At 43.1% G+C, this 72,089-nt stretch overlaps 1 protein-coding gene across 1 annotated transcript; it reads right to left on the reverse strand.

Moving 5' to 3' along the window:
- Window positions 1-7,981: 7,981 nt before the first annotated feature.
- LOC122563406 (G protein-coupled receptor 3-like) lies at window positions 7,982-10,647 on the reverse strand. The gene is made up of 2 exons (XM_043717145.2): window positions 10,511-10,647; window positions 7,982-9,761 (listed from the first exon to the last, which is right to left on the reverse strand). The coding sequence occupies exon 2, from the start codon at window positions 9,744-9,746 to the stop codon at window positions 8,784-8,786; it is 963 nt and encodes a 320-aa protein (XP_043573080.2). The 5' UTR covers window positions 9,747-9,761; window positions 10,511-10,647; the 3' UTR covers window positions 7,982-8,783.
- Between the last annotated feature and the right edge of the window lie 61,442 nt (window positions 10,648-72,089).

A 72,089-nucleotide genomic window follows, 5' to 3' on the forward strand; every position in this document is an offset into this window, starting at 1 on the left:
TAACAACCTACACACCCCTCACTCACTGCTATCCATGTGCATGTCCAGCAGTCACTTAAATGGCCCCAGTGACTCTGCTTCCACCACCACCGCTGGCAAAGCATTCCATGCATTCACAACTCTCTGTGTAAAGAACCTACCTCTGATGTCTCCTTTATATCCCCCTCCTAATATCTTCAAGCTATGACTTCTCGTACCCTGCCCTGGGGAAAAGTCTCTGGCTATTGCCACAACTACAGCACATGGACTGCAGCAGTTCAAGAAGGCAGTGGTCACTGTCAGCTTCTCAAGGGAAATTAAGGGCAATAAATGCTCACTTAGCACGTTATGCCCATGTTCCATGAACAAATAAGAAAAGGAAATAATTAACAAGTTCCAAGAATTTCTTGAAAGGTAATTTTTTTTTCCGGAGAGATAAAGAATTGAAATGTGTTGTTAGAAGATCAGTGAAGTGAGCCAAGGTAATTGTCAATTATGAAAGTAAGTGGAATTTAATGGCTTCTACTGCTTCTTGGTAGAATTTATGTTTATATATAACTAACTTCCCTTATTATGTTATTATAGGCCATTATTCTGCATCTATTGTTTAACCTGGCATCATTTTTAAACCAATATATTATGTACAACTACAAATTCAACACATTAATTTATGAATATTCTATGTTGTAATTTATGCTGACAATTTCATATTACAGAAAACAATTATTTATACTCCATTCAGCAGCAAATGTAATTATTTTTAAGTATAATATCCCACCGTTCCTGTAAGCTCTCACCCCAAATATAGATTTTTTTTTAAAAAGTGGCAGAAGACTATGATATTTTGGCCACCAAATTTTAATCTAGGTCACCAGTGAAGACACATTTTTGTATCTATAAGCCTTTGTGAAGGAGTTTTGACTTTGATGTTATCAATAAATTTGATATCAAACAGCTATGGTTTAAATGTGATACACTTAACGTGGATTCAGTCCACTAGATGACAGTTATGTTTCCAGTAAGACTGGTTCAGAGCTCTGATTCATGCATGCAACAACTAAATCTCGTGAATATGTCATATAAGACTTCAATAGATCTGAACATGATTTCTGAAGGAAACAGAACAAATTACATGAAACTACCAGATTGCTGTAAAAATACACTATTGTATACACACAAGAAAACATTTTAAATTTTAGAAATATGAACTGCATTGTATTTTTGTGATAAATATTCATGAGTATACAGTGAATCAGTATTGTTAATGTGGGGAAGAAGTCACATGCATATGATTGTACCATTGAGATCAAATCCATTAACTCTCAATTTCCTGAACTTAATGAGTACAAACAATTGGATTTCTTAAATTATAATTTAATCATTGATGATGCATTTTCATTATATCAGAAAGATTTCACAAACAATACTTACTATTCCAGTCATTCTTAAGACCATACCCGTTAAAGATACAGGTTTGCTTTGAGAAAATGTGTTTAATCTAATTTCCTCTAAATGTGGCAACATTCTATTTGACTGCATACAGTTTAAAGGTTCCATACAGCTCTAGGAACCACTGGACTGACATCATCTATCCTTCACTTGTTTGTATGAGTCAAAGGTCGTGAGTTCATGTTCCCCAACACAGACTTGAATGCACGAATCAAAGCTTACATTCTCCATTTCAACACCAATGGAGTGCTTACTGTAATAACTTTCAAATTAAATTTTACTTGGAGTTTCCCGTCTGCCCATTAAAGTGGAATAAAAGATCCCATGGCTGTATTTCAGGAAAAGTATGGAAGTTATCCCTTACTGTTCCAATATTTAACTATCACTCAACATCACTATCTGATAATACTATGGCTTTAAGAGGTACATTTTGTCCTTTTTTTATGAAGAGAGGTTGAGACAGAAGTGACAGGCAGTCTGCTTCAAAGCCCATAAACAGCATGTGAGGTCTTGGTTCTTTTTCCAAAAGTCAGAACAATATAAGCAGCCTGAATGGGTGGTCTCAAGCTCCCACAGAACCAGAATGTTTTGCTTTAATTTTTCAGTAGCAGTTGCTGGGGACTTGAATCTGGGTTTGGAAGCTACAGTACATCTCTCCCTGCTACTCTGTCTCTCAGAGTTTATTTTGGAAAGTCCATTTTTCTGAATTTGCCTTTGCTGGGGTGTGTTTATGGGATTAGATTAGATTAGATTCCCTACAGTGTGGAAACAGGTCCTTTGGCCCAACAAGTCCACACCGACCCTCCGAAGAGTAACCCACCCAGAATCACTCCCCTCTGACTAATGCACCTAACACTATGGGCAATTTAGAATGTGCAGTTCACCTGACCTGCACATCTTTGGACCGTGGGAGGAAACCGGAGCACCCGGAAGGGGCCGGCGCAGACAGTCGCCCGAGGCTGGAATTGAACCTGGGACCCTGATGCTGTGAGGCAGCAGTGCTAACCACTGAATGACCATGCCACCCCATGTCACTATATTGGAACAATTACTATTTAGTAATTAAATATCTACTATTCTGTTCAGTTTTCTAAAAGAGTTATGTTATTCCAATTCCTTCTTTCTTTTCTTTGTATTACAATGGTTGTGTGTGGATGAAGTGTGTTGCCTGAAGACTGGTAATTTACCAATCAAATTGCTTCCAGAACACAACATCTGGCATTTGCCTTTCACATAAGAAAAAGTTAAAGTCTAGGCTATTTTCTTATTGAAGGGGTCTGGTCCATAACAGCTACAACAGATCATTTGGTCATGATTGCATTGCTTGTGGGAGTGTGTTGTATTCATGTTGGCTGCCATATTTTCTACAACAGAGTTGTGAAAGTACCTCATTAGTTGTAAAGTGTTTTAGGACACCCAACGATTGTGCTATCAAAGTGCAGGTATTTCTTACTGATGTTAATCTGATTGTTTGCATCAATCGATTTGCTTATTTTTCCATCATTTTCAACAATGACATAACATTTGCAACCTTCCAATCCTTGTTGAGGATATGATCCCTCAAATTAGCTACTGCAATGACAACTTCCTACCTGCATAGTTTTTAAAATTCTTTCCTGGGGTATGGGCATCATGGGTTAGATCAACATTTACTATCCATCCCTAGTTATCCAGAGGGAAGTTCAGAATCGACCACATTGCTGTGGGTCTGGAGTCACGTATAGACTAGATCAGGTAAAGCTGGCAGTTTTCTGAGCATTAGTGAACCAGAATTTGATATTGCTTTCACATCCACCATTAGGCTAGCTTTTTAATGCACATTTATATTGAATTCCAATGTTACCATCTGCACCAGTGGGATTTAAACACATACCCCAAGGACATCAGCTCTGGGTTACATTACCATTTCACCACCTTCTCCTTTTTTTTTGGGCTATTTGGGCCACTGCACTGAATCAAACAATTAAGGACTGCCCTTGCAAAAACCAGTGACAGTGAAATGTTGCTTTAAGAAATGACTGCAGTGGTGGCAAGATTCATTTACTGTTTCTGAAACAGAAAACCTTATCCTGTTTTATGAATATGTCCTTCTTTTAGTTTAGTTTAGGAGAATGGGAGGAGGTGAAGTGATGAGGGATATAAGATACTAATATGGATTAATAAAATAGACATAGAAAGGACATTTCCTCATGTGGGCCAATCTGGAGTGCGAGGTCATAGCATTAGGATAATAGGTAGCAACTTTAAAACAGATGTGAAGAAATTACATCTCTCAAAGTGTTGTGAAACTGCAGAGTCCACTCCCCCAGAGAGCAGTGGATGCTGGGACACTGAGGAAATTTGAGGAGGAGAGAGAGGCAAATGTTTAATTAGTTGACGGCTATGGGCGGCGGGTAGGAAAGTGGAGTTGAGGCCCCAAATGGTGGAGTAGCTCGAGGGGCTGAATGGCCTACTCCTTTCCTAGCTCTTATGTTCCTATTTACAAAATACTGATTGGTGAGAATATTTCTCCAATGAGGATGGGATAGATTTGCTTTTCAGGGAGTGAAGATACACAAGACTGACTCCTGGGGTTATGATATTGTGCCCTGAGGAAGTTGAATAGACTGGTTCTCTATTTCCCAAAGGTCAGAGGAATGAGACATTTGGGCATTGTGGGATTCTGTGGGTATTGATGCTGGGCCTGGCTGTGGAACGTAGACTAGGAGGACATTGTCTCACATGAGGTGGTCAGATCTGCAGGGCTGATATGAGAGGAAATTTCTTCAATGGAAGTGTTGTGAATGTTTGAAATCCTCTATCCTGGTGAGCTGGAGATGCCAGAAAACCCGAGATATTATGGTAATAATGAAGAGTACAGAGAAGTGGAGAAGGTGGATTTGAGGAAAATGCTCAGACATGATCTTATTCAATGAGAAATCAAGTTGATTAATCAGATTAGTCTACTCCTTGTCCCCCTTTCTTATAATCATCTCAAAAATGTGACATGAAAATAAAATTAGAAAGGTGTCAATTTGAAAATGTAGTTCACAGTTAACTGGTCACGACCAGTGCAGATAAACTCAATTTAATGACTATAGAATACAAGCTCATTTTATCCATTTTAAATACCTACAAGAACTCAATAAAGAGTTTTCACTGAAATCAATCCAATTTCTTCCAGAATTGTGTGCTATTTGCAAGCTCTTGATCTTGCCCATAGCAGTGTTACATTTATCACCATTCACCCTTCCGGACATATAGAGAGTGAGAGCAGGTCACAGACCTCTGGAATATTCACTGGCAGCGAGATTCAAGTGAAATTCTTGTGGGGAAATCATCACTTGGTAGAATGAAGTCAAAGGCTATCTGAGCCAGGAAAAGTTTAAGTCAAACGGGGCTGGGAACAAACACATGATGAATGAAAAGAATAATCGGTGAAATGCCATTAAATGGTACCTGCATTTTCTCGAATGATACCTCCTCTGGAGAAAGGGGCTTTTCACTGTCAGGATGAGCTGAAGCCTGGTGTCTATCAGAAACTCACTCCAAAGTGAACCAGTACAAAAGGCATGAGGTTTGGCTCTTTATTCCAGTCTCATTCCTAGAGAGACAGTCGACTGTGTAGCTGATCCAACCATTGATGTCAGAAGGACTCTCTCTACAAACTGAGAGCCAGAGGGAGGGGGAGGAGAGGTGGGAGGAGGGAGAGAGTGGGAGATAGGGAGAGGCTGAGGAGGAGGGAGTGTGGAGGGCGAGAGTAGGGTAGTGTGGAGGGAGAGTGGAGTGGGAGAGGCTGGGGAGATCGTGTGAAGGGAGACCGTGTGGAGGGAGAGCATATGAGGGAGAGCATGTGAAGAGAGAGCATGTGGAGAAGGGGAGGAGGGCATGTGGAGGACGAGAGTAGGGTAGTGTGGAGGGAAAGGCTGGGGAGGGATTGAGGAGGGGAGGCTGGGGAGGGATTGAGGAGGGGGAGGCTGGGGAGGGATTGAGGAGGGGGAGGCTGGGGAGAGATTGAGGAGGGGGAGGCTGGGGAGGGAGAAGCTGTTGCCCAATGGACAAGTTTGAAGGACACTCCCATTTCCAAAGCGCTGATACTCAGCTCATTCTGAACTCTCCCATAAACAGAGACAGCAACATCCGGAGAGTGTCCAGAGCCAGAATCATTGCTGGACAGCAGCATCAACATGTTCTTCATAAGACAGGTACTTTATCAGAGATGGTTGTTTAGGAATCTGGTTTGATATTTAAAGGGAGGCTGTTAGAAGGTGCGTTTTGCATTGCTCCAGCACAATCCAAGCTTAAGGGGCTGTTGTCAGCATCGTTGAGCAAAGACAGGGAAAGAGCACACTGCCAAATCAGTGTCCCACCCCCCACCCCCTTTCCCATGACCACCACCTGCCCCATGTGCATCGGTCTGTACAGCCACCACCAGACTCACCCTAAGGGTGGCAGAGAGTCATTCCTGTCTGCGAGGGACCACGATGAATATCAGCATCACCAATACATGCAGAGAGTACATGAATATCAGCATCACCAATATCAGCATCACCAATATCAGCATCACCAATACATGCAGAGAGTACATGCCCAATGAGATCCCACTGGAACAGGGACAGCCCTCTGTCCACTGCTCCTGTTCATTGTTACACCATCAAAATCTGAATAGTGCTGAAACTATTTGGAATATTGTGTGCAATTCTGGTCTCCCTCCTATCAGAGGGATGTTGTGAAACTTGGAAAGTATCAAAAAGATTTACAAGGAGATTGCCAGGGTTGGAGGGTTTGAGCTATAGAGAGAGGCCAAATGGGCTGGGACTGTTTTCCCTGGAGCGTTGGAGGCTGAGGGGTGACCTTATAGACAATTATAAAATCATGAGGGGCATGGATAGGATAAATCAACAATCTTTTCTCTAGGGTGGGTGAGTCCAGAACTAGAAGGCATAGGTTTAGGATGAGAGGGGAAAGATATAAAAGGGACCTAAGGGGCAATGTTTTCACACAGAGGGTGGTAAGTGTATGGAATGAGCTGCCAGAGGAAGTGGTGGAGGCTGGTACAATTGCAACATTTAAAAGGCACCCGGATGGGTATGTATGAGTAGGAAGGGTTTAGAGGGATATGGGTCAAATGCTGGCAAATGGGACTAGATTGGTTTAGGATATCTGATTGGCATGGACGAGTTGGACCGAAGGGTCTGTTTCTGTGCTGTACATCTCTATGACTGTGTTGTATCACCAGATTTACTTGATGATGGAAATGTTCATTTAGAATACATTTTCCATTGCAGTACTATTGCTGATAATATATACAGTATGACTTGACATTTTGTAAAAGGAAATGGCCCAATTTGGAGAGAGTGCAGAAGAGGTTTATGAGAATAGTTCCAGTGATTAGGAATTTCAGTGCTGAGGAGGGGTTGGAGAGGTTGGGGCTGTTCTCCTTGGAGACGGAGACCTGATAGAGGTTTTCAAAATCAGAAGATTTCTGAGCAGAGGGGATAGGGAGAAACCTTCCCATTTGCCAAAAGGGCAAGAACCAGAGGGCACTGTTTTATGGTGAATGGAGTGATAGAAAGGGAAAAGAACTCTCTTACCTAATGAGTAGATAGGGGTCTGGAGTGCGTTGCCTGGAAATGTGGTGGAGGTAGGTTCAATTGATACATTCGAGAGGGACCATATTGATTGGTTATTTAAATAGAAACAATGGAAAAGGCAGGAGATTGGCACTGAGTTATAATGGCCATTCAGAAGGCTGGTGCAGTCACAATGGTCCGAACAGCCTGTACCTATTCTCTGTGATTTATCCCATTCATTTATTTTATATGAATAGGAAAGTTTAGAGGGATATGGGCTAAATGCTGGCAAATGGGACTAGCTTAGTTTAGGATATCTGGTCGGCATGGACGAGATGGACTGAAGGATCTGTTTCCATGCTGGATAACTCTATGGTCAGAAACGATTTGCAGGCATGTTAGAGGGTTTATGCTGTCGGGAAAGGCTGAATAGGCTGGAGCCATTTTCCCTGGAGCTTTGAAGGCTGAGGGGTGACCTTATAGAGGTTTATAAAATTATGAGGGGCATGGATAGGGTAAATAGACAAGATATTTTTCCCTGGGTTGCGGGAGTCCAGAACTAGAGAGTATAGGTCTAAGGTGAGAGGGGAAAGATGTAAAAGGGACCTTAGGGGCAATATTTTCATGCAGAGGGTATGTGTGTACGAAATGAGCAGCCAGAGGAAGTGGTGGAGGCTGGTACAATTATAACATTTAAAAGACATCTAGATGGATATATAAATAGGAAGGGTTTGGAGGGATATAGGTCAAGTGATGACAAGTGGGACTAGATTGGGTTGAGATATCTGGTCGGCATGGACGAGTTGGACCGAAGGGTCTGTTTGCATGCTATACATCTCTATGACTGTATTGAATATTTCTGATTAACTAGTTGTTTAAGACAATGGTTTCTGAGTTGAGTTTACAGCTCAATGCTGCCCTGAGGTTAGTGACCAATTTGTTCAGATATTTACATGCAGAAATATATCAAAATAACAGAGACTGTAGAAAGCTTCATTTTCTATCACAAATTATGACTTTTTTATTGATGATTGTAAACAATACATTCAAAAATCTCAAACAAGAACCAAAAATACACAAACAATTATCTTTTTTAAAACAAACTCTGTGCAATGTGACAGTAAGGACTGAAATTCAAAGTGCAATGTACGTTATAGACAGCTGTTTTTTTTTCTCTATTTTAACAATTGTGCAAATTCAAGTACAGTACACAAAGTCCTTTCATTGAATTTCAGTGTGGGGGACCACTCTGTTCCTCTGCACTGTCTCTGCAATTATCTTTTTGTAACATAGTATAAGAGCAAATTAATGCAGATGCTGGAATCTGTACTGAAAGCAACAAATGCTGGAGATCACAGCGGGTCAGGCAGCATCCGCAGGATGTGATCTCCAGTCTTTATTGTTTCAGTGTCGTTCGTTAGCATCTTGCACAGTGGCTCAGTGGTCAGCACTGCTGCCTCTCAGCACCAGGGACCCGATTCCACCCTCGGGGCGACTCTCAGTGTGGGGTTCGCACATACTCCCCCGGGTCTGCGTGGGTTTCCTCCCATAGTCCGAAGATTGGCCGTGCTCGATTAGCCAGGGACGGGTTATAGAGGGGTGGGATCCTCTTAGGAAAGGGGGGTCGTGGGGGGGGGGGGGGGGGGGTCAGTGTGGACTCGATGGGCTGAATGGCCGACTGCAGGGGAATTCTTCGGAATTTACTCAGTGCAACGGTACCGACTGAGGGCGCTTCCCCAAGCCGTCAGATGCAAGACAGGCACGGTAAGATCCAACTGGTGTGGAGCTGGCTGGCCCCAGGAGTTAGACATCACTGGGGGACCTGGAGCGAAACGGCAACTTTTTGGAGGAGCAGCCACAGCAGACGGCCCAGAGCACTTTCTGGATGTCTTGGTTCCTGTAAGCATAGATGACAGGATTGATAAGGGAGTTGTAGATGGCTGGGAGGATGGTCATGTAGGTGTAGACAGAAGGGTAGCTGTGGTCGGCTATCAGGCAGTAGATGGCGAACGGTAGCCAGCAGATGGCAAAGGCGCCCAGGATGAGGGCCAGGGTGGAGATGCCTTTGCGGGTGGTCACGTAGTGGGAGCTGGACAGCAAGTGTCTCTGCACGGCGATCTGGTGAGCGTGGCGGCACACGATCTTGCAGACCTGCATGTAGAGCTGCAACATCATTCCGAACACCATGAAGAAAGAGACCGAGAGGATGATCAGGTTGTTCTTGGTGAGGGGCCGGACGATGCTGCAGGAGGAAGGCTCCAGGAGACAGTTCCAGCCCAGGATGGGCAGAAGGGCCAGGCTCAGAGACAGGCTCCAGGTCAGCAGCAACATGATGTAGGTGCGAGTGACTGTCCGCTCTGAGTAATAGGTCAGCGCGTTGTACAGAGACAGGTAGCGGTCTATAGTGATGGCCAGCAAGCTGCTGACTGAAGCGGTGAACGAGCCGACCAGGATCCCGACCGTGACCAGACTGACCAGCTCAGACCGCAGGCAGTAAAGGAACACAAAGTGGATGATCAGCCCGAGGCCGGTTAGCAGGTCGGCAGCAGCGAGACTGCCCACCAACAGGAACATCGGGGTCCTCAGAGCCGGCGTGTAGAAGATGATAGCAACCACAATTGCATTCTCACAGGCGATCACTGTCCCAGAAACACACAGCACGATATCCCAGGGATTGAGTGAAACTTGCTGCAGCGTCAGGGCTAAATCTAAGCTGGTCTCCAGCCAGAATTCCTGCTCCTCGCTGGAATTCTTCGAAATGTTCATCTTGCCAGCCGTTCCCTGCAACAGGGGAGAGTGGGTTGGGGGGTAGAGTTAAAACAATGCACTCTAACCAGAGAGAGCCGACTGCCGCAAATCTAAAAACACAAAAACCCTCCCAAGTCCTGGAGGAACCCAGCTTCTGGACACACACACACAGAGAAACAACGTTTCCAGTCTAGTTCTGAAGTCACTGGAAATGTTAACGCTGTTTTGAATTGGAATCATTTATTGTCACATATATTCAATCTAACACAGTGAAAGTGTTTTCTCTCTCCACTGTCAGAACTGCTGAGATTCTCTAGCAATATCTGTTTTTTTTGCCCCAATTAATTGTGATACCCTGTAAACACACGTTTCTCTATAACAAACAGAAACACACATTGCCAGAGAAATCCCGCAGCGTCTCTCTGCCAGTTTCCGTGTGTGTGTGTGTGTGTGTATTTCAGATGTCTGGTTATGTTTTATTTTGTTTCTCCGCCGTCCTTTAGCGCGCACTCCATGTAAACGTTGCACATCTCAACATCATTTACTGTACATCACTGAATCGAAACGATTACATCGCATTTACTTTCCCCCACCGCGTTAGGAAATAGTTAACTAGAGCAAGCAAAATGTTCACATTCAACTGGCATGCAACCCCCCACCCCCACCCCCACCTCATCCCCCGAAACAAACACTGACACTCGCTCTACCCTTAAAAACCAATCAATGCACCCACCCGCCCGCTGCTGCTGAGTGTCTCTATTGCAAACTGAGCCGGGTGTTACCTGTTTGTTTAGATGTTGTACATTCAAATTCCTGTCCAGGGTTTTTGCACAGAGACAGAGCCTGACGCTGTGGAGTGGAGCTCTAACTGTTCTGTTGCATCTGTGAGATTGCAGAGTGCTGGGCTGCTGGAGTTGAAGTGTTTTTTTAAAGTGAAACAGGGACTGAGTCACTCTCCTGAGCTGATTGATGCACAGACACCTCACTGACGTCAGGCCGAGCGCAGTCATGAGCCGGGCCCGGGGACGCGCGCTGAATGTAAATCAGCTTCATTCATAAAACTTGTGCAGCCAGCTCCCGCCTCACTCTCTCTCTCTCACACACATACAAAACAAAGCCTTTACAATTGCTGTACTGCAGTAATTACCTGCTCTGATCTAAACAACACAAGATGCACTCACCTTTATCAGGATTCACAGGGTTTTAAGGGAGTAGAGATAATCCTGGCTGCTATGTCAAACCCAGAAAACACATGGTGCATGTTATTCCGTCTAAAAACGCGGAGCTAGCTCAAAATCTTGTCCAGAGACGACGTTCTCATTAACAGAGGACAACAAGGACATGTCCTCTATTTGAAAACTGCACAAGACTGCAGGATTTTAAAAAAAGCTAAAACAATTTACATCAGTGCTGTGGGCCAGGTATTCAGGAATTGATATCATTGTATTTTTGTGACTGATTTATCATGGCCTTGAAATTGTTTTTCTTTTTAAATCATTAATTGGTGGGCAGTGGGTGTCGTTGGCTGGCACACTGGCCGTTCCCAGTTGCCCTTGAGAAGGTGATGGTGAGCGGCCTTCTTGCCGACAGTACTTTGGGTGATAGTGTTGTCAGAGCTGAAACAAAAACAGAAATTACTCGAAAAAGCTCAGCAGGTCAGGCAGCATCTGTGCAGAGAAATTAGAATTCACGCTGCAGGTCCAGTGAGTCCAGAGTGTGGTGCTGGGAAAGCACAGCAGGTCAGGCAGCATCCAAGGAGCAGGAGAGTCCATATTTCAGGCATGAAAATGTGTTGCTGGAAAAGCGCAGCAGGTCAGGCAGCATCCAGGGAACAGGAGAATCGACGTTTCGGGCATAAGCCCTTCTTCAGTTTTCCTGAAGAAGGGCTTATGCCCGAAACGTCGATTTTTCTGTTCCCTGGATGCTGCCTGACCTGCTGCGCTTTTCCAGCAACACATTTTCAGCTCTGATCTCCAGCATCTGCAGACCTCACTTTCTCCTCATATTTCAGGCATTCCTGATGAAGGGCTTATACCTGAAACAGCGATTCTCTTGCTACTTGGATGCTGCCTGACCTGCTGTGCTTTTCCAGCACCACACTGTCGACTCTGACTCTCCAGTATCTGCAGTCCTCACTTTCTCCTACAGGTCCAATGGCCCTTCCTCAGAACTGGGTTCTTTCAATTTTTTATCTAATAGCGCTGAAGTTGTGCTAATGGACAGAAATGATGACTAAGTGGCCAGGACACTGTGTCTAGCCTTTGTGAAACAATGATAGGAACCAGTAGTAACTGCTTCATTATCAGAATCAGGGCTTCAGATGCTGTAAATCTTCCTCATGTTATGAAACCCCTGGATATTTTAAAGAAAACCTTGTATCTATATTGAGTCTTCCACAGCCAACAGCTCCCTCAAAGGTTTTTACAGCCAATGAAGTCCAAGTGAGGTGTCATCAGTGTTGTAATATCCGAACAGCCAATTCACCCATTGTGGGCGGCACGGTGGCACAGTGGTTAGCACTGTTGCCTCACAGAGCCAGAGACCCGGGTTCAATTCCCGCCTCAGGTGACTGACTGCATGGAGTTTGCACATTCTCCCCGTGTCGGCGTGGGTTTCCTCTGGGTGCTCCGGTTTCCTCCCACAGTCACAAAGATGTGCAGGTCAGGTGAATTGGCCATGCTAAATTGCCCGTAGTGTTCGGTAAGGGGTAAATGTAAGGGTCTGGGTGGGTTGCGCTTCGGCGGGTCGGTGTGGACTTGTTGGGCCGAAGGGCCTGTTTCCATACTGTAATGTAATCTAATCTAATCTAATCTTAAAAAAAAGCTCTCCCACAAGCAGCAAGGTGATAATGACCAGAGAGTGGATTCTGTGGAATTGATTGGACAAGAAAGTTGAACAATTGATTGGACCTGTCACGGTGGCTCAGTGGTTAGCAACGCTGCCTCACAGCGCCAGGGTCCCAGGTTCAATTCCAGCCTCGGGCGACTGTCTGTGTGGAGTTTGCCCATTCTCCCTGTGTCTGTGTGGGTTTCCTCCCACAGTCCAAAGATCTGCAGGTTAGGTGAACTGGCCTGGCTAAATTGCCCGTAGTGCTAGGTGCATTAGTCAAAGGGGAATGGGTCTGGGGGGGTTTACTCTTTGGAGGGTCAGTGTGGACTTGTTGGGCCGAAGGGCCTGTTTCCACACTGTAGGGAATGTAATCTAATCAAACTCTCCAATACCCTTTCAAAATGTTGGCTGTGGGATCCACTGCATCCACCTGAGAGAACAGCCAGGCCTATCTCAACCAAAGCACGACAACTCTGACAGGATGGTACCCCTTCCACACTGCACTGGAGCATTCACCTTGATTTTTGCACTTGCTTGGGACTTGACGCCTCATTATTGCTGGCTATGTCCTGTACCATTATCTGCTGGCCCTGAGCAAGCCCACAGTTGATACAATGTAAATAACCCAATGTACAGTAACTATAAATCAAACTTTTCACTGCATCCTCTTCTCCAAATATCTCTTCTTTGTACTTTCCACAGTAGGACCTTGTCTTCTCTTCACCTTGTCTTTGATTAACTGCAGAATCAATGGTCACTGGGGACAGGTGGATCTGAAGTTGAGACCACAAGCAGATCAGTCCTGATGGAATTGACTGGCAGAAGGGCTGAAAAGCCAAAACCAAACAACTGCAGATGCTGGAAATCAGAAACAAAATCAGAAATTGCAGGGAACCTCGGCAGGATTGGCAGCATCTGTGGAGAGAAAGCAGAGTTAATGTTATTAACAGAGTTAAGAATTCTGTGTCACTAGTTTCCATACATACAGACAAAGAAGGACACCAGTTTGACTGGGACAACACACACATCCTAGAAACAAAGACACACATGAGAGTTCTTAGAGGCATGGCATTTTAACCAGAACTCTACCAATAAACACAGTGATTTAGATCCCATCTACCTTCTCTTGGAAAAAAACAGAAATGACATCACCCACCTTAAGAAGCCAAGACCTAGTCATGGTGACAAAAGGATCTGTAAACAAACCTTCCAGCTCAGCGAGCTAACTTACATAATTGCCACCAACCTGAGCTGCAAATCTTCACACTAACTTCACTCAATATGAAGTGTATTCTTTTCGGTTGGACAGGAGATTGGATCACAAATTACAGTGTCGTTAACTTGCAAAACACAATAAGAGTTTCATTTAGAATACGCTCAGTGCTGGTGCATTTTTGATACTTTGCTTAGGAATTATTCTTCCACTTCTAACTAAATATATGATCGCTTTGATGCATTTTTGGAAGAACCAGTTTCGTACTTAGAGGTTACAGAAAGCTAGATATTGAATACCTTCATATCTCATTTTCACATTCTCTGAGACAGAAATCTAAATGCCCTGTATTTCAGCAGCAGGGAATTGTTCTGTGATCACACATAGTGAATCTATAGAAAGCATTGTCAATTATTTGCCACCAGAACCAGCATAACTCGGCTGAAAACTGACCAAATTGTCTCCAAAATGTAGGGGTAGGCAGCAGAAGCTTCAAAAGGGGAAAAGTAAGAAGATTCATAATTTGTCTAAAAACTGACCAGTACACATAAATAAAGGGTAAATATGTTCCAAGGAAGTTACATTTGGTTTCCACACTGGGCTTATTTCTTCAAACTGTATTCGTAAGTGAGAGTTTGTGAATGAGGTAGCTTAGAAAACTAAAATATCCATTTCAAAAAATAATTATTGAGGAATAATGTATTTCCCCATGGAATCAAGGAGTGCTACAGCACAGAAACAGGCCCTTTAGCCCAAACTGGTCCATGCTGACCTTAATGTCGATCCACTCTAACCCCAGTTCCCTGCACTTGGTCCATATCCTTCTAATCTTTTCCTATCCATGTATTTGTCCAAAAACCTTTTAAATGTTGTTAATGTACCTGCCTCAACCACTTCTGCTGGCAGCTCATTCCATATACGTACCACCCTCTGTGTAAAAAGGTTGCCCTTCAGGTTCCCTTTTATTTTTTTTCCCTCTAGCCTTAAGGGGATGCTGTCAAGTCCTTGATTTTTTTTAAATTTCAAAATATACTTTATTCATAGAAATAAATCTTTGGTACTTGTACAATTTGTCATGTCGTTCATAGATATATACATTGCATGTCTTAACATTACATAGAACAGATTGAATTACTCGAATTTACAGTTATCCTATTTACAGTTCCCTTTATTAACCATCCAGTCTCTTGTTATTTAGCTGTGGCTTCAGCAGGACCCACCTACTGAGTGGGTGCCCTGTTATACTATAGCAAATGAACCTTTTTTAATCCCAGTGTATGGGGTTACCATTGTCCATTTGACTGTCCTGTCTCTGGGGAAGCTGTCTGCATCCCCATGGTGAGCACGAACTGCTGGACCCTCGCTGGGCTGAGGTAGCTATCCAGGCCCTCACTGGGGTCATTTACCTGCTCTGGAGTCATTAGACCAAGGCAAGGGTCCGCACCGTCCAGTTCTGTGTCTGACAATGGGACTGTCAGAGTATCGCAGCTCTCAGTTACCTGTAGTTGTGGGACAGTGGGTACCCCCTGGGTCTCACTGGGTGGAGGGTGGACTTCAGGGGGTCTGTTGTTTCCTGGTTGGGGGAAATGCTCTCCTCTTTATCTACGGCGCTCTGTCTCTTCTTCTGGTGGTGCTGACATTCTGTGCGCCCGTCTTCCCCATCCAAAGAGCTGGCCGTCCCTCCCTCGTGCAGCTGTCTTTTCCCCCTTTGCTGGGAGGCTTTGGGGGCCTGGCCGGATTTTCTCTTCCTGTTTTTAACAGGTATCCACTCCTCTGCCTGCTCGATTACCTCCTCCTCCTCCTCCATTGCTTCCATCTGCCCAGCGAGAGCTAGGATCAGCTGCTGTGTCTCTCCGCTGGTTGCCACCTCCTCCACTCCGGCCTGTTCTTCTTTCTGGGTGCCACCAGACTCCGTTTCCCTGCTGTCTGGGTGGATGTTACTGGTCTTTGGGGGTCCACGGCTCACATTGCCACCTCCAGTCATCTGTGCGTAAGTGAGGCCCCCCCCGTCTTGGGCAGGTCTTGTACATGTGGCCCGCCTCTCCGCACAGGTTGCAGCTCTTTGCTTCCTGACAGTCCTTAGTCAGGTGACCCTCCTGTTTGCAGTTCCTGCAGATGGTCCCCTTGCAGTCCGCTGCCACGTGTCCCGACTTCCCGCAGGTTCGGCACACTTTCAGCTGCCCTGCATATGTCAGGTAGCCTCTGTTCCCTCAAATGCGAAGCTCGAGGGTGGGTGGAGAATGTTCCCATTGCCATCGACCCTCAGAGTCACCCTGACCTGCCGCTTACTGGTCCAGATCCCAAAGGGGTCAATCACATCGGTGGCTTCTCCCTCAACTTGGACGTACCTTCCCAGGAAGGTCAGGACATCAGCCGCTGGAACATAGGGGTTGTACATATGGATTGTAACAACCCGACTCCTCTGTGCAGGAAGCACACACAATGGGGTTGCCGACAAGATGGAAAACAGCGGCTCCCCTTCCTTCTCCTTGAAGACCTTCAGGAGCTGTTCGCACTGCTTCACACTCCTGAAGGTCACATCAAAGTAGCCTGCCCCAGGGAAATCCTGCAGGCAGTACACATCCGCTGCAGCGAACCCACAGGATCCCAGTAGCACTTTCTTGATAAACAGCATGCGGTCAAGCGGCGTACAATCCTCTATCTTCTTCACAGTCACCCGGACGGTGTTTCGAACCCCCTGCCCAGGGCTGTGGGCAGCTGTTGAGGCCATAGCTCTGAGGTTGGCTGGTCCCTGAATTGGCGTTAGGCCGAAGCCAGCATGAAGATCCACCAATAGCAGGTCAGCACAACCAAACGATCCTCCAACGTCCAATCACGATCCAGCGATGATCTCCACTAGCTCTGATGACTCGCAACTCGACCCCTGTCCTGATAAGAACAGACACTTGATCTTAGCCAAAAGGCTGAGAAGCGATCCAACGAGCAAAAGGAAACCGAGCCAATGCCACAGTCACTTTCTGTGTCACCACTGAGCATTTATTGCCCCTTCCTGATTACCCTTGAGAGGGCAGCAGTGAGATTCCCCAACCCTGGGAAAAAGACTGAGTGCATTCACCCTATCCATGCCTCTCATGATCTTATATACTTCTATAAGATCCTCCCCAGTCTCCTAGACTAATTTGGACTTTTTTTTCAAAGTGGAGATTTCACAAGGCAATACAAATGGAGAAAAACACTGATTGAGATACAGCATTTAAATAACCTTTCAAATATATTTGTTCACGTTATTTGAGCTCTGTTGGATGCATGTAGTGTTTCTAATTACCATGTTTTCATGATGTTCAGCACACCAAATCAAATCCTGCCAAATTTCAACCAGAGACAAAGGTTATTTGGAAATCTAATCAGCTTTTGCATAAAATATGGGATTTGCTAAACACTGAATGATGAAAGAGACTGCACTAAAAAGAATTGCAAATTGCCCATTTTATCATCAGGTTAGAAAAATTTGAAAAAAACAATTTAAGTATACACTTTTCAGTACTTAGGGGGATCAGTAGAGACTCTCCCATCTCTTCTTATTTTTAACTGTTAGTTATCTCCTAAATCTTACCATCTGTTTTAGTTGGTTTCTTTTTCTGTTGGAAATAAATATTCCTGGCTATGTTTGAAGAATATATTTTGAGGACAGGTCATACTAAACGTTCAAATGCACAAGTTCTATCCAAAGTATCTCTCAGTTTGAATGGTTTCATGCAAGTGTTGTCAGTGATATTTGTTTGAAGTATTTTTGGATAAATATTTTGGAAATGCATCGCCGCTCCTTCACTGTCGCTGGGTCAAAATCCTGGAATTCCCTCCCTAACGGCATTGTAGGTCTATCTAAAGCACATGGACTGCAGCAGTTCATGAAGGCAGCTCACCACCACCTTCTCAAGGGCAGTTAGAGATGGATGATAAATTCTGGCCCAGCTAGTGATACCCACAAATAAACAATAAATAAATAATCCCTTAACTTTCTCCTTTTCTAATGAGAAGTCATCAGTCTGAGATGTGGGGCTGAATCTTGTGTAATTTTTGTTGTGTTTAATGAAGAGTTTCTGTCCGTGAAGCCAAGGCTGGATTCCTCATGTTCAAACTCACATCATTAACTTCCTACCCCCACCCTGATGCTGCTCCTCACATCCGACGTTAGCCCAATTTTCTCACTTGTGGTGCTCAGAAGAACTCACCATTGGTGGGATATCCTGGAACACACTGGTGTTTAAAAGCCCATTATGCATCACTGTTGTGACTATCAATCCAGTGCTCACGGACAAAAACCCTTCATTAATTTTCCCTTACCTTTGCCCTTGATGTGGCAGGTAAGGGGAAATTAGGGGAAAAGCTCTGCTTTTCTGGACAAGAATCCCAGGCTCCTGCTGGTCAGTGAAGAGGAAAGATGCACTCTTATCCCAGGAACAGCACAGGGCGCTATGCTATCAGACCTTGCCAGTCTTGTCCGAGGTTGGCATCCTGGTCAGTGCAATCTCGACCATCTGGACCAATGTCCAGTGCTGTAGGAAGAAGTTCAATGCCCTTCCTCACTGCACCAGGGTAAGTGCCATCATCTTCTCTCCAATACCTTACCCTCACTCTCTCACTGCTCCTGCACCCACCTCCCAAACCTCATGCTCACCCACTCTCGCTATTACCTATAACATCTTCCCTCACCCACCCCAACTCCTGGATTATCCCTGTTGCTCTTCTTCCACAAAGGAACAACATTGGCTATTGTCCAGGCTTCTGGAAGCTTATCTGTAGTTAAAGAGAACATAAAGATCTCAGATATGACTTTGGAACTGGGAGGATCTGTACAGCAAGGTTAATGGAAATGGACCTATTTTTAAGATGGGGCAAAGAAGGAACCCTTTTCATTCCCACATTCCTGTATCTTTCTCCAGTTCATAGAGCTTCTATTATTATAATTCTGCAACATTTAAGAGTCAAAGAAACCCCGTTCACTAGGAATATTCTAAGTATCTATTAAATTAGTGACTAATAAGTGAATTATCAAGGCCATCACAGCAAAAAGGCATCCACTAAAACCAAACAAAGTGAAAAATTGACCTTATCTTCCAATTAAGCTATTCAAGACTTGGTATCAAGTTCAACAACTTTAGTTCATAACATCTTGTTTTGTGGTTTTCATTTTCCTTACTTTTTATTTTTTTGCTGGGATGGTCTTCATTTCTTTTCATTCTCTTTAAATTAATTCATGGAATGTGTTTTTTATTTTTATTCATTCATAAGCTGAGTGCATCACTGGCAAATTAGCATTTATTGCCCATCCCTAATTGCGCAGAGGGTAGTTAAGAGTCAACCACATTGCTGTGGGTCTGGAGTCATATCGTAGAGTCAAGATTAGAGTGGTGCTGGAAAAGCACAGCAGGTCAGGCAGCATCCTGGGAGTAGGAAAATCGATGTTTCGAGCAAAAGCCCATCATCAAGAATGACTTTTGTCCAAAAGGACTTTTGCCCAAAACGTTGATTTTCCTGCTCCTGGGATGCTGCCTGACTTGCTGTGCTTTGCCAGCACCACAATCTAATCTTGACTCTGATCTCCACATCTGCAGTCCTCACTTTCACCTAGTCATATTGTAGAACAGATCAGGAATGTCAGATAATAGAACCATACAATACAGAGGATGCTCTTCAGTCTATCAAGTCTGTACTGCCAAACAAATACTACAGCCTTCCCACTTTCCCACAGTAGGCCCTTGAATGTTATAACCATTCAAGTCTTCATCCTTTTGAAGGGTTGTGAGGTTTCACCTCAATTGCCCTCCCAGGCAGTGTATTCCAGACCCCATCACCCTCTGGCTGAAAATGATTTTCCTCAAATCCCCTCTAAACCTCTTGCCTTTCACTTTAAAATCATGGCTCCGCATTATTGACCCTTCAACTGAGGGAAACAGCTGTTTTCTATCCATTCTGTCCATGCCCTTCGTAATCTTATAGATCTCAATCAGGTCCCCTCTCAACCATCTCTGCTTCAAAGAAAACAACCCAAGCTTATCCAGTCTCTCTTCATCACTGAAATGCTCCATCCCAGGCAACATCCTGGTCAATCTCCTTTGCAACTTCTCCCATGCAGATTAATTTCCCTAAGGGACATCAATGAACCGGATGTGTTTGAAAATATTGCCGTCAGACTAACATTTTCATTCCTGATTTATTTTTAAATGAACTCAAATTGCACCACCTGTGATCTCTCCCCCTCCCCCCAGAACATTAACCTGGGGCTCTGAATGACATTGCCATGGCACAGTGCCTCCCAGTCGTATTGGGATGGTTTCTTTAGTAATTCATGTCTCATTTGGATGCAACATTTGTTTCTTCCCTCATCATTCCCACTTTTATTGGCTGTTGCATCATGAAAACTTTTACATTTTTAAGCTCTGCTGGAAAAATGGCTTTTTGAGTTCAACCCTGATTGATTGGCCCCATTGGTTTGCTGGTGTCAGTCAGTGTGGTTTCTTTCCTTGGACAGGCTTGTTGAGGTGGTCAGGCTTATTCTAGAGTTATAGAGTCATAGAGATGTACAACATGGAAACAGACCCTTTGGTCCAGCCCATCCACACCGATCAGATATCCCAACCCAATCTAGTCCCACTTGCCAGTACCCGGCCCATATCCCTCCAAACCCTTCCTATTCATATACCCATCCAAATGCCTTTTAAATGTTACAATTGTACCAGCCTCCACTACTTCAGCTGTCAGCTCATTCCATACACATACCACCCTCTGTGTGAAAAAGTTGCCTCTTTGGTCTCTTTTATATCTTTCCCCTCTCACCCTAAACCTATGCCCTCTAGTTCTGAACACCCCGACCCCGGGGAAAAGACTTTGTCTATTTATCCTATCCATGCCCCTCATAATTTTGTAAACCTCTGTAAGGTCACCTCTCAGCTGCTGACGCTCCAAGGAAAACAGCCCCAGCCTGTTCAACTTCTCCCTAGAGCTCAAATTCTCCAACCCTGGCAACATCCTTGCCAATCTTTTCTGAATCCTTTCAAGTTTCACAACATCAAAAGCAACAAGCCAGACTGCACATGACTGAGTCCTGTCTTAGGCTGATCCACATGGAGGGGCATCAACCCCAAAGATATAGGCATCTATGCACATAATTTTTTCCTCTCTGAAGGAGCAAAGTTATTGGAGACCTTTGTACTCACTGGAGCTTGGAGGAAGATGTCCACCCCATTGTGTTCACATGTCAGTTATTAAGTCAGTTTTGAGAATAGATGCTCTTCCCATTTTTGGCTAGAAGTCAGTGCCCTGGAACATAATTCCAGTGTGTCAATGAGTATTCATGATATGCCAATGAATTTAAACAGGTTCCTGCCAATTACAAAAGAGCAAAATGACTTGGACTATAGGACCACAAGACAGAGGAGCAGAAATTGGGCCATTTGGCCCATCGAGTCTGATCCGCAATTCAATCATGGTTGATAAGTTTCTCAAACACATTTTCCCACTTTCACTCCATAGCCCTTGATCCCCTAGGCAATCAAGAATTTATCTACCTCTGTGTTAAATCCACTCAATAACCTGGCCTCCACAGCCTTCTCTGGCAATGAATTCCATAGATTCACCACTCTCTAACCAAAGAAATTTCTCCTTATCTTCATTCTCAAGGGCCTTCCCTTTACTCTGAGGCTGTGCCCTCGGGTCCTCATCTCTCCTGCCAATGGAAACATCTTCCCAACTTCCACTCCACCTGGAATGTTCTGAGAACTTTGCAGCAAATGTTTGGGCCACCACTGGGAAACAAAATATTTGTCTCCCGCTCAATTAATTTACACTACCCACCTTTACCAAAGCTCTGGGTGGTCTGGAAACGCTGCTCACTGACCGTGAATTGAATTGAATTAAATTAGTTTTATTGACACAGATATTGAAATGAGTACAGTGAAAAGTTTACAAATCGCTACTTACAGTGTCATCTTGAGACAAAGGTACCCAGGTACAGCTTCTTCAGTTACATGATTAGTTACAGTCTAACAATGTCACCCACACAAGGTACCATCTTGGGTACATAGTACCTAGGCACAATCCCCAATTCCAGAATAGAGAAATTAAGACAGAGAAAGTTACATTGCAGTTGCACACAGTAATACCTTAGGTCAGAAAAACAAGAACCAAAGTTAAAAAGGCAAATATCCCAGTCCCTCTCCAAGGGGTCTCTACAGCAGATCAGTGTTGCCAGGGTTGGATGATTTCAGCTATAGGGAGAGGTTGAATAGGCTGGGGCTGTTTTCTCTGGGGTATCGTCAGCTGAGGGGTGATTATAGAGGTTTACAAAATCATGAGGGGCATGGATAGGATAAATAGACAAAGACTTTTCCCTGGGATGGGGGAGTCCAGAACTAGAGGGCATAGGTTTACAGTGAGAGGGGAAAGATATAAAAAGAGGCAACGTTTTCACTCAGAGGGTGGTCCGTGTATGGAATGAGCTGCCCAAGGAAGTGGTGGAGGCTGGTACAATTACAACATTTAAAAGGCATCTGGATGGGTATATGAATAGGAAAGGTTTGGAGGAATATGGGCCAGGTGCTGGCAGGTGGGACGAGATTGGGTTGGGATATCTGGTCGGCATGGATGGGTTGGACCGAAGGGTCTGTTTCCATGCTGTACATCTCTATGACTCTACGAGTGCAGGGGGCCTCCACATGGTCCGACCATTGGCTGTTGACATACTCCACCCTGGGCCGCTGGTCATTCACGTCCCTGTTCCCGCCATTGGCATCTCCGCTGACCACGGACCACTGACCCCACTTCAGAGGCTGGGAGATGGAGGCCAGGGCTGGGTGTCTGAGGCCAAGAGAAGGGAGGAAAAGAAAGGAAAGGAAAGGAACAGCGGAATGTTTGAGCTCTGGCTGGATTGTTCTATTCCACTGCCATCTTACTGGAAGCTGCTCTTTGATAAATCTTCTGATTTTGTGTGAAGAAATGTCACTTTGACCAATAACACTTTCTAGCATTTTAATTGCAAAAATACTTTCCTGAAATGTTCAGTGTGCTTACCTAAGAATTAAACTCTATGAAAACCTCAACTGCAAGGTTTTGAACAATTGCTTCATTTTCTACCCGTATTTGAAACTTGGTGTGAAGCTGAGGGTGAAATTATTTTGGATTACTTTCCTATTTAAACACAGCCAAGCAAATGTTTTGTGTTTGGTCTGTTGTTACTTTGTGGTTAAGTTTCTAGGTGCGAGTGTTGCTTACCTTTATATTGTCCTCTCATTGAAGCTAACCAACTTGGAAAAGCAATAGGGTATTTATTACACAAATAATGTTTAAATTGGTGGCCTTTCTGACATTAAGTATTAATCTTCTGTCAAGCTACAGAAGAAAATAATGTTTAATATCCCATAGAATACATAATGTGTGTTAATGCAAAATGAAAAAGAATATGTTGTGGGATCAACAATTTAACAACAATATTAGGATTTAAAAGGAAGCAAGTATGATTAACCCAATATCAGTATTTGTATAGTTCAATAAACAATATCCCATCATTTTCTTCTGTGTTTATACATTTGTTAAAATTAATGTACAGAGATAAATTTCAGTGGAATTGCTTTCATTCAGAAAGGCTGTTTACTTCAGCAAAGCCTACAGTTAATCTCGGCATGTGGTGTGTTAACAAGATGCCATTGTTTTTTATTCAGCAGGATGTTAACATAGATAATATCAGGGCTCGGTGTTAGGAAATGTAATTCATAGTTAATATTATATTTATAGTCAAAATATTATCTTTCTTCAAAATAAGCTATTTAACAAATGAAAACGTGCATAGCTCAGAGTTGTAAAAATTTACTCTGCAATGCCAGCTATTTCAACTTGTTCAGAAATGTTATACTGCATAAGCAGCTAAAGAAAGAAAGACTCGACATTGCAAATCTGAGCACTAGCTCTCAGATAGCACTAGCTCCTTTCTACTCCCATCGGACTATGGCCCCACCATTGAACAACAGGCCATTCTGTCCACCTGATCACTAATCTCATCTCATGTGGTGATCTCCCCCACCACTTCTCCGAGGTGATAGTTCCCCAGCCACACCTAGCTTGCTTCTACCTCCTTCCCAAGACCCACACACAGGATTGCCCGGGCGACCCATTGTTCCTGCCTGCTCCTGCCCCTCAGAACTCATATTTTCCTACCTTGACTCAGTCTTTTCTCCCCGATCCAGTCCCTGCACACATATATCCGTGATTCTTCTGACGCTTTGTGGGCGGCACGGTGGCACAGTGGTTAGCACTGCTGCCTCACAGCGCCAGAGACCTGGGTTCAATTCCCGCCTCAGGCGACTGACTGTGTGGAGTTTGCACATTCTCCCCGTGTCTGTGTGGGTTTCCTCCGGGTGCTCCGGTTTCCTCCCACAGTCCAAAAATGTGCAGATTAGGTGAATTGGCTACTGTAAATTGCCTGTAGTGTTAGGTGCAAGGGTAAATGTAGGGGAATGGGTCTGGGTGGGTGCGCTTCAGCGGATCGGTGTGGACTTGTTGGGCCGAAGAGCCTGTTTCCACACTGTAAGTAATCTATCTAATCTAGTACACTTTATGTCACTTTCAGAATTTCCAGTTCACAGGCTCCAGCTGCCTCCTCTTTGCCATGAATGTATAATCCCGTTACACGTCCATCCCCCATCAGGATGGTCTCAGGGCTGTTTGCTTGCTTCTGGAAAAAAGATCTGAACTATCCCCACCCACCACCACCCTCCTCCACCTGGCCAAGCTCATCCTCACTTTGAACAACTTCTCTTTTAATTCCTCTCAGTTTCGTCAGGTCAGAGGTGTGGCCATTGGTACCTACATGGGCCCCATCTGTACTGGTCTCTTTGTGGGGTACATGGAACATTCCTCATTCCAGTCCTATTCCGGCCCTCACCCACAACTCTTTCTGCAATACATTGATTACATCATCACTGCTGCTTCCCTCTCCCTTCCCGAATTGGAAAAATTCATCCATTTCACTTCCAATTTCCATCTTGCTCTCATCTTCACCTGCTCCATCTCTGACTCCTCCTTTCCTCAACATTTGTAGACCGGCCACTAAATTCCACTACAAACCCACCAACTCCCACAGTTAGCTTGACTGTACACGGTCACATTCTGCTTCCTGTAAAGACTCTATTCCATTCTCCCAATTCCTCCGTCTCTGTCACATCTATTCTGATGATGCCAACCTCAACACTGGAGCCTCAGAAATGTCCACCTTCTTCCTCACCCGAGGATTCCCCAGCACTGTAGGAGATAGGGCCCTCAGTCGGGTCCAACCCATCTCCCACACTTCTCCCCTCACCCCCTTTCCTCCCTCCCACAGTGAAAAGGCTCTGCTTGTCCTTACCTACCATCCCACCAGCATCCACATTCAGGGGATCATCAGCCGCCATTTCCGCCAACTCCTGTAGGATGCAACCATCAGAAACACAGTCCCCTCTCCTCCAATGTCCACTTTCCACAGGAATCATTCTGTCCAGGACACTCTGGTTCACACCTCCTTCAATCCCAACACCCCCCACACACCCCCCACCCCCACCCCCCATACCCCCACGGCACCTTCTCCTGCAACTACAGAAGGTGTAACACCTGTATGTTCACTTACCTCCTCCTCAGTATCCAAGGGCCCAAACATACCTTCCAGGTGAACAGCACTTTACCTCCACTTCCCACAATCTAGTCTACTGTAATCACTGCTCGCAATGTGGTGTCCTCTACACTGGGGAGATGAAACATAGACTGGGTGGATGTTTTGCAGAATATTACATTCTACCCGCAAAATGACCCTGAGCTGCCTGTCATTTCACCGCCCCACCCTGTTCCCTGACCAATAACACGGTCTCAGGCTTGCTGCAGTGTTCCAGTGAAGCTCAGCACAAACTGGAAGAACAGCACCTTATTTTCCACTTGGGAACACTGCAGCCCTCTAGACTCACCATCAAGTTCAATAGTTTAAGGGCTTGGTGCACCTTCTCCTATATCCTTAGCCCAAACCCCACACACCAGGCCTTGTCATATCATGGACTGCTTCCACAATCTACTGTCAGCCACAACTGCCCCCATTAACAGCTATTCATTCTCCCAGACTGACCTTTACCCAACTATTTTTCTCTCTCTGTGGACTCCATCACCACCTCGTTCCCCCACCCCCACTTCTCTTGCACATATACCCACATTTTCTTCGCTACAATCAGTTCTGAAGAAGGGTCACTGGACACAAAACGTTAACTCTGCTTTCTCTGCACAGATGCCGCCAGGCATGCTGGGTTTTTCCAGCAATTTCTGATTTTGTTTCCAATTGTACAGCACCTTTCACAACCTCAAATAATCTGAAAGTACTTTACAAACGAAGATATACTTTTAAACATAGTCCTTATTGTAATGTAGAATAAGCAAGTCAATCTGCACACAGGGAGCTCTCACAAACAGCAAATATGTAATAATAAAATCACATGAACAGTCATACTGGACATTAACTCTGGTTTTCTCTCTCCACAGATGCTGCCATACCTGCTGAGTCTTGCCAACATTTTCTGTTTTTTCTTCAGATTTCCAGCATCCACAACACTTTGCTCTTGAAGCAATGTTTAATTACCTGGTAATCTGTTGATATGATGTTGATTGAGTATTGGCTGGGACACATTGGAGTCACTGTCATGCTCTTCTCTGTAGGGAATCATTGGATTATTTATCTCCATGTGAGAAGACAGAGAGGGGCCTCAATTTAACAATTCATCCAAAGCATTGATTAAGCTTGATCTTAATGTCTTCCTGAGTATCTTGTTTGAATCCCTTTCTCTCATTTGTTGTAGAAAATGTACAATGATATTCATTCTGCATTCACCTTCAAAAATTAATAGTATAAAGAGGCTTCTATTCAGTATCGAAGATGTACTGATATCCTAGTTACAGGGAAAAGCTGGACAGAACAGTGTCCTTATCCCAATGGGAGCGATCCAAATTGCTGCCTCCAGTCACAAAGATCCAGACTCACCTCATATACAGAGTCAAACAGAAGCTGCTAGGAAGGCAATGGCCCTGCGTTATTAGTGTCAGACTATTAATCCAGAATCTCAACTAATATTCTGGGGATCAGGGTTCAAATCTCACCACTGCAGATGATGGAATTTTAATTCAATTAAAAAATACCTGGAATTAAGAATCTACTGATGATGTTAAACCATTTTGTTGACTGTCAGGAAAAACCCTCTTGGTTCACGAATGTCCTTCAGGGGAGGAAATTGCCATTCTCATCTGGTCTATACTCCCACTGATGGTATATTCTCTTCCTTTCTCTATCTGTTTTTCTCTTTGGCCTTCTTTTCAAATAACAGTTGTTGGTTTTAGTACAGTGACCAACATGTTCCTACAGAAACAGCAGAAATTCAATTTGAATCATAGCTTTGTGAGGAATTTTCCACAATATGAATTGTAGCTTACTGCAGAGATGGTTATTTTCAAGATATACAATATTATAGTTTGCAAACCAAAGAGTTTGATAATTTATAAGGAATGTTTAGTGGTATGACGTCACTACAAGTTTTCTTGTTAAACAAGTAACATTTTAGTCGATGACAGATATGTTTTATCAGAGTCCATTACTTCATCTCCTTGAATCCTTCCCGAGGTAATTGACAGAAAACAGTTCTGTTTCTTTAATTAATCATTATATTTTACAGCATATGGGATCTGTTCCATTCCACTCTACTGACATTTTACTTAGAGCTCCCCCTGACTCTGCCTCCATCTTTCATATATTAAAATCACTTTTCTATCGTGCACACAGAACTGGGCTTTCACAACTTTTATGATTTCACTCTTGCACCTGATTGTCATTTTAACAGTCTTTCTTCAGACCCCCGCCTCTCTTGGCTGCATAAAATGCTGTAATGATAGGAATATACAATTCATGTAGCATTATAAGGGTATGAGTGATGACAAGTGAATTGATGCATCGAAACCAGGGTATCTGGCAGGCAACTTTAATGCAGCTCTATTTATAACCTGATAAATACATTTCCATGAGTACTTGCTGTCATTTGAAAGGCCATGTAGCCAAACGATTTGCACATTGATCCCAATAATTGGTCTATCGTGACATCTGTGAAAAATACATTGTTTTCTTCACTGAATAGGAATATTACAACTAATATCTGTTGTAAACAATAAGGATAACAAATAGATTCATAGACACTTAGGGCACAGGAGGATGCCATTCTGCCCATTTTATCTGCATTGATTAACAAAGATCTGACTACATAAATTCCGTTATCTAGCTCTTTTCCCATCTCGCTGGAAGCTATGGCAACACAGTGAATATCGACTGCTTGAATGCTACAAGAGTTTCTGACTCAATCACGCTCTCAGGCAGTGAGCTCCGGATTCCCACGCCCTCTAGTTGAATCAAATTCTTCTCAAGTTGCCTCTTAACCTTCTCCCTCTTTCGTTAAATGTAACCCTTCAGCTAATGGAAGAGATGTCTTCCTACCCATCCTATCCACGCCCCTCATAATCTTATACACCTCTACCTATATCATCTCCTCACTGCTCCAAGGAAAATAATCCCAGCCAATCCAACCTTTCATCATATCAGGAAAGGCTGAGGGACTTGAGGCTGTTTTTATTAGAGAGAAGAAGGTAGAGAGGTGACTTAATTAAGACATATAAGATAATCAGAGGGTTAGATAGGGTGGACAGTAAGAGCCTTTTTCCTCAGATAATGATGGCTAGCATGAGGATACATGCTCTTAAATTGAGGGGTGATAGATATAGGACAGATATCAGAGGTAGTTTCTTTACTCAGAGAGTAGTATGGGCATGGAACGCCTGTAACAGTAGTAGGCTCACCAAATTTAAGGGCATTTAAATGATCATTGGATAGACATATGGATGAAAATGGAATAATGTAGGATAGATAGGCTTCAGATTGGTTCACAGGGCGGCGCAACATCGAGGGTCAAAGGGCCTGTACTGCACTGTAATGTTTTATGTTCTAAGTTCTATCTCGGACCCTCCAGCCCAGACAATATCTTGGTAAATTTCTTTTGATTTAATTATCTGAAAATGACAATCCAGGTCCATGGCAAATATGGCTCAGTAGCTAATACATAGTGCTATCAGCGCTTAGTAAATCCTCATAAAATGAAGCAATTGGAAAACTGCGATTGGTTGAAATTTTGGCTCATTTTGTGGGATCTGCCAGTTTGTAGCATTAAATGGGTTATCTGAAATGTGCAAGGCGTCTGATCATTTTCCTGCCAGAGATCCTACATCATCAATGTGAGAACATTCAGATTCATCACAGTCACTGTCAGATTAGATCTGTGTCACTACCCTCCCCACAGCATGCATTGTAAAGCAAACTAAATCAGGGACTAAAGGCTTGTAATGTCATTCTGTAACACCAGAGAACCATCTGCAAATATATAGTTAACAACTGAGTACAAACTAACCTCAGTCTTGTCCAATATAGTTCTTATGCCGCTCCTCCATTCTGCTATACAAGTGACCCAGTGAAATAATCGACACATAAACAAGTTATGTTTATCTGGATTCACTTATAATCAAAAATAAAACTGGTAGTATGTTACGAATACAGTTGGTTAATATTGCTACACAGTTTTGTTAAACACGCAATAAAGATTTTAATGAAATCTTAAAAGCAACGAATTTGAATTTAATTTATCAATGGCTTTGTAGTGATATAGCAACATATGATTATATGTTTAATATTTATGACTGATTTGCAGTTTTCTGATGTTGGCACTCTTTTAAAATCCATACTGAACTCTTGTTTCATTTTAGCTGCTATTATTTATGGTATTTATTTTGTACATAACCTCGACAGTTATTAAGATATATTTATTCATGGAATGTGGGTATTAGATTGCTTACAGTGTGGAAACAGGCCCTTCGGCCCAACAAGTCTACACCAACCTTCCGAAGAGCAACCCACCCAGACCCATTCCCCTACATTTACCCCTTCACCTAACACTACAGGCAATTTAGCATGGCCAATTCACCTGACCTGCACATTTTTGGACTGTGGGAGGAAACCGGAGCACCCGGAGGAAACCCACGCAGACACGGGGAGAATGTGCAAACTCCACACAGCCAGTTGCCTGAGGCGGGAATTGAACCCGAGTCTCTGACGCTGTGAGGCAGCAGTATTGTTGATAAGTTCAAGCTATAGCCAAATCCCTAATTGCCCTCGAGGGAGGCTGCACGGTGAGCTGCCTTCTTGAGTGTAGCGTGTAACAGCACAGTGGCTCAGTGGTTAGCACTGCAGCCTCACAGCACCAGGTTCAATTCCACTCCAGTCTGTGTGGAGTTTGCACATTCTCCCTGTATCTGTGTGGGTTTCCTCTGGGTGCTCATTTTTCCTCCCACAATCCAGTTATGAATAACCCAAAAATGTCCACAGAATGAAATCTGAGGCTTTATTAAGTTGTCACCAAGCATTTGTTAGAAGAATTGGTGCTAGTGAACTGACTGCCTTTTTTAAGGAGTGCCTGACAGTCAGTTCAATTGACAGCAATGGAAGTTGGGTACAGTAGCATGGAACCAGCATGTATCATCAAACCAGCTGACAAGGGAGGCGCAGTAGTAGTTTGGCGCACTGACCTTTACACCGCTGAGGCCAAACGCCAGCTCGCAGATACCTCCTCCTACCGTCCCCTTGACCATGACCCCACCCCCCACCACCAAACCATCATCTCCCAGACCATCCATAACCTCATCACCTCAGGGGACCTCCCATCCACCGCCTCCAACCTCATAGTCCCACAACCCCGCACCGCCCGTTTCTACCTCCTGCCCAAAATCCACAAACCTGACTGCCCCGGACGACCCATCGTCTCAGCCTGCTCCTGCCCAACCGAACTCATCTCGGCATACCTCGACACGGTCCTGTCCCCATTAGTCCAAGAACTCCCCACCTACGTTCGTGACACCACCCACGCCCTCCACCTCCTCCAGGATTTCCGCTTCCCCGGTCCCCAACGCCTCATCTTCACCATGGACATCCAGTCCCTGTACACCTCCATCCCCCATCACGAAGGACTCAAAGCACTCCGCTTCTTCCTTTCCCGCCGTACCACCCAGTACCCTTCCACCGACACCCTCCTTCGACTGACCGAACTGGTCCTCACCCTGAACAACTTTTCTTTCCAATCCTCCCACTTTCTCCAAACAAAAGGAGTAGCCATGGGTACCCGCATGGGCCCCAGCTATGCCTGCCTCTTCGTAGGGTATGTGGAACAATCCATCTTCCGCAACTACACTGGCCCCACCCCCCATCTTTTCCTTCGCTACATTGATGACTGTATCGGCGCTACCTCGTGCTCCCACGAGGAGGTTGAACAGTTCATCCACTACACTAACACCTTCCACCCCGACCTCAAATTCACCTGGACAGTCTCGGACTCCTCCCTCCCCTTCCTAGGCCTTTCTGTTTCTATCTCAGGCGACCGAATCAACACGGACATCTACTACAAACCAACCGACTCCCACAGCTACCTGGACTACACCTCCTCCCATCCTGCCCCCTGTAAAAACGCCATCCCATTCTCCCAATTCCTTCGTCTCCGCCGCATCTGCTCCCAGGAGGACCAGTTCAAAATACGTACAACACAGATGGCCTCCTACTTCAAGGACCGCAATTTCCCCCCCGACGTGGTCGACGGTGCCCTCCACCGCATCTCCTCCACTTCCCGCTCCTCCACCCATGAGCCCCGCCCCTCCAACCGCCACCAGGACAGAACCCCACTGGTCCTCACCTACCACCCCACCAATCTCCATGTACAGCGCATCATCCGCCGTCACTTCCGCCACCTCCAAACAGACCCCAGCACCAAGGATATATTTCCCTCCCCTCCCCTATCAGCTTTCCATAGAGACCACTCCCTCCGCGACTCCCTTGTCAGATCCACACCCCCCACCGACCCAACCTCCACTCCCGGCACCTTCCCTTGCAACCGCAGGAGGTTGTGCCCACACCTCCCCCCTCACTTCTCTCCAAGGCCCTAAAGGAAACTTCCATATCCGCCACAGATTCACCTGCACCTCCACCCACATCATCTACTGCATCCGCTGCAGCCGGTGTGGCCTCCTCTATATTGGGGAGACAGGCGGCCTACTTGCGGAGCGATTCAGAGAGCACCTCTGGGCCACCCGGACGAACCAACCCAACCACCCTGTAGCACAGCATTTCAACTCCCCCTCCCACTCCACCGAGGATATGCAGGTCATTGGACTCGTCCACCGCCAAACCACAACAACGCGACGGTTGGAGGAGGAGCGTCTTATCTTCCGACTGGGAACCCTCCAACCACAGGGGATGAACTTGGACTTCACCAGTTTCTTCATCCCCCCTCCCCCCACCTTGTCTCAGCCGGATCCCTCCAGCCCGGCACCGCCTTCCTGACCTGCAGTCTTCTTCTTGACCTCTCCGCCTCCATCCTACTCCGACCTATCACCCTCACCTTGACCTCTTTCCACCTATCACATTTCCATCGCCCCTCCTCCAAGTCCCTCCTCCCTACCTTTTATCTTCTCCTGCTGAACACTCTCTGCTCATTCCTGAAGAAGGGCCTGTGCCCGAAACGTCGAATCTCCTGTTCCCTGGATGCTGCCTGACCTGCTGTGCTGTTCCAGCAATAAAGTTTCAACTTTGATCTCCAGCATCTGCAGACCTCACTTTCTCCTACAGTAGCATGGAAGGCAATTTAGTTAGGTGGATTGGCCATGCTAAATTGCCTGTACTGTTAGGTGCATTAGTCAGATGGAAACGGGTCTGGGTGGGTTACTCTTCAGAGAGTCGGTGTGGACTTGTTGGGCCAAAGGGCCTGTTTCCACACTGTAGGGAATCTAATCATTTCAGGGAGTAGTCTGGAGTTGGCCACATTTTTGTGGGCCAGGATTCACATTCACACGGTGCGTTAGGTAAAGATGGTATATTTCCATGCCTACAGGACATGCACAAACCAGGTGGATTTTTGTTAAAATCCAGCAGTTTCAAGATTCTTTATCTGGAAGTTCATTTCTAGTCATATTTAGAACTAGGGGTCATAGTTTAAAAATAAGAGAGTGCTGATTTAAAACAGAGAGGAAGAAACACTTTCTTTTTCTGTCAGGGGGTGGTACGTCTTTGGAATTCCCTTCCTCAAAAGGCAGTGGATGCAAAACCTTTCAATATTTTTAAGGCAGAGGGAGGTAGATTCTTAATGACTGAGGGGATTGTCAGGGATATGCAGGGATGTACAGTTGAGATTAAAATCAGATCAGCCACGGTCTTATGGAGTGTTGGAGTATGCTCGAAGGGCTGAGGGGCCTCCTCTTGTTTCTTGGTCAGATGTTTGTATCGAGCTGAAATCCCAAACAGTGCTCAAACTCATGGGCTGGGTTTTCTTGGAGGAGTGAGGAGGGGTGGTTGAGTAGTTGAGACCATCCCTTTTTACCCATCCCCCAGCCCCAGGCTGCCGTACATCATTAAGAGTGGAATGGGGTTGGAGTTGCACCTGTCACCTGTGCGTCCACCTTAGAGCTCCCTCTGCAGGCAGCGTGAAGGTGATTGCTGAGGTGGCTGCTCAGAAGGCCAGCCTGACTTTGCTGGGTCTTCCGTCCAGCTGCATTAATGTCCTCCAGCTCTCACACCTTTCAGCCCTACCCTTCATAACTTATCACTGCTCCTTCAGGTCCTCAATGCCTCATTCCCCTTTTAGAAGTTGAGGTGGGGGGGTTTCCCCATACAGCTCCTAAATTGTTGCAGCCCTCTCATGATCTGGGCTCATGTCCCTGGATCAGTAATCCACTAAATTGCCTTCCTTGCTACTGTACCCAACTTCCATTGCTGTCAATGGAACTGACTGTCAGGTACTCTGTATAAAAGGCAGTCAGTTCACTAGCATCAATTTGGCAGCAATTCCTCTAACAAATGCTTGGTGACAACTTAATAAAGACTCAGATTTCATTCTGTGGACATTTTTTGGTTATTCATAACTTGACAATGAAATCTAAATGATATCATGTTAAATGGATTGCTTGTTTGATTTCCCATCAGATTATGTGTGTCAGCTTTGGTGTGTTTTTGAAGAATCCACTCCTTGAAGTGAAACATAGAAAAATTAATGCTTAACCATTACCTTCTGGGAATTAATTTTCTTGTAAATGCACAAATATTTTAGATTAGATTCCCTACAGTGCGGAACCTAGCCCTTTGGCCCAACAAGTCCACTCCGACCCTTCAAAGAGTAACTCACCCAGACCCATTTCCTCTGACTAACGCACCTAACACTACAGGCAATTTAACATGGCCAATTCACCTAACCTGCACATCTTTGGACTGTGGAAGGAAACCAGAGCACCCGGAGGAAGCACACTCAGAATGTGCAAACTCCACACAGTTCACCCTAGGCAGGAATTGAACCTGGGTCCCTAGTACTGTGAAGCAGCAGTGCTAACCACCGAGCCACCGTGCTGAAGCTGTCTTCTTCTCTAAAACACAAGGAGTGAAGGAGACAATGTCATCCCTTGAAGAGGAATTTCTTCAGCCAGAGGGTGGTGAATCTGTGGAACTCATTGCTGCAGAAGACTATGGAAACCAACTCCTCCAGATTTGATGGGCTGATTGGCTTGATTATGCTCCTATATCCATGGTCATATCTTATGGAAGCTGTTCTATCATTCAATGGTTGTCCAATGATCTGTCTCCATAAACCCACATTTCATTAATAATTTTGTTTCACAAATGTCTATCAACCTCAGATTGAATATTAACATTTGACACAATTGCCATTAGTGGATGTGAATTCCTAACCTCCTGTCAGTCTCCTTGTGATTAAGTAGTGAGCAGGGGAATATTTATGAATGTTTTAAACCAGTTTTCCAGAAGATATTGGAGGCAGTTTTTTGATTAGTTCTCAGTTTTATATTTGAGAGTGATGGTTGTGCTCCATTTTAGTTCACACCAGGTACAAATGTCATTTAAAAACTGAAAGAATTGCAGATGCTGGAAATCAGAAATGAAAACAGTAATTGCTGGAGAAGCTCTGTAAGTCTGGCAGCACCTGTGGAGAGAAATCAGAGTTAACGATTTGGGTCAAGTGATCTTCTTCAGAACAAAAATAATTTTACAAGTTGTACAGATTTTATTAAGTTCATTGTAACAAGTACAAATGAAGTAATACCTTATAAACCTGATGGTTTTACAGTTGATCTAAGTTAGGCCACCAGTACACGGCACTGGGGGACTGGGCACAAATCTCTTGTTCTGCTTCATTAACTGAGCTTCTCATTCTTTATCAGTGTGCCTTCCTCGTGCACTGAACCCTAAGCAATACCACATATTAATCCTTATTTTAACCTGGTCTAATCAGGGAGCCCTTGCTGACAGATATAAACAGGAGTGTCAGAGGTTCTGTTCACTCTGAGAGCTAGCTCTGAGAGAGCTGGACTTGTGTCAAGTACTATGCATGTGTAAATAAAAGGGTGACTTGGTGATGGAATACCAGCCTTTGTGGAGCCTTTTCAGATATGGGCCAAATGCAGGCAGATAGGACTAGTTTAGTTTAGGAACATGGTCGATGTGGACTGATTGGACTGAAGGCTCTATGCCGATGCTGTATGACTCAATGAAAATATGACCAAATTGTTTTAGCAGTTAATGGTCAGTCTAACTAACGTCTATCCAATTCTTTAAATGTAATGGTTGTGTCCGTGACATCACTTCTCAATGTCCCCTGATTCAGTCTTTGATATACCAATCACCTTTTAAGATCAATGACACCTTGCCTTTCTTAACTTTTCAACCCTGTAGATCTTTACAAAAACAAAGTGCCACAATGAGGCCATTAGTGTGTCTGTTTGCAGTATGTTCAATCACTTCCCAGCAGGTAATCACCTCAAACGTCCCAACTGATACATCTAAAAAGATGAAAGCAATTACAGGACTACAAAACTCATGACAGATTCATTCTGAGTGTCAGAGTGGCACAGTGGTTAGCACTGCCGCCTCACAGCGCTAGGGAGCAGGTTTGATTCTGACCTTGGGTGACTGTGTGGAGTTTGCACTTTCTCCCCATGTCTGCATAAGTTTTCTCCCACAGTCTAAAGATATGCAGGTTAGATGGATTGGCCATGCTAAAATACTCCTTCTTTAGAGACCGCAATTTCCCTTCCCACGTGGTTAAAGATGCCCTCCAACGCATCTCGTCTACATGCCGCACCTCCGCCCTCAGACCCCACCCCTCCAACCGTAACAAGGACAGAACGCCCCTGGTACTCACCTTCCACCCTACCAACCTTCGCATAAACCAAATCATCCGCCGACATTTCCGCCACCTCCAAACAGACCCCACCACCAGGGATAAATTTCCCTCCCCAACCCTTTCCGCCTTCCGCAAAGACCGTTTCCTCCATGACTACCTGGTCAGGTCCACGCCCCTCTACAACCCACCCTCCCATCCTGGCACTTTCCCCTGCCACCGCAGGAACTGTAAAACCTGCGCCCACACCTCCTCCCTCACCTCTATCCAAGGCCCTAAAGGAGCCTTCCACATCCATCAAAGTTTTACTTGCACATCCACTAATATCATTTATTGTATCCGTTGCTCCCGATTCGGTCTCCTCTACATTGGGGAGACTGGGCGCCTCCTAGCAGAGCGCTTTAGGGAACATCTCCGGGACACCTGCACCAATCAACCACACTGCCCCGTGGCCCAACATTTCAACTCCCCCTCCCACTCTGCTGAGGACATGGAGGTCCTGGGCCTCCTTCACCGCCGCTCCCTCACCACCAGATGCCTGGAGGAAGAACGCCTCATCATCCGCCTCGGAACACTTCAACCCCAGGGCATCAATGTGGACTTCAACAGTTTCCTCATTTCCCCTTTCCCCACCTCACCCTAGTTCTAAACTTCCAGCTCAGCACTGTCCCCTTGACTTGTCCGGACTTGTCCTACCTGCCTATCTCCTTTTCCACCTATCCACTCCACCCTCTCCTCCCTGACCTATCACCTTCATCCCCTCCCCCACTCACCCATTGTACTCTATGCTACTTTCTCCCCACCCCCACCCTCCTCTAGCTTATCTCTCCACGCTTCAGGCTCACTGCCTATATTCCTGATGAAGGGCTTTTGCACGAAACGTCGATTTCGAAGCTCCTTGGATGCTGCCTGAACTACTGTGCTCTTCCAGCACCACTAATCCATGCTAAAATACCCATAGTGTTCAAGGATATATGGTTACGTGAATTAGCTGTGGAAAATGTAGGGGGATGAGTCTGGGTGGGGTTCTCTTCAGAAGGCTTTAGATTAGATTCTCTACAGTGTGGAAATAGGCCCTTCGGCCCAACAAGTCCACACCGACCCTCCGAAGAGCAACCTACCCTGACTAATGCACTATGGGCAATTTAGCATGGCCAATTCACCTGACCTGCACATCTTTGGACTGTGGGAGGAAACCGGAGCACCTGGAGGAAACCCACACAGACACAGGGAGAATGTGCAAAGTCCACACAGACAGTCACCCAAGGCTGAAATCAAACCCAGGTCCCTGGCGGTATGAGGCAGGAGTGCTAACCACTGAGCTACCGTACCGCCAGCTTGTGTGGGCTTGTTGGGCATGGTGCGTTTCCACACTATGGGGATTCTATTCTGTAAAATAACCTAATTTTGGGATCGATTAGCTCAGTTGGTTACTCTGGGTTACAGATAGGTTTCATTCTGGAATATGATTGCATGTCACTTTGAATACAAATAAGAGCACAATGTGTTACAATGTAAGGGTGCCAGTGAATGAATAAAAAAATTAAATAGGTGCTTTTACAGGCAAACGTTTGCATGTTCAATCCTTAAAATTCATATTAATAAAGGATTTCACTCATAAATGAGTGTTCATAAGTTGAACATTCATAAATCAGGGACCCCTTGTATCACATTAAATACACATTAAGCAGATTCCATGATCTTCTGTTGTTCTTTAACCTGCTTTAACTAGCAGGTTAGCAGGTTGTTCTTTAACCTGCTAACTATTGAATGTTTCAGCCTTGAAAGTGAACTCAATTTTACTCGACTCTAGAATCTTAGTAACTGCTTCATGTGGCAGTGATTAAATATGGACCATCAGGTTTTGACTTCCATCATCTGATGTTAACATCTAGGATCTTTAAACCATGGCTTGAAGAAAGAAAAACACTAACTTTTAAATGGCTGCAGCAATCAGCTGATGACTGGTTAGCCCAGCTTTGTAAATCAAGTGAGATACACAAAGCCAGACTAAACCAAAATTAATACTTTTAAAAGTCTTTGTAACACTGATTTGTACTTCCTGTTTGGTTTATCCTGCTTTGGGTAAGATTCACATGCTGAAGGTAAAAGAGTTGTCTACAAATTATCGGTATTAGAAAACAATGAGCCCAGATATAGGATGACATGTATGAGCTATATTTCAAGCTGAGTGCTTTGATAAAGTTATTCACAGACTATGCTTTTTTACATTGACCTATCTCTGCTATTTTAATTTATATGCGTGTTTCTGTGTGTGTTTGATGTTGCTTCTTTATTTTGTTTCTCTGAGTTAGGGAGGTAAGAAGGGTATTAATAATAAGTGATAACAAGGTTATTCCTTTCACTCAAGAAAATCTTATTTGAGTCTGGTCAATTAGCAAACTATATTTTTATTATAATGAGATATAACTGTGTGTTGGTACCAAATCTAAAATCTTGTTGGCCAACCAAGTATGTTAAAAAGAGGAGAGCCAATTTACCCTTCCTCATCAAATCATTACCATTTTATAACACTACTTCCAACACAATTATATTATATTTTATTAAACAAGTTACAAAAACAGTTTACAACATACAGTTACATTTATAGCTGCATACAAGAGACAGCAATTTTACAAGGGAGAGGAGCAGCAAAGCCAGGCCCCAAACCCTACCATTCAAACAGTTTACAGGGGAATGAGGACAAACCTCAAATCCCAGTTTCACATAAAGATATAAAGAGACAACAGCAATGACAGTTGTACATTAGACAGTACTGTTACATACAAAAGTGCAGACAATACAGACCCAGCAAGCCCCCGCCCCTCCCACCTTCCGACCACTCTAAGGCAGCCCGCCCCTACCCACCTTCTGGTTCCAACTCAATTATATTATGATCACTATTGAATTGATGCTCACAGATATTTAGACTATTAATTAAACCTGGCTCATTATTCATTACCAAATGTAGTGTTGGTTCCAGGAGGTATTGCTGCAAAAATAACTATCCTGGACACACTCAAGAAATTAGCTAGCTTTCTGACATGTGTTGGTCGCTTATCTTTATTGATATGGAAGTTAAAATCTGGCTTTAAAACCACCCTGCCTTTGCCACAGGATTTCTCCAATTCTCCACAGGATTTTTCACAAACTGCGTCGCTACTACTCTGAATGCTATACATGAATTGCTCCCACCTTATTTTTTTTAATTCCTCAATTCTTTCCAGAATATTTCTACTGTCTGCTATTGCTCTTTAAATAATCTTTATCATTGGAATAATGATGTGCCTAAATGCACAAGGCTACATTTCTTTCTCTAGCATTTTCTTTGCCTTACTTGAAGTCCCTTTATCCTGGCCTCTTTACTTCCCAAATCCTTATACTTCTGGAAGTTGTGCCTCAGTCATTTCTCATGCTATCCAAGTTAAATGTGTAACTGCAATGCATTCAAATTGACCTGATACTCCATGCTTTTAGATAAAACATGCTTTTATAAGTTGCATAATCTAAGTTGCTTTTTGCTCTAATGTCTATAAGAACTCAGAGATCAGTATCTATTCTCCTGATTTTATGATCGCCAATTATAACTCTTTCATCTCCCTTCTTGAATGGCTCCCTCTACCATGGTGCCAAGGTCAGTTTTCTCATCCTCCCTACATCCCCCGCTCTCATCCACACAAGGAGCAAGAATCTCAAACCCATTTGACAAGCTTACAAGCTGAGGCTCCTTCAGCACTACCTCCTGGATCCCTCTACCTGCCTCACTCGCATTCATGGCAGCATCCGAGGAGCAGGAGAATCGACATTTCGGGCATAAGCCCTTTGTCGGGCATAAGCCTGAAACGTCGACTCTCCTGCTCCTCGGGTGCTACCTGACCAGCTGTGCTTTTCCAGCACCACACTCTCTATTCTGATCCCTAGCACCTGCAGTCTTCACTTTCTCCTGACTCACGATCACACCCTCCTGTCCCTCACCACTGACCTAATTTGAGGTTATTAATCTAAGGGGTGTGACTGCCTCCTGAGACACAGCATCCCTTTCCTGATGTGTCACAGTATTTGAAGTTCAAACTCCAGCTCATTAACTCTGAGCTGGAGCTTCTTAAGCAACCAATAATTGCTCCAGATGTGATCATTATGAACCACAATGGGTTCCAGCAGCTCCCACATCATTCAATTACAACACATCACCTGGCCTGGTAAATGTCCTTGATTTACTTAGTTTTAAAATGCTTTTTAAAAAGGTTTTCTACCGTCTTTCAGTTTGTAACTTGTAAATTTTTCTTTTTACCTTCAGTCTGAAAGTAATCTATAATAGATAGCCATTATTAGCTATTACCAACCCGTGATGTTTCCTGAGATGTTACTGTTTGTTTTGTGCTGGGCCCTGATCCTGACCCTTACAAACTGTAAACCAAAAGAGCAAGGAAAAAAACCCTTTCCCTCTGCACCAAATCCTCACTAGCTTCCAAAATCCCCAAACTATATCTTCACTTGGGCTGTATCTCACTCCCAATCTGATCTCTCCTTCCTGACTGTGAAATACTAACCACTCATCGTCACTCATACATTTCTTATTTCTCTCTCCTGACTGAATTACTTTCCGTCTTTTGGTTTTATCCTAACCTTCTGAAGCATAATTTCTGCCTTTATTCATTCTCCTCCATTCCCTTTCATTTGTTTTAGAAATGTTACTTTGACTGCCTTTCCAAACAATATTGCACAACAGACTAGGGAGGCTATCTTGGGTAGGAGTATAGATGTAAGTGACCTTGTGGTGCAGTGGGTATGGTTACTGTTCCTGGACCAGATGCCCTGGGTCTAAGTCCCAAACCAGGACTTGTTGGCCAATGCAGGGAAGTATGTAAAGCAGCCAAGATAGGTTGAATAACAACAACTTCCAATGGACGTTGATGGCAGAGAGCAAAGGTGATTCCTCATTAACCAAAAGCCATGAGGGGCATGGAGAGGGTGAACAGCCAAGATCTTTTCCTCAGGGTAGAGGAGTCCAAAACTAGAACGCATTGGTTTAAGGTGAGATGGGAAAGACTTAAAAAGGACCTAACGGGCAACTTTTTCACACAGAAGTGTGTGTGTGTGTGTGTGTGTATGTATGTGTGTATGTATGTATGTATGTATGTATGTATGCGTGTATGTGTATGTGTATGTGTGTGTGTGGCCAGAGGATGTGGTGGAGGCTGGAATAATTACAACATTGAAAGGCATCTGGATGGGTATATGAATAGGAAGGGTTTAGAGGGATATGGGCCAATTGCTGGCAAATGGGACTAGATTAGGTTTGCATATCTGGTCAGCATGGACAAGTTGGACTGAAGGGTCTGTTTCCGTGCTGTATAACTCAATGACTGTATGTGATGGAAAGGGAAATGGAGGGTCTACCATCACTATTCATGGCTGAAGTAACTCCGACTCCTCATGGGTGAGGAAGCCATTGGGCTGAATACCCTGTGTGGATCAGCCTAGTGCCAACAAGAGCAGAGTTTGACTTTTATGAGGGTGGTCTTGGGGCCAGTTTCCTTGGCCCACACCTGGTGCAAATCATGGCATTGTGAGCTGGAGCTGCATTTGAGCAGAGGACTCAAGAATAAAATAGATATTCCCAGAGACCTGAGCACTAAAAAATAAAAGCAAGCATGTTGGTTTAATACAAACCGCCTCCTCTCCAATAGGCACATGTACGTCCACGTGGACACCTACGCGCTGTATGTTTGGTGCACATTATGTGTTAGCTGATGTTTTGACTGATTACTCTTTCTTTCCAAGAATTCTACTCAAGTGGTAACACTCGCTGAAAATTAGTTTTGCATTTAAAAATGAATCATCTGTATATAATGGCCTCAAATCCATTGTTATACTCATTGCAAGAGACTAGTTTGTTGTTTGCTGTTCTCGATGATTCTCTTCTATTGAGTGTGAAGTGTACTCACAGTGTGCATTAACAGATCAGTGTTTTCGGAGCATAAAGCAAATTATATAGAATAATATACCTTATGTTTAGTTATTCTTTTGTAAGTTTTTTGTGTTGAACCAGTTCAGGGATACACTAAATTAACATTTATCAAGATCGAATCAAGTCAATGGACACAGCTGATATTTGTTAACCATAGTTCTACTGTATTTTACTCAGTTACAGTTTCGGTTTATTGCGACATTATATGTTTTCTGGCAAGATCTCTACATATATGAGAGTGGACAAAGACAGAAGTCACGCAACACCAGGTTATAGTCCAACTGGTTTACTTGAAATCACAAGTTTTCTGAGCAGGTCATGTTGGAACATTGCTCAGAAGACTTGTGATTTCAAATAAACCTGTTGGACTATAACCTGGTGTTGCGTGACTTCTGACTTTGTCCACCTGAGTACAAGATTGGCCCCACAACATTCAGTAAGAGTGATGTGTAATGAATTGTACCATTTCTGTTGGAGTCATATATTAAACTTTTGATTTCAAGCCACCTTTCCTGACCTATTGTAAGAATCAAACCCTAAATATCTAATCTAACTCCATGTGCAATGTTCATGATTAATAAATTAGACAAATATTATTGAATTTGTTTGTCAACTTCAATATTTCCCTCGTAAAGAAGGCATCAACATTTTTTGTGACCCTATTTGTTCATTTTAGCAGTATGTTTTAAATAAAAATTAAAGAATCCTTTTTTAAACTCATGGGTTGTATGTATCACTTGCCAGGCTAGCCTCTATTGCTCATACCCAGTTGTCCTTGAGAAGTGGGTGGTGAGCAGCCTTCTATTCTACACTGTGTGGTATGCTAGGTCATTGCAGAGGGCAGTGATGAGTCAACTATGTTATAGTGAGTTTCCAGTCACGAGTCAACCTGGGTGACAGTGACAGACTTAGTTCTTGTGAAGAACGATTGTGAAACACATGGGGTTTTATAACAAACAATTAGTTATTAGCAAGTTTTGAGAAGATTTGTTGCTCAGATTGAGGTTCTGGATGTAGATTTGCTCGTTGAGCTGGAAGGTTCATTTTCAGATGTTTCGTCATCATACCAGGTAACATCCTCAGTGAGCCTTTGGGTGAAGCACTGGTGGCATGGCCCACTTTCTCTTTATGTGTTTAGGTTTCCTTGGGTTGATGGTGTCATTTACTGTGGTGACGTCATTTTGTGTTATTTTCCTCAGGGGTGGTAAATAGAATCCAAGTCAATATGTTTGTTGATAGAGTTCTGATTGGAATGCCATGCTTCTAGGAATTCTTGTGTGTGTCTCTGTTTGGCTTGTCCTAGGATGGATGTGTAGTCCCAGGCAAAGTGATGTCCCACCTCATCTGTATGTAAGGATACTAGTGAGAGTTTGTGATCTCTTTTTGTGGCATGTATCCTGGTGGCTAGTTTTCTGCCTGTTTTCCAATGTAGTGTTTGTTACAATTCTTGCACAGTATTTTGTAAATGGCATTAGTTTTCATTGTTGTCTGTATAGGGTCTTTCAAGTTCATTAGCTTCTATTTTAGTGTGTGGGTGGATTTGTGGGCTACACAACAAACCCAAACAAGCAGACAAAACACGTCCAGAAATATTAACCACTCTCTCTTACATCAAAGACATCTCGGAAATGACTGCCAGACTACTCAGACTTCTTGGTATCATGATAGCACACAAACCCATCCACACACTAAAACAGCAGCTAATGAACAGGAAAGACCCAATACAGACAAGCAAAACCAATGTCATTTACAAAATACTGTGCAAGAACTGTAACAAACACTACATTGGACAAACAGGCAGAAATCCAGCCACCAGGATACATAAACATCAATTAGCCACAAAAAGACATGACCCACTCTCACTAGTATCCTGACATACAGATAAGGAAGGACACCACTTTGACTGGGACAACACATCCATCCCAGGACAAGCCAAACAGACATGAGAATTCCTAGAAGCATGGCATTCAACCGGAACTCTATTGACAAACACTTTGACTTGGACCCCATTTACCACCCCCTGAGAAAAATAACAGGAAATGACATCACCACATGAACGACATCACCACAGGAGATGACATCACCACAGGAAATGGCATCACCACAGGAAATGACATCACCAGCCCAAGGAAACCTAAACACATAAATAAAAAGCACCAGTGCTTGATCTGGTGGCTCACTGATGATGTTACCTAGTACGGTGATGAAACGTCTGAAAATGACCCTTCCAGCTCAGCGAGCAAACTTACATCCAATGTAGTTTATCTTCACTATGACTGAGCCCATATTTTTATTCAAGATTATTTAATAGTTAATTTAAATTCTCTGCTTGCCTTGGAGGGATTTGAACTCCTGCCCCATGATTTGAACTGCTGTGTTACTAGCCTAGTTATGTAAGCATCAGGCTACCTCCCAGCCTCTGAAACACAAGGTGTGAGTAAAACTGACAAGCTTTCTGGATGCATTGAATAACTTTTATCATGAATTTATCCTTACATATCCTGAACAGACACTCTGAATAATCTGATCCCGAGTTGCATTCCTCAGATTTTGCTTTTGTCATTCTCTAATTCAGAATAGAATTCTCTAATTTGTGAGTTAAGGTGAGATTTTAAATAAAGAGACTTGGAGTGAAGGTTCTTAGTTCCTTGAAAGTGGAGTCACGGTAGGTAGGATAGTGAAGAAGACATTAGGTATGCTTTCCTTTCTTGGTCAGAGCATCGATTATAGGAGTTGCGAGGTCATGTTGCAGCTATGCAGGACATTGGTTAGCCACTTTTGGGATATTATGTGCAGTTCTGGTCTCCCTCATATCGGAAGGATGTTGTGAAACTTGAAAGAGTTCAGAAAAAATTGACAAGCATGTTGCCAGGGTTGGAGAGTTGTAGCTATAGTGAGACGCTGAATAGACTGGGGCTGTTTTCCCTGGAGCATCGGAGGCTGAGTGGTAACCTTGTAGAGATTTATAAAATCATGAGGGGCATGATAGGGTAAATAGACAAGATCTTTTGCCTGTGGTAGGGGTTTGCAAAACGAGAAGGCATAATTTTAGGTGAGAGGGGAAAGATTTAAAAGGGACCTAAGGGGCAACCTTTTCACGCAGAGGGTGTGCATGTAAGGAATGAGCTGCCAGAGGAAGTGGTGGAGGCTGGTATAATTACAACATTTAAAAGGCATCTGGGTGGGTATATGAACAGGAAGGGTTTAGAGGGATATGGACCAAGTGCTGACAAATGGGTCTAGATTCATTTAGGATATCTAGTCAGCATGGACAGGTTGGTCTGAAGGGTCTGTTCCCATGCTGTACATCTCTATGACTCTACTCAGTGTTGACGCCAATTTTACTCCAAGAATCGAAGTTGGTCAAAAAGAAATCTCATACAGGAGAAGAGTTGCTTCTGCTATAACCCAGACCAGACATCCTCAAAATACTTGAAGGAGGCAGTCTAGACCCGAACTTTCCTTATTTTAAAGACAATTGTAAAGTGCTGTGTTCCAGATGCAATCTGACTTGTCAAACTACTCCACATTAAACAAAACACAATTTTGATCAAATGGGCCAATGGGCTGAGAAGTGGCAGAAGTAGTTTAATTTAGATAAATGTGAGGTGTTGCCTTTTGGGAAAGTAAATCGCAGGTGTATAGGATAGTGAAGAAGGTGTTTGGTATGCTTCCCTTTATTGGTCAGAGTATTAAGTAGAGGAGTTGGGAGTCCATGTTGCTGCTGTACAGGACATTGGTTAGGCCACTGTTGGAATATTGCGTGCAATTCTGGTCTCTTTCCTATTGGAAAGATGTTGTCAAACCTGAAAGGGTTCAGAAAAGATTTACAAGAATGTTGCAGGGTTGGAGGATTTGAGCTACAGGGAGAGGTTGAGTAGGCTGAGGCTGTTTTCCCTGGAGCATTGGAACTGCGGGGTGACCTTATAGAGGTTTACAAAATCATGAGGGGCATGGATAGGATGGGTGGGGGAGTCCAGAACTTGAGGGTATAGGTTTAGGGTGAGAGGGGAAAGATGTAAAAGAGACCTAAGGAGCAATGTATTCACACAGAGGGTGGTACGTGTATGGAATGAACTGCCAGAGGAAGTGGTGGAGGCTGGTACAATTACAACATTTAAAAGACATCTGGATGGATATATGAATAGGAAGGGTTTGGAGGGATATGGGCCGGGTGCGGGCAAGTGGGACTAGATTGGGTTGGGATATCTAGTTCGCATGGACGGGTTGGACCGAAGGGTCTATTTCCATGCTGTACATCTCTATGACTCTATGACTACTTCAAAAGAAAGAAAAACTTAGAAAAACTTAACAGAATAATAACGCAGTAACTATCACTAGGTAAGTTCTAATACAGTAACACCTGATAAACACACCCCTTGGGCAGAAAGGCAAACTTAGAAAAATAGATTTTAGATTAGATTAGATTAGATTACAGTGTGGAAACAGGCCCTTCGGCCCAACAAGTCCACACCGACCCGCCGAAGCGAAACCCACCCATACCCCTACCCCTACATTTACCCATTACCTAACACTACGGGCAATTTAGTATGGCCAATTCACCTGACCCTGCACATCTTTGGACTGTGGGAGGAAACCGGAGCACCCGGAGGAAACCCACGCAGACACGGGGAGAATGTGCAAATTCCACACAGTCAGTCGCCTGAGTCGGGAATTGAACCCGGGTCTCTGGCGCTGCGAGGCAGCAGTGCTAACCACTGTGCCACCGTGCCGCCCAGGCCTCACAGGTAACCCAGTAGCAGAGAGAGACTGATGGAAGGAAAAGATAACTTCTACTTCTTCAAAGCTCCAGCAGCTTCTGCTCTGTTGAGACTCTCACAGTTACTGCTTAAAGCAAAAAAACACCAGAAGACCTGGTCTGTGAGAGCTGGTCACACCCATCCAGGCTTCTTCTACTGTTACAGCTTTAAAAAAAACAAATCCAAGGCCTCACAAGCTGTTTATGTTACCACAGACAGCTCTCCACCTCTCGTTTAACTCTCTCTCTTAAAAGAAGCCATGGCCAATATATATTTCTTCATGCCACAGCATCACCACACTTCCACTATTTCTTGTTTATTTACTTTTCTGGACCTTGCTTCCTTCTAAAAAGGATACTTTATTTACACAGCGTTCAATTTTTAGCAGCTAAATGTTGTGGGCTACTAGAGTATGCATGCTTTTTGAAATTGTAATTTTCAGTTTTTCCACTAGAAAGCTGTGCAAGTGGCTCCTTCTGGCTGACCAGACGTTTCCACTATTATTCAACTTGCTGCTGTTGGGGTAACCAGCTACTGTTACTAAAACCAGCTGAGATAGAGGACGTGTCATTTTTTGTATCTTTCTAATCCTGACCAAGTTTAATACTTCAACTACATGATGACCTTTAACAGTAAAAGAGGCTTAAAACAAAATGTTCACAAAAATGAAAAATATTCAAAATCTTCAATCAAAGCTGATAGAGGCACTGTAGCAAGCACAGAGAATGCTTGAGAAACTCAGCAGATCTGGAAACATCTATGGGAGAGAGAAACAGTGTTACTGTTACATTTCCAGAATGATGTTTCTTCAGAACAGTGTCTGACTGGACTCAAAACGTTAACTCTGTTTCTCCCTCCACAGAGCTGCTGAGTTTCTCCAACATTTTATGTGTTGGTTTCAGATTTCTAGCATCTACAGTACCTTGCTTTTATTAGTGGCACTGCAGGTTTGACATCAGGGGAACATTTTCAGCCAATAAAATGACAATATAACACTTTTGTTTGTCACAATCAGACCCCTGGGTGTGGTTCCCAAATTTGTTATGGTTCCAAATGGATACCTCAGAGTGGTCATCTCTGAGGTGAGGTGGACAAAATAGATCCACTTCTTTACACACATTACCATCTTGGTGGTTGTAACAAAGTTAATTTAATAAAGGATCCCATCACTTTGGATCCCATTCTCCCTGACCCAAATGAACTTACATTTAAAAAGAAGCCAAATTCAACAGTCTCTCTTGAACTAACAAAAAGTGAATTGATTCATTACTAAACACAGAAGAATCAGTAACACAACACACATCCACATCGATTAGAAATAAGAGGTGAGCCCAGAAAGTTAAAAGACAAGAAACAAATTTTTGGGTCGGTCTTTGTATTGCCTGTTAACAGTGGGTACTTGAAATGTACACCTGTTGCATTGGAGGTCACTGGGAATGTTGACATTGATAGGTGAACAGTTGACTTGACAATGTTTGATTTGCAGATTGATCAACATTCTGCAGTTCTGATGCCTTTGGCCATGATTGACTTCCAGTATTGAAGATGAGGGAGAACATTTGTTGTTCTGTTCATTTTTTAACTGATTTATGATGTTCAGAGTAAGAGACAGTTTTTATTTGCAACACAGGATTAACTAGGAAACAGTTCATTGACAGAGACTGTCATAGCACAGTAGTCTTTAACTCAGTCTGATACACAAGAGTCCCACTAGTTCATTCCAGTGGAGTTGAGACAGACTTTGAAATTTCCTTATAATTTATGTGTGGCATTCCAATGGCTCTACAATGGATTTTGAGATGGTCATTGAATTTAAATCCATAGTTTTTCTTTACCAGTCCTCCTTTTAAAAAACAATGCTTTTCAAAATTAAAAGTAGAAACTGTCTATGAATACTTTGTGGTTCAGATTCACTGTCTTAGCAGGCTATGAACAGTAACTAGTAAAGTTATTGTGTTATGTCCCATGCAGTATCCCATGAATACTTACTGTTCATGGGTCAGTACCAGAACTGTGACCAAACCAAAAGTATTCAATGGGACACTTTGGGCATCGTAAGGATGTGACAGAGTGCTATGTATATTATTGAGAGTGGTTAGCTTACATGGTTAGTTTGCAACACAGCCTGCTATCAATAGTGTGTGTTCAATTCCTACACTGGCCGAGGTTACAATGACACATTCCTCATCCTCAATTTCTCCCTTTGCCTGAATTATGGTAGCCCTCAGATTAAGCCACCATTCAGAGAGGTGGGACTATGGTGATTTTGCCTGAATAAATTGCAGTATCTCCTTTTTGAGTCAACCAATCTTCCCCAATCACCTTTTCCTCTTGACTCAATCAACAGATTGTTTTGGCATTGCTGAAGTTTCACTCTTCACACCCTTAAGATTGAAGGAAGATTCCCCTGGTCATTGCTACAGGCTACAACAACAATATCTGCTCCAGCCTTAACCCACAGGGTTAGCGAGGCACAGGAAGTGATAGCAGGTGGAGTCTGAAAAGGCACAATGTTTTTAAAATCATTTAAATTACTTTTCCATTGGATTGAAGTTATGTTGATTGGAAAAAGTCTGGCCACTAATTGAAAATATTGTCACTGCTACTCTACAAATAGAAACCCTTCAAGACCTGAGATAAAATATTGTGTGATGCGCAGTTGCATCTGAGTGCAGTGAAAAAACACACCAGAATATTCATCACTGCAGAAACTGAAATGCAATCATCTCAGCTCCTAGAAAATCCTCAGTCCTTTTAGATTAATCTGATGGGGTAATCTGAATCTTCAATTGACAAGGTTAGAATTGTATCCATTAACTGGCATACAAAATTGTTGAGCTTAAATTTTCAAAATATAGTATATTGCTATACAGTTGAAACATACTTTACAGCTGTACCTAATTCAGTTTGGCAGTTTAATTTTGAATAGTTTTGATGCATGACTTGAGCTCTGTTTTTTCAGTGTTTTCCCTTGTCTGAACAAAAATTATGTTTCATGTTTATGTCGTGCAGCTAAGTTGCAAATGATCGAATTACTCAAGTATTGGTGGTGGTCAGCAATGATGTGAAAGACCAGGGTTTATGTTTCCTGATGGGGGTGATGATTGAAGTCAGATCTAATGGGTTGAATGGCCTCCTGCTACATCTTTTATTCTATTTGATCATCCTTTAGTGCCATCAATTTCTTGTTTCTAAGTAAGCAAACACCTATATATTTTTGAGCTTGGAATCCTTAAACGTATGGTTAATAGTTGACTAATAATCAACTCCATTTTACCAAAAAGATCAAGTAAAGAATGTCATGATCAGAGTGAGGACAGTTTAAATTTTAAACAGGATCATTTCCTAAACTTTTCCAAAAAGTACAAGCCAAGTTGCTGCTGAGTCAGATACCCCACAGAGAGGCTGGGAATGGAGAGATAGAGGGGAGAATGAAGATGGAGGGTGGAGTTACATGGCAAGTTTGGCTATCTTCTGAAATTTGCCATTTGCTAGGTTAACTGTGCACTATATCAATATGTTTGTATTTGTGTAAATTCTATACATGTCCCTCCTGCTAGCATTATGGTGTGGTGCTGGTCATCTGTGTTTTGCCCTGGGGGGTCTTGCATCACCATTGAAACTTGATTTCCTGCACTTGCCCAATGCCCCTGATGCCACATATTTTACAGATGTGAAGAGGTGTGACAAACCACATCTGTTAAAGGTTTTGTTCGTTTGGTGCACTTTGATGACAATAGCAATAGTGTCAGTTAAATCTACAGCACATCATCGTTTATGGTCTCCTTCAATAGTTTCATACTTGCACCATCTTCAAGGAAAACATAAATGTCCATTCTTGGTGCCCAGAACATGACTGTTGAGAGTGTGTTGCTGGAAAAGCACAGCAGGTCAGGCAGCATCCGAGGAGCAGGAGAATCAACATTTTGGGCATAAGCCCTTCATCAGGAATTAGCCTCATTCCTGATGAACAGCTTATACCTGAAACGTCAAATCTCCTGCTCCTCGGATGCTACCTGACCTGCTGTGCTTTTCCAGCACCACACTGTCGACTCTGATCTCCAGCATCTGCAGTCCTCACACTCTCCCTGTCGATGTGATGACTGATTAACTCAATGATAGCTTCACTTAGAAATGCTTCTCTCATATGTTTACATGGTGGTATTTTCTGACAAACTTGTAATAAGCCCTTGGGGTTCCAGTCTATATGACGTGAATTGGAGTCTATGAATCTTGAAGTCAATTCTTATCTTGATGGTCTTTCAGAAACTTTCAGCTCTTTTGTGCATCTTTCTGACCATCCATTGAAAGAGCAGATGCATAATATTTTTGCAACAAACCTCCTCCCCAATGGCAAGTAAGATTTTCATTACATCCTTGGTCCAAAAGTGAACACAAAAAGCTGAATTCCAGAGATGAGGTGCCCTTGACATCAAGGATTCACACTGTAGCATCAAGCAACTGTAGCAAAACTGGTGTCAATGGGAATCAGGAGAAAATTCTCCTCTGGTTGGCATCGTACCTAACACATAGGAAGATCTGGTCTGAGATTTGGACAGCAACAAGTAGTTGATTAGTCTGTGTAATGGTGACCAGTTGTCAATGACAAAGGCCTTCTACCTGCCAACAACAATGTGACTGGCTCCCATGTAGCTGAACAGTTTGTGGGTGCCAAAAATTAGCCAGAAGCCATCGAACTTCCAAATAGATGGTTCTGTCCTTTCTCTGCAGTAAAAGAAAACTAGAGCCTGAAGAAAGTCAATTTAATTTCCCGCACTAATTGCTGAAAGCTGTAGTCTTTAAGTAATAAGTCAGAGGCTTTATAATTTGTGAATGATTAACTCTGTACCTCCTTCAGGGAAGTGAAAGTACCAGAAGAGAGCGAGCAATCAACAATAGCACATCCTGACAAGCCAAAAGGAATACCTCAGCATACACTATGGACAGGAACCATTGAGTTTTTTTTAAACGATTAGATTCCCTACTGTATGGAAACAGGCCCTTCGGCCCAACCCTCTGAAGAGTAACCCACCCAGACCCATTTCCCCTCTGACTATTGCACCTAACATAGCCAATTCACCTGACTTGCACATCTCTCACTGGAAGGAAACCCATGCAGACACAGAGAGAATGTGCAAACTCCACACAGACAGTCACCTGAGGCTGGAATCGAACCTGGGACCCTGGTGCTGTGAGGCAGCAGTGCTAACCACTGAGCCACCATGCCATCCTACTTCTGCAAAAGAGACATACCTGACTCAAAATGTTAACTCCATTTCTCTCTCCACAGGTGCAGCCAGAACTGCTGAGTTTCTCCAGCATTCTCCATGTTTGTTTTAGATGTCCAGCACCTGCAGTATTTTGCTTTTGTCCTCAATTTATGTGGCTGATAGACTCGGGTTAACAGAAAACCTGGCTGAGATTCTGTACTTAACAAGAACTATTATTTATTACAAATAGATAGATTATAACCACAGATAAATAACTATGAACTTTGCGATAAAACTTTACGAGTTAAATCAGTAACCACCCCCAATCTCCGAAACATGCACATGGATAGACAATAAAGTTGGTATTATGTTTAGAAGGAAAAAGTACTGGAGGAACAGTTCAATGGTCCTAATTCTCAGGATTTGATGGGTTGTTCCTTTCAATTCTCAAGTCATAGAGATATACAGCATGGATACAGACTCGTCGGTCCAACCTGTCCATGCCGACCAGATATCCCAACCCAATCTGGTCCCACCCACCAGCACCTGGCCCATATCCCTCCAAACCCTTCATATACCCATCCAAATGCTTTTGAAATGTTGCCATTGTACCAGCCTCCACCACTTCCTCTGGCAGCTTATTCCATACATGCACCACCCATTGTGTGAAACAATTGTCCCTTAGGTCTCTTTTATATCTTTCCCCTCTCACCCTAAACCTATGCCCTCTAGTTCTGGATTCCTCCACCCCAGAGAAAAGACTTTGTCTATTTATCCTATCCATGTCCCTCATGACTTTGTAAACCTCTATAAGGTCACCCCTCAACCTCCGATGCTCCAGGGAAAACAGCCCCAGCTTGTTCAGCCTGTCCCTATAGCTCAAATCCTCCAACCCTGGCAACATCCTTGTAAATCTTTTCTGAACCCTTTCAAGTTTCACAACATCTTTCTGACAAGAAGAAGACCAGAATTACACAATATCCCAACAGTGGCCTAACCAATGTCCTGTACAGCCGCAACATTACCTCCCAACTCCTGTACTCAATATTCTAGCCGATAAAGGAAAATGTACCAAACACCTTCTTCACTATCCTATCTACCTGTGACTCCACTTTCAAGGAGCTATGAACCTGCACTCCAAGGTCTCTTTGTTCAGCAACACTCCCTAGGAACTTACCATTAAGTGTATAAGTCCTGCTAAGATTTGCTTTCCCAAAATGCAGCACCTCACATTTATCTGAATTAAATTCCATCTGCCACTTCTCAGCCCATTGGCCCATCTGGTCCAGATCCTGTTGTAATCTGAGGTAACCCTCTTTGCTGTCCATAACACCTCCAAGTTTGGTGCCATCTGCAAACTTACTAACTGTACCTATAATACTCACATCCAAATAATTTATGTAAATGACAAAAAGTTGAGGACCCAGCACTGATCCTTGTGGCATTCTACTGGTCACAGGCTTCCGGTCTGAAAAACAATCCTCCACCACCACCCTCTGTCTTCTACCTTTGAGCCAGTTCTGTTTCCAAATTACGAATTCTCCCTGTATTCTATGAAGCCTAACCTTGTTAACCAGTCTCCCATGGGGAACCTTGTCGAATGCCTTACTGAAGTCCATATAGATCCCATCCACTGCTCTGCCCTCATCAATCCTCAGCTCTATGATAATGTCCTTCAGGTTGATTCACTTTTCCCAAGAGGCACACATTGACTGGATCAGAAATGATAAAGTCTCTAATTTGTCAGTTAAAAAAAATTAACAGCTTACAACAATTGGTGAATGAATCAGCTGTCTTTCTTTTGCTTCAGATATTTTACTGGAGAGAGAGAGAGAGAGACAGACAGACAGACACAGTCCCTCCCCTTGTAGGATTCACACCAACAATCTGTTCCACTACACAGGAACCAATCAGAAAGTTGTCATCAGGCTGATGCGCTTTGGTCTCCACAACTGGTTGCAATTGGACAAACCAATCAGGAACCAGTTGCTAGTTAAATGTTACTTTGTGTACTTGCCCCAGAGCTCTGCCATCTCTTTACACCTTCCCCCACTGCTTGCAAAGCAACTGTGTAAACACAGCATATAATGAGATTCAATAACTTGCTTTCTAACGTCAGAAGTCACAAGGCATCAGGTTATGGTCCATCAAATTTATTTGAAATCACAAGCTTTCGGAGCAGAGCAATGTCAAACAGCCCTTTCCCTAATTCAGTCCACAGTCAAAATTGAAATAGAATGAAAAGATTTTGTATTTACATGCCTCCTTGCCCATCTCTTTTATCTGATTTATTTGAGCTAAGGACATGGTAATGGGACAGAACAAAAACTTACTTGGTTTGAATTCTGGGACTGATTATGTGCATAATAGCTTATAGCATAGCTCATCAATTATTTTAAAATTAATTAGATTTTTGGTAATTGATTAAAAAGAAGAATAGTAAAGGTTTCTAGAGAAAACAGAGAGTAGTATTAGATTTATAACTTATGGAGAAAAGTAAAACAAGTTCTGGTTTCATAAATACAAAATATTTTTTCCGCATTGCAACATTTACAATTCTATGACGTTATCAACTCTTTCCTTCCAAAAATTAAATTAGAGTGGCAGTAATAATGGTAAGTATTAAGTCAACCTCATACTAGATATTGCTTTTATTTGCTGGTGTTAATGAAATACATTTATTCATTTAATTTGCTATCTCTCAGATTGCTCTGGCGTAAACGCAACTTCAAACAGATCATGTGTTTGACATTCATTATCACTAGATTATTTTCTCCTCAAAGCATGCAATTGCCATTGGGGTTTAATCAGCTTGGCCAGTGTAACAATCTAACAGGCATTTGTCAAAAAATCTTCAATTTCTTTGACTGTGCATATTGTGTGTGCATCTCTGGCGTGATAAGAGTTGTTGCTATGAAAATGAGAGAAATGAAAGTCTGTTTTGATTTGTAGTTACAGGAAGACAATTCTGTTTGAAGGGGACACGTGTAAAAGCCATAAAGAATTTTATAAATAGGGTTCATCGGATGATGTTTCAATAAGTACTTACCTTTTCATGTACAATCTCAAGGTCTATTCAAAACGTCTGAATCAAATTATGTGTTTGAAAACATAAGGGCATGCAGCATATAAAATATATTTAACATTCCTTTTGATTTCATATCAGAAGTCTGTTTCAGTAAGATTTAGATTTCAATAGCACCATTCACGACCTTAGGATGTCCCAAAAATTTGTACAGCCGGTTAAGAACTTCTTGAAGTTCAGTCCTTGTTCTGATGTGTGAAGCTCAGTGGTTAATTTGTACACAGTGAGCTCTGACAAACAGCAGTGAGACAATGGCCATACAATTAGTCAGTGTTAGTATTGCTGATGAAGGAATAAGGACTGGACAACATCCAGGAAGACTTCCTGGTGTGGCACAGTCGCTCAGTGGCTAGCACTACTGCCCTATAGCACCATGGTCCCTGGTTCAATTCCAGTCTTGGGTGACTGCCTGTGTGGAGTTTGTACATTCTTCCTGTGTCTGTGTGGGTTTCCTCCCACAGTCCAAAGATGTGCAGTTTAGGTGAATTGGCCATGCTAAATTGCCCATAGTGTTAGGTGCATTAGTCAGAGAGAAATGGGACTGAGTGGGTTACTCTTTGGAGGGTCGGTGTGGACTTATTGGGCCGAAGAGCTTGTTTCCACACTGTAGGTAATCTAATTCCCCTGTTTTAATCAGTAAAGTCATACGATAGAATCTTTTCCATCCATTTGGAAGGGCAGATCGGTTTAATACTTTAGGCAAAAACAATGGCACACCCCTCAGAAATGCATGAGAAACATCCCAGTTTTTACAAAGGCTCTGGTGGGAGGGGATCTTTTTCTTATAATTTTATAGTTTTTGCAATACAAATTCACAATTGTAAATTAGTGCACTGATGTCGTAACACCCAATTCATAGCCCATCCAATTATCAGTTCTATGAGCCTCAAGTTGAATGCTAATATCATTGCACACAAGTTTCCAATATACATTCTCATTCCAGGCATGCTCATTTTAAGAATTTACTTCATTCATTCTTCCAAAGCATATTTCAGAAAACAAATTGTGGGAGTAATTAGTGATTATCTTTGATATGGATAAATTTGTGCGATAATTATTGTAATGGAGAAGTACCCCGAGAATTCATAACATTTGAGTTTAGGGTTTAAATGTAATCTTTGAATTGTTTTCTATATAACTGTTTGGTGCCAGCACATGTTTATAAAGTTACCATTAAAACGTTTTGACAAGCGATTTGTTCCGTTTTCAAACTGGTTACAAATATTTCAATCCCAAGGAAAATTATTCGTAATTAATGTTCCAACAAGACAATCTTCCACAGTTTTTGTAATCGACAACTCAATGGAATTTTTACTTTGGCAGTTTTCTCCACACTGAAACATGAAAAATGTATGTACCTTATATAGTTACTCTCCTATGGTTAAGGTATAAAACCGTACCCATTGCCCAATATTTTGCATTAAATAAAAGCCATTGAAAATCCAAGCATTTATGTCATTTTCCAATAATGCAATTGACAGGCATACAAAATTATTTACTTCAATCTTACAGAACAGTGCTCCAGATAGCCCCTTTGGGATCCTGTCTCTAGACTATGCCAGCCTTTCCAGTTCTAAGTGTTGTTGTTAACACAGATGAAAGTATTGACTTCTGTCCTTTGGAAAAGCAGGGTTTTGAAAAAAGGCATGCACTAAACATCCAAAAAGCCCAAGCTGAACATTGGCGATAAAATATCTCGAACCCAACTGTAGATAATTGTGAACCGAGTGACATTTCCATTCTGTTGGCCAGACCCACTGATATAAAGATACAATGCAAACAAGTTGTGCAAGGAATCACTGTATAGCACAGCAGATAGGCAAGAGAATTGGATAATACCAAAAAGAAAGAAATGGAAAGTAAACTAAGTCATTTCCACATACCATGGTGCATGGAATTTGAAGAGGTTTCTCTTCCATTCAGTGGGTGTGAAGTATAATTAAGATGCTGTTTATGGTGTCAGATTTTCAGTCATCAGCAACAATGACTTACGTTTCGATAACATGTTTAATCCATTGAAAGGTTTGGAACTCTCTTTCATAAAGAGCAACTAATGCTAGACCAGTTTGTGTAGTGTTTGCACATTCTCCCTACACGTCTGTGTGACTTAACTTCGGGTGCTCCAGTTTCCTCCAACTGTCCAAAGGCTGCCCAGGCTAGGTGGATTGGTCATGTTATGTTTCCCATAAGGTCCAGGGATGTGCAGGTTAAATGGGTTATCCATGGGAAACGCAGGTTTATGGGGATTAGATGAGGGGTGGGTCTGGGTGGGATACTTTTTGGAGGGTTGGTGCAGACTCAATGGGCCAAATGGCCTGTTTCTACGCTGTAGGGATTCTGTGATTTTATGATATGCCCCTAATTTGTATCTCTACCATTGGATTAAGAGCCTTGGAATTGCATCGCTAAACTTCTCCATCTCTCTATTTGTATTTTTTCCTTCAGGACTCTCCGTTAACTCTTTGACCAGTCTGCCCTCATATTGCCTTATATTGATGTGCATTCAATTTTGCTTCGTAATGCACCAACAAAGAACCTCGGGATGTTTTAGGAACAGGAGTAGACCATTCAGCCCCACGAGCCTGTTCCACAATTCGATGAGATCATGACTGATCTGCAGCCTCACTCCATAACTCTGCCTTGGCCCAGATTCCTTAATACCTTACTTAGCAAAGATTTGTATACCTCAAATTTAAAATTAACAACTGATCTAGCATTAGCTGCTCTTTATGAAAGACAGTTCCAAACCTTTGAATGGATTATACATGTTATTGAAATCTAAGTCATTGTTGCTGATGACTGAAACTCTGACAACGCAAACAGCATCTTAATTATACTTCCACCACCGCAACCCCCACTCCACTCCACACCCAGTGAGAGAACAATTACTACACTGCTTTTTATTTCACATTCCCAGATACCTGAAATTAGAGGAATTTAGTTCCTGACAATTACTGCCTGTTCCAGATTGGGTCCCTCATTCAGACTGAAGCATTAATAGTAGCATGGAGCATGATGGAGGTCTTTCCTGGTCACAGCCTTTGTCTGACTTATGCCAGGTTTCTGACAGCTTTTTTGAGATCGAGGAGAGGATTGTACAGAGGTAAAAAGGGTTGCTAAGAATTGCATTATCTGAACTACAGTTAACTGTCAGACAGAATTATGATAATTTCCTAGCCCAGAAAACAATTTAGTAGCAGAACTCTACAACATCTATGCATATCACGATAAATTTTGTTGAGCAAACAGCTGCAATGCTGGAAATCTGAAGGAAAACCAGGAATTGCTGGAGAAATTCAGCAGGTCTAGCAGGATCTGTGGAGAGGAAGCCGAGTCAACCTTTCGGGTTCAGTGACCCGTCTTCAGATTTTGTTGGTAGCTATTAGAACCATGAAATTATAGATTACTATGCACAACGAGGCCACTCAATCCATCAAGCTTGTGCTGGCTCTTTCGAAGAGCATTTTATTGAGTTCCTCTTCTATCCCCTTTCCCTATGATCCTGCAAATTGTTTCCCTTCAGCTACTCATTAAATCGCTTTATAGTTAATTTCTAATCAGCCTGTTCAGAGATGTTATTACACACCTCCAGCAGGTGGGACTTCAGCCTGGGCCATGAGGTAAGGACACTCTCATCACACCACAGGAGCCTCAATCAAATGAGCTTTTCAAATTTGTGATAGAATCTGCCCCCGAACCCCCCTACTCTCTGACAGTGAATTCCAGAATCTAAATTACCATTTGCTGCATCAAAGAGGTTTTCCTTATGATAATTTTACCAATTACTTCAAAATCACCTCTGATATTTTCTTTTACAGAAAACCAGTTTGAAAATTACCAGGCCTACAGATTGTTGGTCTTCCAAACAGGAACACTTGACCTGAACGCAGAACAGTACAGACAGTTCACAGAAAATCTCATGAGAAAGCTTTAGGGCTTGAGGAGATCTTCCAAAGTGAGATTTGGATTTTGAGGTCAATTCTCCATCTGCCTGAATTGTTGGGACTTACTAATTCTGGATTAATGGCAGCAGTGTAACATTAATGAATGGAATGGATTCTATATTAGCAATTATATGCTTGAGTCAGAAATAGGTTTTATCAAGATTTCTTTAAATTACAAGTAAAAATAGCCAATTTGCAAATTTTTGTATCTCAGCCAATGAAATCACCCATACAGCAACTCAATCTAAACTAAATAGGAGATTTAAATAGAAAGGATTATGGAATATGTTATCATTACAGTGTTGGCTTGGCAGCTTTGGGTTTTAGAATCATAGAATCCCTACAGCGCACAAGGAGGGAATCGACCCATGGAATCCACACCAACCCTCTGAACAGCTTCCCACCCAGACCCAACCCCCTACCCTATCTCTATAACCAGTCCCAACCCCCTACCCTATCCCTATAACCAGACCCAACCCCCTACCCTATCCCTATAACCAGACCCAACTCCCTACCCTATCCCTATGACCAGACCCAACCCCCTACCCTATCCCTATGACCAGACCCAACCCCCTACCCTATCCCTATAACCAGACCCAACCCCCTACCCTATCCCTATAACCAGACCCAACCCCCTACCCTATCCCTATAACCAGACCCAACCCCCTACCCTATCCCTATGACCAGACCCAACTCCCTACCCTATCCCTATGACCAGACCCAACCCCCTACCCTATCCCTATAACCAGTTCCAACCCCTACCCTATCCCTATAACCAGACCCAACCCCCTACCCTATCCCTATGACCAGACCCAACTCCCTACCCTATCCCTATGACCAGACCCAACCCCCTACCTTATCCCTATAACCAGTTCCAACCCCCTACCCTATCCCTATAACCAGACCCAACCCCCTACCCTATCCCTATAACCAGACCCAACCCCCTACCCTATCCCTATAACCAGTTCCAACCCCCTACCCTATTCCCGTGGCCAATCCACCTCACCTGTACATCTTGTGTGGGAGGAAACCGGAGCACTGAAGGAAATATAATCAATAATTAGACAACTTAATGCAATAAAAGAACTGAAATACCATACATTAATCAGTTTATATTCATCAGGAGTGAACCCTACAACCTCTCATTGAAAGAAAATTAAAAGACTTGCGTTTGTATAGTGCCTTTCTTGACCTCGGGACATTTCAAATTGCTTCACAACCAATGATGTATTTTTGAAGTACAGTCAATGTTATAATGCAGGAGAGATTGAACAGGAATAATGTTTCAGGTTATTGTTGACTGGAACTGGGAAAGATTAGAAATGTAGATTGAACAAGTAAAATAGGAAGGCACAGAAACAAGAGAATAAGTAAGAATAATATGATTGGCAAGGAGACAGGGAGAAATTAAATAACAAAAGATTTCATAGTGCGAAATCAAATGGAGTGGTAGTAGGTGGAGTCAGAGTCATAGAAATGTACAGCATGGAAACAGACCCCTCAGCACAGTGGCTTAGTGGTTAGCACTGCTACCTCACAGCACCAGGGTCCCAGGTTCGATTCCAGCCTTGGGTGACTGTCTGTGTGGAGTTTGCACATTCTTCCTGTGTCTGCGTGGGTTTCCTCCGGTACTCTGGTTTCCTCCCACAGTCCAAAGATGTGCAGGATAGGTGAATGGCCATGCTAATTTGCCCATAGTATTACGTGCATTAGTCAGAGGGAAATGGGTCTGGGTGGGTTACTCTTCAGAGGGTCGGTGTGGACTAGTTGGGCCGAAGAGCCTGTTTCCACACTGTGGGGAATCTAATCTAATCAAATCATGTCCATGCTGACCAGATATCCTAACCTAGTCTAGTCCCATTTACCAGCATTTGGCCCATATTCCTCCAAACCCTTGCTATTCATATACCCATCCAGATGCCTTTTAAATGTTGTAATTGTACCAGCCTCCAGCACTTCCTCTGGCAGCTCATTCCATACATGCACCATCCTCTGTGTGAAAACGTTTGCCCTAGGCCCCCTTTAAATTTTTCCCCTCTCACCTTAAAGCTATGCCCTGTAGTTTTGCACGCCCCTATCCTGGGGAAAAGACCTTGACTGTTCACCCTATCCATGCTCCTCATGATTTTATAAACCTCTATAAGGTAGATGTGTTCAGAGGAGGGGCTGGAGTTTCACTGGGCTGGCCCACCTCACTGAGTTTTACAGTGGGGGTGGGGGGGGGGGTGAGGGGGAGAGTGTGTGCAAGGCACAGATAAAGAAATGCTACCCAAATGTCTGCCAAAAAGGGGAAGGAAACATGGTGCGAATCAAGCAGGTTGGAAATCCAAACCCAACAGGACTATTAGAAATTAGTGCTGAGTTTAAACAGACCCCATTTTCACAAAAAACCAAGGGCCTTAGCTAGCCACCTGTGGATTAGACATAAAGGCTGTTGAACGGTAGAGAACATTTTGAAGGGTGAGAAATACTGACTCCTGCTCCTGTGGGCTGAATGGCCTACTCCAATTCCTTGATAAGGGCCTTTTAAATTTTTTTCTGGAAAATAAATGTTGAACGACAACTTAGTTTTCTGTGACTGAGGATCAAAGCAGAATGCAATGATTCATAATATAAAACTGAAGAACCCGTCAAATTGACTGATTTGGTTAATGGGGAGATTGTACAGTAAGAATTAATGTTTGGGAAGGATAAAAAATATTTGCTAAAAGGGGTGATCTATGGATTTTCCTATAGAAAGCTTGCTTAGAAGTGAGTATCTCTGTAATGCATAAGGTAGCAGATGGCTACAATTAAAATTAAACCAGTTACATAAATCCTGAAATTCAGATGATTAGAACCACTTGAACTTTACTTCTGATATTTACAACCTGAAGCCCATGATGATGTAATTGCTTTGTAACATATGGTTAACCATTTATTATTGAAGATTACCTGCGTCACTTGAGACAAGATGATCAGAGACAAATGTCAGAAATGGAATTTAAAATCTCCATGTCAATGTCAGATTTGTTAATTGGGTGAGTATTTGTCATAATTCATTAGATAAAATGAACTGAAACACTGAATATTATGTATGGCATCATTTAATACTTTTGTTGCAAAGACTTGGTTGCCAGAAAAATAAATTATATTTAAATGACCTTCGAAAGTGCCATATTATGTCTCTCACTGTGGGTTTGGGATAGAGACTATGCTGCCAGTTACCACCTGATCTGATTTATTGAGCAAGTTTGCTATCAAACTGTTAAAACATATCTCATAGCTAAAACAATTTGCCCACCATTTGTGCTTTTTGTGTGTTCAATACTCTAGAGTAAACATTGGCGGCAGAATGGACTGTATCATTATCTCTGATTTTCTTGTATGACTCTTTCATTTAACATTATTATTATTGCATTTATCAGCATAGGAATGCTGTAAATTGCATGACAGCATCTTGCCCAGTTCATCTCTTTGCTTGATCTTTTTCTTTCTCACCTACTCTCTTGTTCATGTTCTGTTTTTCACTACTCATTTCTGTTTGTTGACTTATGACTCCATGGGTTTAAAGTGTTTCATAAAAGGAGTAAAGATGTCATGAGACTTCATCATGCAGTGAGTGGTTAGGGTCTGGAATGCACTGCCTGAAACTGTGGTGCGTTAGACTCCAAAAGAATTATACTTCAAATTCAAACCAATTAACTATGAGTTCATATGACCATCACCTCATTCCATTAGGTGTCAAACATTCCTTCAGACCATATTAAATAAAATGCACATACTCTATCAAGCATGCAGACACGCACACACTCTCACACGCACATGCTCTCTCCCTCTCTCCCACACACACACATACTCTCTCTCACTCTCTCTCTCCCTCACATGCCCACACACATTTAAGGCTATGGAGAGAATTTGCATTTGCAGATTTATATTTGCAGGTACATTCTATTTTGTTCAAAAAGCAGACAATCTATAGGTAGTCAATCCATGTGACATTTTATAAATTCCTTCTTTGGAAATAGAATCAGTCTGACTCAAGGTTGGAATACAGACAGACTCTAACCTCACACCTTTAATGGATTGTCTGACCTGAGATGTCACCTTTTTTATAAAACCTTAAGTTATCTCAGGAATGTGACTTGAAAGAAGTTCTGGGATTTACATATTAATGAACTGAAACTTGCAACCCCATCGAAGTGATTAAAAACTTAACAACAGTCTAGGTTTGTTCAATACATCCCATCAGTTGTATGACATTTTGATCTTTTACTATAAATTCTGTGTCCTATGGTCCTGCCCCACTAGCTACCTGATGAAGGAGCAGCGCTCTGAAAGCTTGAAATTCCAAATAAACTTGTTAGACACTAATCTGGTGTTGTGCGATTTTTAACTTTGTACATGTTAGATAATAACAAGGTCAAGGAAAATTCAGTTGAGGCATTCAAAAGGCAATTAGATTGTTACTTGAAAAGGAAGAGTGTGCAGGGTATGGAAAGAAGGTTGAGGAATGCTTACACCAATGGCTCTCGGTCTTTTCAGTATAAAGGCACACTTCAATGAAACAAACAATTCTATAGAACCACATAGATCACTGGAGTCAAAATACTAACTCTGCTTTCTCTCTATCTGTTTAGCCAATTTCTCAAATGAAATGAAACAAGCTCTTCTTTTTCATCGAATTTTGGTAATGTTTTGACATATTTGTATAAAACCCTACCAGGCCTTTGGCTACAATGGGTTTGCCATCATCACTATCCTCCTCACGGAAGGGCTTATGCCCAAAACGTCGATTCTCCTGTTCCCTGGATGCTGCCTGACCTGCTGCGCTTTTCCAGCAACACATTTTCAGCTCCTCACTGAGCCTACCTTCTATCTTGACCTCAATCCTGTTCCATCAACTTTCTTGTCTAATTGCCAACTTCTGAAGTTCAAACTGTCTCTCTTTCTCCCTTTCTACTCCCTCTTTTTCATTTTCCCCTGCTTTTAACCATATTTCAAATTGTTTTAGTTCCCTTTCTTTCTCAAGTTAGGTGATTTGACCATGCTAAATTACCCATAGTGTCCAGGGATGTGTAGGCTAGATGCATTAGTCAGGGGTAAATGTAGGGTAATAGGGCTAGGAGAATGGGTCTGGGGGGATACTCTTTGGAAGGTTGCTGTGAACTTGCTGGACCTAGTGGCCTGCTTCCACACTGGAGGGATTCTATGAACTCTATGAAACTCCCTAAGAGGAGCACCTCACCCTATCATCTGTAAGTGCATGTGAAAAGTGGTGTAACCTGCTTTCCACCAACTTCTAGTGGTTAAATAAAATAAATCCCTGACACTCACTTTAAAATCAATAAGTAACAATTTATTTTTCTAACTTTAACAGTGAACAAATTAACTAAACTATAAACTATTAACAAAGCAAATATATGCCTTCTAACTACTGACTATTCCCGAATAAAGCAAGATTCTAATGGTATGCTGTTCCAATAAATACAAGTCACACTCATATAACAAAATAGAAGATAGTCTCTCAAAATTACAGCCAGGTTACATGTCTACTGGAATGTTCTGTGGCTTCTTCAGTTCAGTCTTCCATCGGGAATGCTGTTTCCTCTAATTGTTCATTGTCGGTACCATCATTATTTAGATGGCGCTTTCTCTAATATGTAGGTGAGACTGTGAGAACTGGTGATTCTCTCTTGAGAGCTGAGGGCCGTTAGCTTTGACTGTTGGCAGCTTGCTCTGGTGTCTTTGTCCAACTGCCCCCTTCTTTTATACCTATGACGACATAACAATATTTCTTACAATAGGATTGGTCCTATGTTGTCAAATATCAGATTTAAATTGAATAGGTTTTTCATATCTAAGTGACTGGTCCAAATTGATCAGCTAAATTCAAAAACTAGCTATCCCAATAAAGACTGCTGTTTGGCCTGCTAACTGTACGGCCTTTCAATGTAAATGTTTCAAGTTCGGGCACTCTGTGTACTGGCAAACTTCCAAACTGCTGCTGATAGACATCCATTTTAATCTCAAAGATCAGAAAGAAAACACATCTTTTAAAGGGAGCACACAATACTTTCCCCCTAACATTTTACAATTTTACAATTTACCAAATTCTAACTTCCTTCTTCCCAATTTACTATAACTCTAACTAACTTCGCAACATGATTCAACATCATTCATTTGATATGAATGAGGAATTTAACTTGAATTCTAATTCGACCTTAATAGAAAACAAAATAAGTCACATTAATTTATATTGATAGGAAAAGGGCCATTGAACTTTTTAAACCTAGCATTCAACAATACTTCTGTGCTAAATATATATCTGCTCATTGTATTTTTGACCTTCAGTAAGGAGTCAATTCAATGGCTTTATGTAATCATCTAATTCTACTCTATGATTTTTATCACCCTATATGTAGCATAAAATAATATTTACTTTGAAAGTGAAGAATAGAATTTTGTATAAAAGTTATACTTTAAAATGCTCTGACTTCTATTGCACTTCAACATACACTCACATTACTGTCTTCTATGCACAAGATAGACTTCAGAGTTAGCGATGGATTAAAGTAGGTCACATTTATCCACACCTGTCACTGCCGTGTGCTGATGTGTCAAGACAGTAAAGATTCTATAGAGCTCCTGTCTGCCAGACTCTAGTAATTTTGTTTTGCACTTAACTCACAGTTCTTTTAACAAAAATAGCTGACTATTATTTATGGGTATTTTAGTCTCTTTTTTATAAAATGAAATATTCCATCCATCCCTTTTATAAAGATTCCATCTCTGCAGGAGCTGCTGATTTATTCACCTAAAGTGGCAGTACATGACTGGATTCCTGACTGAGGCCAGTTAAGGTTAATAGCCTTTGAGTACTGATAGGCGGTGTATTTAAATTTGTAGTCCCACATCAATGGGAGCTAAAATGGTTAGCTCAAAATCATTAACCTTAAGATTTGTTGAATGTAAAGTAAAGCTCTGCTCTTTGCTCACAATAAATACAACAACATTGGACGTGCATGTGCATCATCTGCACTGATCCTTATTCCCATTGCTAGGTTGTTTATGAGTTACATATCCCAAATCAATAGGATTTGCTTCCTGTCTGCTTAATGTAGAGACATGTGGATGTTTATTTTACATCTTTAAGTGCCTCACAAGAGGAGGTGCTGAAAAAATCTGAGAAACGTTGCTATGGGTATAAATTAGACTGTGGTCCTTTATTCCAGGGAGATTTGGGAAGTGAGCAGGTGTGCACACAACAAAGGTCTAAATATAGCACAGAAAATGCAGTTCCATCTGCCAGCCACCATATGTATCTTCCCATTGTATTTTTGTCCTTCAGTAAGAAATAAGTCTGCTTGCACGGTACAGCCATTCACAGCAGTACTGTTAACATGTTTGATTAGTAATCAGACTAAACGAGTTTATGTGCACTGATTATGTGAACGGCTTACCTCTTTTCGAAAGCTGCAAAGAACAGTGATACTTCAAGAGGCATTGGGACCTGTTATACTTCTTCAATGTTCAGAAACGGATGTTTTAAATAAAAATAAACCAAGTTAAATCGTGGGATTATGGATTGTCTTGTTGTATTGATTACCAAACAGTTTTGGGAGGTCTAATTCTAGAGCGAACTATACTGTAAACAGAAAAGCCTTGGGAAAAGTTGACAAGCAGAGAAATCTGAAGGTTACTGCACAGGTGGATAGAGTGGTCAAGAAGGCATTTGGAATGCTTGCCTTCATTGGACGGGGTATTGAGTATAAGAGCTGGCAGGTGATGTCAAAATTGTACAAGACTTCGGTTTGGCTGCATTTAGGATACTGTGTACAGTTCTGGTCGCCACATTACCAAAAGGATGTGGACGCTTTGGAGAGGGTGCAGAAGGTGTTTATGAGGATGTTGAAACTTTATTGCTGGAACAGCACAGCAGGTCAGGCAGCATCCAGGGAACAGGAGATTCGACGTTTCGGGCACAGGCCCTTCTTCAGGAATGAGCAGAGAGTGTTCAGCAGGAGAAGATAAAAGGTAGGGAGGAGGGACTTGGAGGAGGGGCGTTGGAAATGTGATAGGTGGAAAGAGGTCAAGGTGAGGGTGATAGGTCGGAGTAGGATGGAGGCGGAGAGGTCAAGAAGAAGACTGCAGGTCAGGAAGGCGGTGCCGGGCTGGAGGGATCCGGCTGAGACAAGGTGGGGGGAGGGGGGATGAAGAAACTGGTGAAGTCCAAGTTCATCCCCTGCGGTTGGAGGGTTCCCAGTCGGAAGATAAGACGCTCCTCCTCCGACCGTCGGGTTGTTGTGGTTTGGCGGTGGACGAGTCCAATGACCTGCATATCCTCGGTGGAATGGGAGGGGGAGTTGAAATGCTGTGCTACAGGTTGGTTGGGTTGGTTCGTCCGGGTGGCCCAGAGGTGCTCTCTGAATCGCTCCGCAAGTAGGCGGCCTGTTTCCCCAATATAGAGGAGGCCACACCGGCTGCAGCGGATGCAGTAGATGATGTGGGTGGAGGTGCAGGTGAATCTGTGGCGGATATGGAAGTTTCCTTTGGGGCCTTGGAGAGAAGTGAGGGGGGAGGTGTGGGCGCAAGTGTTGCACCTCCTGCGGTTGCAAGGGAAGGTGCCGGGAGTGGAGGTTGGGTCGGTGGGGGGTGTGGATCCACACCCCCCACCGACCCAACCTCCACTCCCGGCACCTTCCCTTGCAATCGCAGGAGGTGCAACACTTGCGCCCACACCTCCCCCCTCACTTCTCTCCAAGGCCCCAAAGGAAACTTCCATATCCGCCACAGATTCACCTGCACCTCCACCCACATCATCTACTGCATCCGCTGCAGCCGGTGTGGCCTCCTCTATATTGGGGAAACAGGCCGCCTACTTGCGGAGCGATTCAGAGAGCACCTCTGGGCCACCCGGACGAACCAACCCAACCAACCTGTAGCACAGCATTTCAACTCCCCCTCCCACTCCACCGAGGATATGCAGGTCATTGGACTCGTCCACCGCCAAACCACAACAACCCGACGGTCGGAGGAGGAGCGTCTTATCTTCCGACTGGGAACCCTCCAACCGCAGGGGATGAACTTGGACTTCACCAGTTTCTTCATCCCCCCTCCCCCCACCTTGTCTCAGCCGGATCCCTCCAGCCCGGCACCGCCTTCCTGACCTGCAGTCTTCTTCTTGACCTCTCCGCCTCCATCCTACTCCGACCTATCACCCTCACCTTGACCTCTTTCCACCTATCACATTTCCAACGCCCCTCCTCCAAGTCCCTCCTCCCTACCTTTTATCTTCTCCTGCTGAACACTCTCTGCTCATTCCTGAAGAAGGGCCTGTGCCCGAAACGTCGAATCTCCTGTTCCCTGGATGCTGCCTGACCTGCTGTGCTGTTCCAGCAATAAAGTTTCAACTTTGATCTCCAGCATCTGCAGACCTCACTTTCTCCTTTATGAGTATGTTGCCTGGTATGGAAGGTGCTAGCTATGAAGAGAGGTTGAGTAGGTTAGGATTGTTTTAATTAGAAAAAAGGAGATTGAGGGGGGGGACCTGAGTGAGGTTTACAAAATCATGAAGGATATAGATAGGGTGAATAGAAATAAGCTTTTTCCCAGTGTGAGGGATTCAATAATGAGAGGTCATTCATTCATGGTGAGAATAGAAAAGTTTAAGGGGGATACATGTGGAAAGTACTTTACACAGAGGGTGGTAGGTGCCTGAAACACGTTGCCAGCAGAGGTAGTAGAGGCAGGCACGGTAGATTCATTTAAGATGCATGAGTAGGTGGGGAGCAGAGGGATACAGATCTTTAGGAATTGAGTGATCAGTTTAGATTTGGATCGGCATAAGTTTGGAGGGCTGAAGGGCCTGTTCCTGGGCTGTAAATTTTCTTTGTTCTTTGTTCAGACCACTGCTACAAGCAGGGCCCTAGTGATTTATATTTTTAATAGTCTTGATACACACCATTCAAGAGCAGCAGTGTTGTGAATGGTGTGTTATAATACAGTCCTACGAACTTCACTGTATATTCGTGTAGTTTCCTGAAGGTGATGTACATAAAGAGAGGATAGCAGAGTTGGAAATTGCATCTTGTTGTCTGATTTTGCAATCATCTAAGGTTTCAGGGTCAAAAATAGACACGGATGTGAGAAATACCCTGAGGACACTGCACCCCTCATGTTTCTGGAATATTCTCACTGCTCTACATTCAAGATTCACACTATTGAAACGTTTCAACTGTTCAACCAATTACTAGATTACTAGATTACTAGATTACTTACAGTGTGGAAACAGGCCCTTCGGCCCAACAAGTCCACACTGACCCGCCGAAGCGCAACCCACCCATACCCCTACATTTACCCCTTTAACCTAACACTATGGGCAATTTAGCGTGGCCAATTCACCTGACCCTGCACATCTTTGGACTGTGGGAGGAAACCGGAGGAAACCCACGCAGACACGGGGAGAACGTGCAAACTCCACACAGTCAGTCGCCTGAGTCGGGAATTGAACCCGGGTCACTGGCGCTGTGAGGCAGCAGTGCTAACCACTGTGCCACCGTGCCGCCCCTAACCACTGTGCCACCGTGCCGCCAATGATGACTATTATCCTGGACAATATTTTTAAAAGATGCAAAAATGGTAAACATTAGCATGTGTGAATACAGACAGGTGAGCTAATGGTTCCATTTTCCAGAATCAGCTTGTTTAGGTAGTTAGGCACACTGATCAATGGGAAAAGTGCCAAATTAATGGCACCTTATATAACATTGTTAATGTCTCCTTATTAGAGATTTGTATTGGCTGGACACTAGTTTCCATTGCAGACTGATGCCAACAGCATGGGTTCAATTCTCATATCTGCTGAGGTCACTATGAAGGGCTCTCCTTCTCAACCTCTCCCTTCACCTGAGTGTGGTGACCCTCAGGTTAAAGCATCACCAATTCTCTCTCTCTGTCTAATGAGAGATCAGCCCTATGGTCTGGAAAGACACTGGTGACTTGACTTTGTTGTTTTTAAAAAAATTATATGTACAATTTAACTACTCAAAGTAAACTAAAACCTATAATCTGTTCAATAATAATTACACAGCAATCTTGCAACTTGTCAACAGCATTAGCCAGTTTTCCTAATATGTGGAAGAATGAACATTGTGGGTAAACAACACGAGACGACTCAAAATTTCAGTCGGACTTTCTCGGCTTAATGTAAACAACTGTGAAAACTTTGATAAGGTTTTATTTTAACTTGTCAGAATTGGTTATGCTGATGTGATTCATCTGAATATGATCCGAGTTTCCTCACCAATGATGGTGGATTCTATTGTTATAGGAGAGTAATAAGAATATTTACCTCTTATTCTGATGACTCAAAGCTAGGCATTTGCATTATCCTGGAGAACGTAGTTCCTAAATGTGGAGTGAGGAATGTTTTAAAATGAGTGGCATCATAAATTGCTTTGTTTCTATTTGCTGAAAAATACTCCATGTTAAACATTACGTGAAACATTTGCAAAAGCAGAAATGTTTTACATACCACTTCTTTCCTGCTCCTTCTCCAGACTGTCACATCCCCACATATTCTCTATGTTTCATTATCATCTTTCAAGCTTCTTTACAACAACTTAGGATGATCTGTGTTGTGAAAATGAGACAGCAATGAGACGTTATTTCATTTTATTTATCCTTAGGATGTGGTGCCAAAACCAAGACTAGCATTATTGACCTGTCCTTTGACAGTATTGATACAGTGGTCCTGAGCCGGTGAACCACTGCAGAGTTTAGAAGAATGAGGGAGAATCTAACAGAATGCTATAAAATTCTTACAGGACTATACAGGGTAAACATAGGAAGGATAACAGAGACACCAGAACCAGGGGGTCACAGTCCACAGATGCAGGGTGGGCCATTTAGGACTGAGACTGGTGAGCCTGACCTCGGTGGTGGGCAAGTTGTTGGAGGGAATCCTGAGGGACAGGATGTACATGTATTTGGAAAGGCAAGGACTGATTTGAGATAGTCAAAATGGCAGTGTGCGTTGGAAATCATGTCTCACAAATTTGATTGAGTTTTTTGATGAAGTAACAAAGAAGATTGATGAGGGCAAAGCAGTAGATGTGATCTATATGGACTTCAGTAAGGCATTCGACAAGGTTCCCCATGGGAGACTGATTAGCAAGGTTAGATCTCATGGAATTCAGGGACAACTAGCCATTTGGATACAGAACTGGCTCAAAGGTAGAAGACAGAGGGTGGTGGTGGAGGGTTAATTTTCAGACTGGAGGCTTGTGACCAGTGGAGTGCCACAAGGATCGGGGCTGGGTCCTCTACGTTTTGTCATTTACATGAATGATTTGAATGCGAGCATAAGAGGTACAGTTAGTAAGTTTGCAGATGACACCAAAATTGGAGGTGTAGTGGACAGCAAAGAGGGTTACCTCAGATTACAACAGGATCTGGACCAGATGGGCCAATGGGCTGAGAAGTGGAGTTTAATTCAGATAAATGCGAGGTGCTGCATTTTGGGAAATCAAATCTTAGCAGGACTTATACACTTAATGGAAAGGAGTGTTGCTGAACAAAGAGACCTTGGAGTGCAGGTTCATAGCTCCTTGAAAGTGGAGTCACAGGTAGATAGGATAGTGAAGAAGGTGTTTGGTATGCTTTTCTTTATTGATCAGAGTGTTGAGTACAGGAGTTGGGAGGTCATGTTGCGGCTGTACAGGACATTGGTTCGGCCACTGTTGGAATATTGCATGCAATTCTGGTCTCCTTCCTATCGGAAAGATGTGAAACTTGAAAGGGTTCAGAAAAGATTTACAAGGATGTTGCTAGGGTTGGAGGATCTGAGCTACAGGGAGAGGCTGAACAGGCTGGGGCTGTTTTCCCTGGAGCGTCGGAGGCTGAGGGGTGACCTTGTAGAGGAGCATGGATAGGATAAATAGATAAAGTCTTTTCCCTGGGGTCGGGGAGTCCGGAATTAGAGGGCATAGGTTTAGGGTGAGAGGGGAAAGATATAAAAGAGACCTAAGGGGCAACTTTTTTCATGCAGAGGGTGGTACGTGTATGGAATGAGCTGCCAGAGGATGTGGTGGAGGCT

The sequence above is a fragment of the Chiloscyllium plagiosum genome, unplaced genomic scaffold (assembly GCF_037043375.1).
Source record: "Chiloscyllium plagiosum isolate Xiang-an unplaced genomic scaffold, Cpla_swu_hap1 HiC_scaffold_30, whole genome shotgun sequence".
Lineage (NCBI taxonomy): Eukaryota > Metazoa > Chordata > Chondrichthyes > Orectolobiformes > Hemiscylliidae > Chiloscyllium > Chiloscyllium plagiosum.

What these genes read in the sequence shown, in the direction of transcription:
- LOC122563406 (XM_043717145.2), bottom strand. Translation starts at nt 9,746, where the DNA reads ATGAACATTTCGAAGAATTCCAGCGAGGAGCAGGAATTCTGGCTGGAG.